This window comes from Meriones unguiculatus, chromosome X, assembly GCF_030254825.1.
Source record: "Meriones unguiculatus strain TT.TT164.6M chromosome X, Bangor_MerUng_6.1, whole genome shotgun sequence".
NCBI lineage: Eukaryota > Metazoa > Chordata > Mammalia > Rodentia > Muridae > Meriones > Meriones unguiculatus.
In genome coordinates, this window is record NC_083369.1 from 78,365,769 (window position 1) to 78,437,857 (window position 72,089).

Here is a 72,089-nt window from a genome sequence, read left to right on the forward strand (position 1 = left end):
GGAAGCACTATTCCTAGTTTTCTGAGAAAGCACCAGATTGCTTTCCAGAGTGGTTGTACAAGTTTACATTCCCACCAGCAGTGGAGAAGGGTTCCTCTTTCTCCACAACCTCTCCAGCATGTGTTGTCACTTGAGTATTTGATCTTGGCCATTCTCATGGGTGTAAGGTGAAATCTCAGGGTTGTTTTGATTTGCATTTCCCTAATGGCTAATGAGGTTGAGCATTTCTTTAAGTGCTTCTCTGCCATTCAATATTGCTCTGTTGAGAATTCTCTGTTTAGCTCTGTTCCCCATTTTTTAAGTGGATTACTTGGTTTGCTGCTTTTCATCTTGTTTAGTTCTTTTATATACTGGATATGAGTCCTCTGTCAGATAAAGGGTTGGTGAAGGTTCTTTCCCTATCTGTAGGCAGTCGTTTTGTTTTGATGACGGTGTCCTTTGCTTTACAGAAGCTTTTCAGTTTCATGAAGTCCCATTTATTGATTGTTGCTCTTAGAGCCTGTGCTGTTGGTGTTCTGTTCAGAAGGTTTTCTCCTGTACCAATGAGTTCTAGGGTATTTCCCACTTCTTTTTCTAGCCGATTTAATGTGTCTGGTTTTATGTTGAGGTCTTTGATCCACTTGGACTTCAGTTTTGTGCAGGGTGATAAGTATGGATCTATTTTCATTTTTCTACATGTAGACATCCAGCACCATTTGTTGAAGATGCTATCTTTTTTTCCATTATATGGTTTTGGCATCTCTGTCAAAGATCAGGTGTCCATAAGTGTGTGGGTTTATTTCTGGGTCCTCTGTTCGGTTCCATTGATCCACCATTCTGTTTCTATGCCAGTACCATGCAGTTTTTAAAACTGTTGCTCTATAGTACAACTTAAGACCAGGGATGGAGATACCTCCAGAAGATCTTTTATTGTAGAGGATTGTTTTAGCAATTCTGGGTTTCTTGTTATTCCATATGAAGTTGAGAATTTTTCTTTCCAGGTCTGTAAAGAAATGTGTTGGTAATTTGATGGGCATTGCATTGACTCTGTAGATTGCTTTTGTTAAAATGGCCATTTTTACTATGTTAATCCTGCCAAGCCACGAGCATTGGAGATCTTTCCATCTTCTCATATCTTCTTCTAATTCTTTCTTCAGAGACTTGAAATTTTTTTCATACAAGTCTTTGACTTCCTTGTTAGGGTTACTCCAAGGTACCTTATGTCATTTGTGACTATTGTGAAGGGTGTTGTTTCCCTAATTTCTGTGTCATGGAGATCCTGTAGTTTTGGATCTGTAAGAACAGTCTCTTCATGTACTACAGCAGTTCATCAAAGGAGTAGATGTTGGGGTAGGTGAAATTAAAGCCCTGATCTGGTCCTGAGAGGTATCTGAGCTGGTAAACCTGATGGCTGACTCTCCAGGTTTAACACCCTTGGGGATGACTCACTAGAAACCCAGCCCAACCCCGCAACCAGATCTAACTCTACCCTGCTGCCCAAGTGAAGTGCAGGACCTGCTCTCTTGAGTATTTGAAGCTGTTGAGGGACATGGCTAACTCCCCCACTCTCATGACACCCAGGTCCTGCTCTCCTGTTTGCCATAGATAGAGAAGGAGGAATGAGGGGAGGAGGGCATATCTCCCACGTCCACAACACCACCCAGTAGACAAAAGGCAGGGATAACTCTTCAGTGCACACTCCTTGGGGCAGTATCACCTGTAACCCACACTTCCAGGGTCACTTCTACTTTGCTACCCAGGTGAGGTACATGGCCTGCTTTCCCAATTGCTGCTGCAGGGAAGGGGGTTAGCTCTCCTGTTGTTATGACCCTAGGGCCAGGTCTTCTGCCCACTGCAGGTGGGAAGTGGTGAGATTGGTATTTCTCCCTTGCTCATGTCACTCGTGGCAAGACAAGTATATAATGTATGTATATTAAAATGTATACACACACACACGTGTGTGTGTGAATGGCATGTGCATGTGCCCATGGATGCCAGAACCTCTGGAGCTGAAGTTACAGGTTGTAAGCTGCCCAGCAGTGAAGGAGGGTTCCCCTTTCTGCACATCCTCTCCAGCATGGGTTGTCACTTGAGGTTTTGATCTTAGCCATTTTGATGGGTGTAAGGTGAAATCTCAGCGTCATTTTGATTTGCATTTCCCTGATGACTAAGGATGTTGAGAATTTTTTAAGTGTTTCTCTGCCATTTGATATTCCTCTATTGAGAATTCTCTGTTTAGATCTATACCCAATTTTTAATTGTAGTACTTGATTTGTTACTATTTAACTTCTTAAGTTCTTTATATATTTTGGATATTAGTCCTCTGTCAGATATAGGGTTGGTGAGGATCCGTAGGCTGTTGTTTTGTTCTGATGACAGTGTCCTTTGCTTTACAGAAGCTTTTCAGTTTCATGAGGTCCCATGTATTGATTGTTGCTCTTAGAGCCTGTGCTTTTGGTGTTCTGTTCAGGAAGTTGTCTCCTGTGCCAATGAGTTCTAGCTCTTCCCCACTTTTTCTTCTAACAGTTTTAGCGTGTCTGGTTTTATATTGAGGTCTTTGATTTATTAGGACTTTAGTTTTGTGGCATAGTAAAAAATATGGATCTATTTGCATTTTTCTACATGTAGACATCTAGTTTGACCACCACCATTTGTTGAAGATTCTATATTTTTCCCATAATAAGGTTTTGGCTTCTTTAAAAAAAATCAAGTATCCATAGGTATGTGGATTTATTTCTGGGTCTTCTATTTGATTCCATTTATCCACCATTCTGTTTCTATGCCAGTTCCATGCAGTTTTTATTACTATTGTTCTCTAATACAGCTTGAGATAGGGGATGGAGATAGCTCCAGAAGACATTTTATTGCAGAGGATAGTTTCAGCGATTCTTGGTTTCCTGTTATTTTACATGAAGCTCAGAATTTTTCTTTCAAGTTCTGAAAAGAATTGTGTTGGCAATAGCATTGAATCTGTAGATTGCTTTTGGTAAGATGGCCATTTTACTATGTTAATTCTGCCAAGCCATGAGCATGGGAGATCTTTTTATCTTTTTCTATTTCTTTCTTCAGAGACTAGATGTGTTTTTTTTTTTTTTTTTTTTTTTCATACAAGCCTTTGACTTGCTTGGTTAGAGTTATACCAAAGTTCTTTATGTCCTTTGTGGCTGTTATGAAGGGGGGTGTTTTTTTATTTTCTTTTTCAGCCCAATTGTCTTTTTTATACAGGAGAGTTACTGATATTTTGATTTAATTCTGTATCCAGCTACTTTGCTGAAGGTGTTTATCAGCTGCAGGAGTTCCTGGTAGAATTTTTGGGGTTGCTCATTTATACTAGAATATAGTGATATTTTGACTTCTTCCTTTTCAAACTGAACCCCCTTGATCTCCTTTAATTTTCTTATTGCTCTAACAAGGACTTCAAGAACCATGTTGAAGAGACATGGAGAGAGTGCGCAGCCTTGCTTTGTCCCTGATTTCAGTGGGATTAATTTTAGTTTCTCTCCAATCATTTTGATGTTGGTTATGTGCTTGCTGTATGTTCCCTTTACTCTGTTTAGGTAAGTATGTATCCCTGATCTCTCCAGGACTTTAAACATAAACCAGTGTTGGAATTTATCAAATGCTTTTTAAGCATCCATGGAGGTTATCATGTTTTTTTTTTCTTTTAGTTTGTTTATATGGTGGATAACATTGATGGATTTCCGGATATTGAACCACTGCTGTATAACTGGGATGAAGCCTACTTGGTCATGATGGATGATATCTTTCATGTATTTCTGGATTCAGTTTGCAAGTATTTTATTGAGTATTTTTGCATCAATGTTCATAAGTGATAAATCATGTTCTCTTTTATTGTTGGTCTTTGTGTGGTTTACATATCAAGGTGACTGTTGTTTTATAGAATGAGTTTGGTAATGTTCCTTTTGTTTCTATTTTGTGGAATAGTTTGAAGAATACTGTTGCTAGCTCTTCTTTGATGGCCTGGTAGAATTCTGCATTGAAACCATCTGGCCCTGGGCATTTTTTGGATGGGAGGCTTTTGATGACAGATTCTATTTCCTCAGGGGATATAAGACTATTTAATTCATTTACCTGGTCTTGATTCAACTTTGGCAAGTGTAATTGATCAAAATAATTGTCCATTTCATTTAGATTTTTAAATTTTGTGGCCTATAGGCTTTTGAAATAAGACCTAAGGATTGTTTGGATTTTCTCAGTGTCTGTTGTTATGTCCCCCTTTTCTTTTCTTACTTTGTTGATTTGGATAGTTTCTCTCTGCCTGTTTGTTAGTTTGGCTAAAGGTTTGTCTATCTTGTTGATTTTCTCAAAGAACCAGCTCTTGGTTTCATTGATTCTTTGAATTGTTTTATTTGTTTCTAATTTATTGATTTCATTCCTTAGTTTGATGATTTCAAGCTGTCTACTCCTCTTGGGGGTGTCTGCTTCTTTTTTTCCCCTCAGGCTTTTAGGTGAGCCATTAAGTTGCTTGAATGACATCTTTCAAATTTCTTCTTGAAGGCACTTAGTGCTATGAACATTCTTCTTAACACTGCTTTCATTGTGTCCACAAGTTTGGGTTTGTTGTGCCTTCATTTTCATTGAATTCTAGGAAGTCTTTAATTTCTTTCTTTATTTCTTCCCTAACTCAACTGTCTTTAAGTAGTACGTTGTTCAGTTTCCATGTGTGTGTAGGTTTTTTGTTATTGCTGTTGTTGTTGAGGTCCAGCTTTCATCCATAGTGGTCAGATAGAATACAAGGGATTATTTTAATGTTTTTTTGTATCTGTTGAGTCTTGCTTTGTGACCAAGTAGATGATCTATATTGGAGAAGGTTCCATGAGGTACTGAGAAGAAGATAAATGCTTTTGTGTTTGGATGGAAGGTTCTGTAGATGTTGTTAGGTCCATTTTATTCAGACCTCTGTTAGAATCAGCATTTCTTTGTTTAATTTCTGTTTTTTGACCTGTTCTTTGTTGAGAGTGTGGTGTTGAAGTCTCCCACTATTAATGTGTGGGGATCTATATGTGGTTTAAATTTTATTAATGTTTCTTTAACAAATGTTGGTGCCCTTGTATTTGGGGCATAGATGTTCAGAATTGTGGTGTCTTCTGGTAGAATTTTACTTTGATGAGTATGAAATGAACTTCCCCACCTCCTTCGATTACTTTTGCTTGAAAGCCTAGTTTATCAGATTTTAGAAAGACTACTCTTCATTGATTCTTTGGTCCATTTGCTTGGAAAACCCTCTTCCAGCCCTGTATTCTCAGGTAATATCTATCTTTTTGACTTAGGTGTGTTTCCCATATGTAACTGATTGTTGGGTCATGTTTGTGCATCCATTTTGTTAGTCTGTCTCTTTTTATTGGAGAGTTGAGTCCATTGATGTTGAGAAAGATAAATTACCAGTGGCTTTTAGATACTTTTATTTTTTTGTTGTTTGTGGTATTGTGTTTATGTGTTTGGCAACTTTTTGTTTTGCTGTAATGAGGTTATTTATTTCCTGTGTTTTCCTGAATGTAGTTAGCTTTCCTGGGTTGTATTTTTCCTTCTAGTATCTTCTGCAATGCTGGTTTTATGGGTAGGTATTGTTTAAATTTGTTTAATAGATGAATATCTTGTTTTCTCCACCAAAGTTGGCTGAGCATTTTTCTGGGTGTAGTAGCCTGGGCTGACATCTGTGTTCTCTTAGGGTCTGCATGATATCTCTCGAGGACCTTCTAGCTTTCATAGTCTCTGTTGAGAAGTCAGGTGTGATTCTGATGGGTTTGCCATTATGTGTTACTTGGCCTTTTTCTCCTGTGGCTCTTAGTATTTTTTTTCTTTGTTCTGTATATGTACTCTTTTGATTTTTGTGTGGAGGGAGGATTTTCTTTTCTGGTCTAATTTATTAGGTGTTCTGTACACTTCTTGTATGCTTACAAGCCTCTCCTTTATATTGGGGAAATTTTATTCTATGATTTGTTGAAAATATTTTCTTGGCCTTGTAGTCAGGAATAGTCTTTTCACTCTATTCCTGTTATTCTTACGTTTTGTCTTTTCATGTTGTCTTAGATTTCATGGATAGTTTGTGTCAGGAATTTTTTAGATTTGTCATTTTCTTTGTCGGATACATCAATTTCTTCCATTGTATCTTTCACACCTGAGATTCTTTCTCCCATCTCTTTTTTTTATTTTATTATTTTTTTTATCAGTTACATTTTATTAACTCTGTATCCTAGCCGTGTCCCGATCCCTCATTCCCTCCCAGTCCCTCCCTCCCTCCCTCATCTCCACCGTGCCCCTTTCCAAGTCCACTGATAGGGGGGACCTCCTCCCCATTCATCTGATCCTGTTTTATCAGGTATCTTCAGGACTGGCTGCAAAGCCCTCCTCTGTGGCCTAACAGGACTGCTCCTCCCTTCGGGGGTGGGGAGACCAAAGAGCCAGTCATTGAGTCCCATCTCTTGTATTCTGTTGGTTATGCTTACCTCTGTATTTCCTGTTTTCTTCCCTAAGTTCTTCCTCTCCATGATTTCCTCTTTTTGCATTTTCTTTAATTTTTTTTTCCAATTCTATCTTTAGATCTTGAACCATTTTGTTTATCTCCTTCACCTGACTGTATTTTTATGCTTTTCCTTCAGTTCCTTCACCCGTTTGTTTGAACATTTCTCTTTTCCTTTTATTTCTTTTCGATGGTTTAATTATTTCCTCTCTGAAAGCTACAAACTGTTTGGCTGCAACTTCCTGTATTTCTTTACAGATGGCCATAATCTGTTTGACTTTATCTTCCTCTATTTCTTTATAGATGGTCATAATCTCTATGAATTTATCTTCCTATCCTCTTCATAAGCATAGATGTGAGGTCATATTCTTGAGTTTCACTTATGATAAGGTGTTCAGGGCTGCTTACCCCATGATACCTGTGTTCTGGAGATGCCATATTGTTTTGGGTTTTGTTGGTTTTACACTGGCTCCCCATCTGGCTGTCTCAGGTCTTGGCAGTTTCTTGTGCTTGCTGGAATCCTTGGGTGGGGAGAATCCTGTTGGCAGGGAGATAGGTGTTCCTGAAGGATGCCTCCTCAGTTTTTTGGGTATGATCACAGAATGGCAGGTGCTTCTCAGGAACTGCCACAGCTCACCTCAGGCATATGGACCTGTGTGGTAACTGTGGTTATTGGTAGTCAAGGGGTCTCTCCTTTCACCAGGAGAAATCCTGGAGACAGATGCTCTGCCACTGGGTTTCTTGCTCTGAATTTAGTGAGCTGCTGTTGTTGCTCTTACACTGTGTTTGCTGGGCACAGCCCTCTTGAAGATTCAGGAAGCCCTGCAGTTTGGTCAGGTTTTTGCTATAGAGACTGATTGTGCCTTGGAGCAGTTTCTGGGATGATCCTGTGGATCCCAGGCTTCTGTAGGTCTGAGGTTGGAGCTCTGTGCCCCAGCATCCAGTTTGTAATCAGTGGAAGGTGAGCACAGCACTTATCCATGTGCCAGGAGGCTAGAACATGGAGCCTGCGAGAACACAGAGACTTTCCTGGACCTGGGTGTCCTAAGGTCAGACCTGATGTTTCCCCTACCGTAGAGGTTCCTCCCAACAGGGAGACCTGATCTTTGGTGTTTTGGGGTCCACAGTTCAGACTGGTTTGATGAGTAGAGTATGCTGTCACACACGCACACGAGCAATGGGTACCTGCAGGAACCTGTAACCTTTTCCTGAGAACTTATCCAGGTGTGTGTGTGTGTTTATGTTATGCGGGAAGCCCTGAGGTTGGACCTGATGTTTCCTTCACCATGGATCTGATGTTTCCTTCATGAATGGGTTTCCTCCCAAAAGAGAAACCCAGTCTCTGGTGCTTTGGGGCCCTCAGTTCTGTCTAGGAAGGTGAGTAGGACAGACAGGCTGTTCTCTGCGCTGGTGATTGAGTGCCTGCTAGAGCCTGGGACCTTTTCCAGGTATTGTCTGGTTGACCTTAGTTTGGGCCTGATTGCTTCCTTCACAGTGGAGTTTTCTTTTTGACTAGAAAACCCAGTCTCTGGTGTTGTGCTGCCAACAGTTCAGTCTAGGATGGTGTTCAGAGTGTGCAAATGTGTGGCTCTGGGCTGGTGACCTGTGAACTCTTCTAGGGCTTAGTTGGGTGAACTGAGAATGGACCCAATTGCTTCCCACACAGTGGGGTTTCCTCTCACCTGGGAAACACAATCATTGGTGTTTTAGGGCCCAGAGTTCGGTCTGTTGGTCGCTGTGTAGTCACTGCTTTCCTGCTGTCAGACAGTGTCTTCTTGGCACAGTCATCTTGGACTCCCCGAATTTCATTTATCTTCTGTGTACAGGGCTGAGGTTTTATTTTTTCTGGTTCATCAGTAGAGTATTATTTGTTTTTTACTTCTTAGGAATTCTCTAAAGTTTCTTGATGGCCCTATTTTTCATCTCTAGACCCAGTTTTATTCTTTTAAAGAAATATTTTCATTTTTTTTCTAGCATTGACTTAAGGTTGAAAGGCAGAGCTATTGTTTATTCCTATTAAATGGTAACACAAACTCTTTCCAACTAAGGGTTCATTAAGAAAGGAGATTGGTCTTCTGACTTCTTTTGTTCAAAGTTCTGGATATTCATTAAATACTAGAATTAAAGAACAAATAAAGGCCATATCTAGTTTTATATACCCATTTTACCAAGGAGAAAATTACAAGAGGGAACAAATAGTTTGGCTTAGTTCATGTATCATGTTTCAAGTGGCTAAAATCCAGAGTGAACATGTGATTCTGTTTGTGGAAGTAATGTGGAAGAAACTGAAGGAGAAGGACAACTTTCTGCCTTGGCTTGATTTAAATCCAAGCATGCCTCCCTTTTAAACCTTATTTCCTTGACTAGAGTGTCTTCTACATTTATACAAATTCAACTTTCTGAAAATCAGGCAGTTAAAAGTCAGAAGAAATTAGCAGCTGTTATAAGAAGAACTAGAGGGCTTATTGCCAGCCTTCAAATATCTTGGCATATTTGAGAAAATGTCCCAATATGTTACATATGTTCATTCATGTGTGTAAACCCTTGGTTTTAGTGCCTTGCCAATATAAATATGGTTTGCATTATAAGTTAGTCTGAGTGCTGTACTGCATGTTTATTATTCATCAGACTCACACTGCCTTCCTCTCTGTTTTTGTGCTTTCTTTGTTTCATTTCTCTTACTATTGCTGTTTCAGGTTTCTTTCTCTTTTTTTCGAGAAAACAGTGAGGGGTGTAGGAAAAATGTTAGTGCTGTCAGTGAATTCATCATTCTATTCCTCTCCATACTTGCTCTCCATTCCAACTCTAGTGACAACTATCTTTTAATCTCCATCTTGGCCAGGGGTAATACCAGACTATTTCAGTTATGTCTCAGTAAAGTGGAAATATGATTTTCATAAAGCCAGGAAGCCAACAAATTCAGTAAGAGGATCAAAGTGACAAGGTAACATGGCAATTCTCTAAGCCGCTTAGGCCCATGCTCTAGTCCTGTTGAAAGAGATACTTAAAGGAAGCAATGCATAAGCATGTCCACATCATCGGCGAGACGGCTTTATTCAGCCAGGTTACACTGTAACCCACTTGGGAGGAGAAGAAAGAAGAAGTGTGGGATTGGTAGGGGACGAGGGAGGGGGCTATAGCTCGGATAAAAAGTGAATAAATTGTAATAAATAAAAAATAAATAAAAAGAAAAAATAAATTAAGAGCTGAAGAAAAAGGACACATTTGATCTGTAAGGAGATTCCCCTTGGTCTGGTTATTACTTTAGCTGTGGGAATTGAGTCACCAGGTATGATGAAGGACCTGCTGCTAAGGATAGCAAACTGGGATTTTACAAACATGGAAAGATTCTGAAATATTTCCTTATTAGATGACCATAGTATATGAAATGCCAATGGTTTCCTTTGTAAGATGGTAGTTTCAGTGCTTATTTTTGGATTACAGATAGACTCTTACCTGAATCAAACCAGGACCTCACACATGCTGGGCATATACTGCATTAGTAAGTCACACCTGAGATCTTTCTTGAAAACAAAACATATAAAATAGATAAAAGCAGGAGGGGGTCTCCAAGATGGCAGCGACTAGTGTGCTCCTATCTAAGGGGCAGAGCATCCAAAATTCCAAACCCAGTGAGTGAATGGGTGGTTGAAGTCAGAGCATCGACTTTGAGCTTCCCAGGCTAGAGGGAACAACCCTGAGCTGGGACAGATTGGATCCAGGACCCCTGTGGACATCTCTGGAGGTCTGAGAATGACTAACTTTCAGCATCTGTATTTTCCCTTGCACCTGTGGTGGAAGCTGTAGTGGTGGGCAGTGCTTAACCTCATGTGCAGGACCTCTTTGCTCTTGTGGCCAAACAGTAGACCCAAATCAGAAAGTAGGAAACCTTGGGACCTCTGCACTTTCTGCTTTTTGCATATGTCACAAGTGAGTGTCCCTGACAGTGAGTCCATGAAGAACACCAAATCCTGGGTCCTTCTATGTTAGCCTCTAGACATTGGATCCCACCCACCCACAACCCCACTGTGAGCAACATGGGAATCGCTGCAACAGAGTTCTTAATATTGAAGTGGCAAATCAGTGGAGTCCAGGCAAACAATTCCTGGAGCCAAGCTGGTGCAGCCAGACAGATTTGAGTACCAGGAGCACAGTACAGGTCTGTGGGCCTCTGAGCTATTCAGGGCACCTGTGCTTGCACACAGCACCTCTGAACAGCACCAGCAACCCCACCTGCACTTATGCTCACCCTTCCAGGCATCTACATGCACTTCCACATAGACCTTCAAGGCACACATCCACACACCCTCTCACACTGCGCACACACCTGTGGAATTCCTTCCTTAGCTGCAGCTGAAACAGCAACATTCACATTTAAACTTTTGGACTTCTCTCATCTTCCTGAAGAATATGCCAGCCTCCAAAGACAGAGGGACCCAGTCTGCAGTGCAGGATCCAGAACAAACAATGAAGGCTACGGACCATCAGATTGCTAGAGGCCAGCAGAAGAACACATTCAACAAAAACCAGGACATAACGGCTTCACTAACAAGCCCAGAAATCAATGGATATTTTAATTCATCGGAAACACAGGAAAAGAATCTTAAATCTATGTTTATACAGTTATTAGAGGCAAATAAAGAGGAAAAGAACAAAGCTCTCAAAAAAATACAGGCAAATATAGTCAAACAAAAAGAGGCACATATAGAGGCAAATGAAGAGGAAACAAACAAAAAGAATAGAGGCCATCATGGACAGAGAAGAATCTAAATACAAACAGATGAAGGAAATAGTGGAAGCCATGAAAACAGACCTAGAGTCAATAAAGAAAACACAAACTGAGAAACTCCTGGAAATGGAAAACCTAGCAAAGTGATTGGGAACCGCAGAGGTAAGCATCACAAACAGAATTCAATATATGGAGGAGAGGATATTAGGTGCTGAAGACACAACTGAAAAATATCAATACATCTCTCAGGAAGACATAAAATCAGAAAAGTTCCTGACACAAAACATCCAGGAAATCAAAGACACCATGAAAAGAAAACATCTAACAATAACAGGAATAGACAAAAAAGAAGATTCCAGGCTCCAAGGTCCAGAAAATATTTTGAAGAAAATCATACAATCGAAGCATACAAGAGGCTTACAGAACACCAAATAGACTAGACGAGAAAAGAAACTCCTCACATCACATAATAGCCAAAACACTAGATCTACAAAACAAAGAAAAACTAATAAAAGCAGCAATGGAAAAAGGCCTAATAACATACAAGGGAAGACTTATCAGAATCACACAAGACTTCTCAACAGAAACTATGAAAGCCAGAAGGACCTGGACAGATGTCATGCAGACTCCTAGAGACCACAGATGACAACACAGACTACTATACCCAGCAAAGCTTTCAATAAACATAGATGGAGAAAACAAAATATTCCATGTCAAAACTAAAACAAAATCTACATAGCAACCCAGCCCAACAGAAGATACTAGAAGAAAAACTCCAATCTAATGAAATCAACTACACCTAGGAAAACACAATATATAGATAACATCACAACAAAAAAAAAAACAAAAGAAAACAAGCACACAAATATACTTTCACCACCAACTCCACAATAAAAGGAACTAACATTCATTGATCACTATTATTTATCAACATCAATGGACTCAACTCTCCAATAAAAAGATACAGACTAACAGAATGGTTGCAGAAACAGGATAAAACATTCTGCTACATCCAAGAAACACTCCTCTGCAACAAAGATAAACACTACATCAAAGGAAAAGGCTAGAAAAGGTTTTTCAAGAGAATGGACACAGAAAACAAGCTGGAATAGCATTCCTAACATCTAATAAAAAAGTCTTTCAACCAAAAGTAACCAAAAAAAGATGAGGAGGGGCACTTCATTCTCATGAAAGAAAAAATCCACCAGGACAACACAATCCTGAACATCTATGCTCCAAACACAAGAATGCCTGCATTCCTAAATGAAACGTTAGTAAAGCTCAAAGCATACATCTATCCCAATGCCTTAATAGTGGGAGACTTCAACACTCCACTCTCACCAAGGGAAAGATCTACACAAAAGCTAAATAGGGAAATAATGATAATTACAGAGATCCTAAATCAAATGAACCTAATAGATGTCTACAGCACTTTTCAACCAAACTAAAAAGAGTATATCTTCTTTTCAGCAAGCACCCTACTGAACCTCTTCCAAAATTGACAATATAATCAGGCACAAAGCAAGCCTCAACAGATATAAGAAGATCAAAATAAACCATTGTATCCTGTCAGACTACTAGGGCCTAAAACTAGACCTCAATAACAATAGAAAAAACAAAAAACCTACACACCCATGAAAACTAAACAGCACTCTACTCAAGGACAGCAGGGACAGGAAAGAAATGAAAAAAAGAAATTAGAGACATCCTAAAATTCAATGTAAATGAAAGCACAACTTACTTAAAGTTATAGGACACAATGAAAGTAGTGCTAAGAAGAAATTACACAGCACTAAGTTTCTTCATGAAGAAATTCAAGGCATGTCATAAAAGTAACATAACAACTCACCTAAAAGCCCTAGGGGAAAAAAAGAAGGAAGACACATGAGGAGTAGACTTTTGGTAATAATCACTCTCTGGGCTGAGATCAATAAGGTAGAAAGAAATAAAACAACTGAAAGAATCAATGAAACCAAGAGCTGATTCTTTGAGAAAGTCAACAAGATAGACAAACCCTTAGCCAAACTAACTAAAAGGCAGAGAGAAATTATCCAAATCAGCAGAATCAGAAAAGAAAAGGGGTACATAACGACAATGAGGAAATTAAAAGAATCATTAAGTCTTACTTCAAAAGCCTACAGGCCATAAAATTTGAAAATCTAAATGAAATGGAAATTTTTCTTTTCTATTTTTTAGGGAGAATTATTTAATTTTTTATTCAATATCTTACCTGTACAAAATAATGGGTTTCACTGTGACATTTCCAGACAAGCACATAACATCACATTTACCTCTCCCCACCATTTCCTTGTTGGATAGCTCTCTGCCCCTTATGATACTCATTCTCTTACTTCCTTCTACTTTTTTTTATTAAATTTTTAATTTTTTATATTTATTATAGTTTATTCACTTTATATACCAGCTGTAGCCCTCTTCCTCATTCCCTCCCAATTCAACTCTCCCTCCCTCATCTCCTCTCATGCCCCTCTCCAAGTCCACTGATAGGGGGATGTCCTCCTCTTCCATCTGACCCTGGCCTATTAGGTTTCATTAGGACTGGCTGCATTGTCCTCCTTTGTGGCCTGGCAAAGCTGCTCCCCCCTCAGGGTGAGATGAACAAAGAGCCAATCACTGAGTTCAGACAATTTTCTTGATAGATTGCATTTACCAAAGTTAAATCAAGATCAGGTAATTAGATTATATAGTCTTATATCCTCTAAAAGAAAGAGAAGCTGTCATCAAATCGCCCTTCCAAAAAAAGCACAGGGCCCGGTGGTTTCAGTGCAGAATTCTACCACTACTTCAAATGAGAACTAACTCCAATACTCTTCAAACTAAACCACAAACCACAAACAGAAGAGATATTACTGAATTCATTTTATGAGGCTACTGTCACCTTGATACCTAAACCACACAAAGACCCAACAAAAAATAGAGAACTTCAGACCCATCTCATTATGAACATTGACACAAAAATACTCAATAAAATACTGGAAAACAGAATCTAAGAACACATAAAATATATCATCCACAATGACCAAGTAGGTTTTATTCTAGGCATGCAGGGCTGGTTCAGTATATGGAAATCCAGAAATGTAATCCACCACATAAACAAACTGAAGGAAAAAGAAAACAAAACAAAACAAAATAGATGATCATCTCCTTGCCTAAAAAGCATGTGACACAATCCAACAACCATTCATGTTTAAAGTCTTGGGAGACCACAGAGGGCCTCTGAAATTCTTTACCCAACAGGGTATTAAAGCAGATGCTGAGACTCGTAGCCAAACTTTGGGAAGAATTCTGAGAATCTTATGAAAGAAGGGGGAGATAGGAAGACCTGAAGGGGACTGGAGCTCCACAAGGAGAGCAACAGAACCAAAAAAAATCTGGGCACAGTGGTCTTTTCTGAGACTGACACTCCAAGCGAGGACAATTCATGGAGATAACCTAGAACCCTTGCACAGATGGAGCCCAAGGAAGCTCAGCCAGACACTGAGTTCATGTCAGAGACAGTCCCTGTTCCCATTATTAGGGTACCACTGTCTCTGACATGAACTCAGTGTCTGGCTGTTTGATCATCTCCTCCTCCTGACGGGGGAGCAGCCCTAGAAGACACAGAGGAAGACAGTGCTGCCAGTCTTTATGAGACCTGATAGCTAGAGTCAGATAGAAGGGGAGGATTATTTCTCCTCTAAGTGGGCTGGGGAGGGGGCATGGGAGATTATATTTGGAATTTATAAAGAATTCAAGAAATTAAACAGCAATAAGTCAAGCAATATACTTAAAAAATGGGGTATGGAGCTAAACAGAATTCTCAGTATGGGAATACCGAATGGCAGAGAAACACTTAAAGAAATGTTCAAAGTCCTTAGCCATCAGGGAGATGCAAATCAAAAGGACCCTGAAATATCACCTTACACCCATCAGAATGTCTAAGATAAAAAAATCAAGTGACAACACATGCTGGAGAATGGGAAACCTTCTTCCATTGCTGATGGTAATGTAAACTTGTACAACAACTTTGGAAATCAATCTGGCACTTTCTCAGACAATTAGGAATAGTGCTACCTCAAGATCAAGTTATAGCACTCCTAGGCAGTTAACCAAAATATGCTCAAATATATAGCAAGAACATTTGCTCAACCATGATAGCTGCTCTATTCATAATATCCAGCATCTGGAAACAATCTAGATATTCCTCAACTAAGGAATGGATACGGAAAATTGTGGTACATTTGCACAACAGAATACTAATCATCTATCAAAAACAAGGACATTATGAAATTTGAAGGCAAATGGATGGAACTACAAAGATTGTCCTCACTTGTAAGTGGTTATTAGACATTTTTTGATATTTAATTGTCTTTATTGTGATATTATGACAGTCTAAAGCAATATCCACCCATTTCATTTAATATAGGATAAACATACTGAAATCTATACTCCTAAAGAAATTAACTAGGTGGAGAACCCTAGGGAAGATGCTCAACCCTCATTCAGAAGGATAAATGGGATAGACATAGGAAATAGAAAAAGACAGGGAACAAATAGGACAGGAGCCTACTATAGAGGGCCTCTGAAAGACTCTAATGAATGATTGGGGTATTAAAGCATATGCTGAATAATCAAAGTTTATAACCAAACTTTAGGCAGAGTGCAGGGAGTCTTAGGAAATAAGGGGGAGACAGAAAGACTTGGAGGGGATAGAAGCGCCACAAGTAGACCAACAGAGCCAAAACATCTGGGCCCAGGGTGTCTGCAGAAACTGATGAATCAACAAAGGACCGTGAACGGAGAGGTCTAGTAACTGGATTAAGTATAGATTTGAGAGAAAGTTCCTGTGTTTCCTATGAAATAAAATGTTCATTGATTTTTGGTTTTCTTGGTGAAGTCATGATGTTCATATTTTTGTTGGTTGTGTTCTTAAGCTGACCTCTAACCATCTGCTTATCCTTAACCTTTTCTGTTTTTTTCTTGGAGTTTGTACTTCAGACTGGGTCCATCTGTCTCTGGGATCTGGAGTATTCTTCAGGAAGACAATAGAGGCCCTCCTGTTTGAGAGTGGATTTTGGTGTTTCAGCTGTAGCTAAGAGAGGAAAGTTGCAGTTACTTGCGTGCAAGTGTGTGTGAAGGGGTGCATGGAAGTGTGCCTTAGGGACAGAGTGCTAGAGCATGTAGATGCCTAGAAGGGTGGAACATAAGTGCAGGTGGGGGTGTTGGCCCTGTTCATGGGTACAATGTGCGTGTGCAGGTGCCCTGAATGCCTCAGTGGCCCACAGGCCTGTCTTACTGTCCTACAGGTATTCACATCTCTCTGGGCTGCACCATCTTATCCCCAGAAATAGTTTGCCTTAACTCCACTGGGAAACCCACAGAAGAGGGGCTTCAATGTTGAGAACACTGTCCCAAGGATCTCTATGTTTCCCACAGTGGGTGTGTGGGTAGGAGGGATCTGATGTCTGTCTGCTAGAGTAGAGGGACCCTGGATCTGCGGCTCTGCATGCACTCACTTGAAGGTGCACTCACTTGCTTGCAGGCCTATGTGGAAAGCATAGGGGTTTCCCCTGTTGTCTACTCTCAAGTTTGTGCCAGCAGGGGCAAATGAAAGTGTAGGAGATCTCTCAGTTTACAGGTGTCTGCTGTTTGGCTGCAGAGCTGGGGACCTGTATTTGCGGCAACCTCCTCTGCTGTCTCAGTCAAGGAGCATGGAGGCTCCTACTTGGGGCAACCACTGCTGCCTCTGTCAAGCAGGGAACCCTGTGCTTTGGGCAAAGTGAACTGCAGGGGAGTCGAATATTCGACATTCTCAGACCCCAGAGAATCTCGTTCCACAGATGACCTGGATCCAAATTGTCCCAGCTCATGTGTTGTCCCCTCTCTCCCAGGAAGCCTCAGTGTTGATGTTCTAGCTTCAGCCTCCCCTCCACTCACCACTTTTGGAGTTTCAGCTCCTCTGTCCCTCAGATATGGTGTGTGCTGTTTGCCGCCATCTTGGACTCAGCTTTTTTAATCTTAAGTTAAAGGGAATGCCTTTTGAGATGAATTGTAGAAAACCTTTTCATTGTAGTTTTAGCAAGGTAGCTGAATGTCTACCAGTTTGTTTACAGAATACAAGATTTTGGCATTGAACATAATGTAACACTAAGTAGTTTCAAATACCTGTGGTACTATCCCGTTTCAGTTCATTCTATAGGTATATTTAAATATTCTTTTCAATTCACTATTTTCAGATAACAGAAGACCAGCTTTATGAAAATTCTTGTAAAACAGCTATACATAAGCATTGCATAATAGTTTTGGAATCTGGAACAATTAATTGATTTCATAGTAGATTGAATTTTTTTGAGCTATTAGGTAGGAAAATATGCTGCTTTTATAAGCAATGCTGATGAAATGAGTTATCATATATTAGTAGCTGTCTTCTTTAACACAGAGGAGATCTGATGATCACTGAGGGTGGAGATTAAGTCAGTCATCCCTGAAATGCAATGCTAGTATTTGGATTTCATAAACCACCAAAGTTAGATTTTGTAGAAATTTATTGCTCACTTGCCACTTAAGGAGCCTTGGTTGACTTATCTCATCTCACCTCTTGTTTTTCCTTGATAAAATGTCCTTTCTTCTCTGGAAAGCAGCAGCAGGCTGGGTCACAATGGTCGTGGTTACAGAAAAAGCCGTAGGGGTGATCAAATTTGAAGGACAGAGAATTCACGTTCCTTATATAACAGTTAAATGAAAAGTCCCAAATCTGTGCTCAAGTATTTTAGGCAGGGGAGACAATATAGTTTTTGAATTGCCCACTTTCTGCTTACAGTGCACTTGGCAGGGCAGGGAGTCCTGTGTCAAACTGTTATTTGGCAAATTAGAGAAAAGCTGCAATTGCAAAACTTTTGCTAGTTCTTTGTGTTGCTCAGTGTGCAAGGAAAGTAATTTTGTTTATGAAAACATCTTGATATATCTTTTATATTATACATGAAAAGGCTGGAATTCTAGGGCAAGATCTGAAATGAGAGATGTGATAGAAAAAAAGCCAAAATTGACCTTTTATGTATAATAATTTTGTACAAGAGGAACTAATTGGTGAAATAAGGAGAACCTGTCTACCCCTGTAGTGTGACACTCTGGTCAGAGAACAGCCACAGCTCTGAGTGCAAGAATATGAGATAGGAGGAGGGGAACCCTGGAATATTGGAGTAATTTACCTTTCTAGATAATGCATATTTTCAGGCAAAAGGTAACTCAGAAGCTGGAAGCATTGAGAAAGACACTCATTGAACACATCACCTCTGTCCCTTTTCAATAGTTCTGGGCTATGTACATAAGTAATACCCCCAGCCACTGAAAAAACAAAATTATCCTTTGGGGATGAGTCTCTTCTCTGAAATTAGTCCAGACCACATCCAGATCCCCCATGACTTGTTCTCTACACCTTACTTAGTTTAGTGTCTTGGCTTCTACAAACATTGTCACTTTACATCTGACCCTTGAAAGCAGATATTTACTATCTACTTCTGGCATAATAACTTGTAGGACTGGGTAGATGGGACTAAGTAAAGTCAAGTCTGCTACACAAGCACAAGGGCCTTCACACTCCAGCACCCATGAAAGAGCTAGGCTCTGTGGCATGTGCTTGTAATTTCAGTGCTGGGGAAGAGGAGGCAGGTGCATCTCTGGACCTTTTTGGGTAGCTATTCTAGTCAAACTGGTGAGCTCCAAGTTTATGGAATGAACACATGCATCCAACCATTCAAACACCCTACCTCATGCACAGAGGCGTCAGAAAGAGAGAGACAGAGATAGAAAGCCACAGACAGAGACACAGAGATACAGACATAGAAACACAGAGAAAGAGAGACAGAATTTCTGGAAAATCATATGCTACATCTGTCTTGACTGATATCAGCAAGCCATGCCTATTCTATCTCAGAATTCTTGTTAAGAACTGAAGATTGAGGGCTGGAGAGATGGCCCAGTGGTTAAGTGGCACTGACTGTTCTTCCAGAGGAGCCAGATTCAATTCCCAGCAGTTCATGATTGTTTATACCTCCAGTTCCAGGAATCTAAAATTCTGCACAGAAAATAAAATTAAATAAAACTTAAAAAAAAGAAATGAAGTTTGGAAATTTTTCTCTTTCCCAATGGTTCAGTTGTCCCATCTGTTTGGAAAATAGAATGTATTCCTTTGCTGAACTATCCTGTGTGATTATCTTTAGGCTTGAGTCAAAGCATGTCTTAAATTTTTTGCTTTTGTCTCACACTTAGTCAAGTTTGCTCTAGAACCTGAGAAATTATTTAATGATAAGAAAGCTATATGATGTAATTCATGCTGTGTATGCAATGAGTATCTATGTGCTAGGGATGAAATGCTTGAGTGTACTCTATTGAATGTAAGCTATTTATGTTAATTACTATACACACACACACACACAAACAATATTGTTTCTTCCCATTGTGTATCTTTAATACATGCAGGGCATCATCTTTTTGATCCTCTAGATCTCTTCAGTACTGAGCTTTATCTCCTTGGGGACCAATTTTTAAGGGTAATATCAATTAGTTCCTTTTCTTACTGGCTTTTTTTTTTTCAATGCAGTTTATTCAGGAACCTTGAACAATCATCTGACCCTGGGGAAAGCCAGCCCACTTTAAATAGCCTCTGGGTAGCCAACCCAGGCGTGCCACGTGGGCAATGCAGATAGGTCCACATACATGGAAGCAAGCCAGATCCTCAGCCTTAGCCAAATGTGGAATTGTTCGTGACAGAGAGCACTCACCATCGGGAAGGTGGAAGGCGGAAACCAGCTCCATCTTTAAGGCACAGCATTCCGCAGCTCTCTACAGTTCCCCCTTTTTGTTTTAGACGCATCAGGCAAGAGTAGAGGTCTGATCTCTTACTGGCTTTTGATTTGGTGTTAAAATGGGAAAGAACTGGCAGGGTGTTGGAAAGTGTGGGAAAAACTCAGGCACTTATTCTAGATCCCCTTCCTGATGTAATTTGGAAATGACTTTGTTCCTTTATGGAAGAGCACAATTCCAATAAAGCACCTTTCCCCTAAAGTTCTGTCATGCTTTGTTAGTCTTTTAGATATGCATGACATTAACATTTCTTGATTTCTCTACTTTTTCATTTCTTGCTGAATTCCCGTAATCTTTTTACATTATAAAGAACTCCTTTATTAAATACTAAATTGTGTTTTATTTTTGTATGTGTCATCTGTTTCATAAGGTGAGACTCTAATTCTGTATGAAACAATGTACCTTATTACTAAGATGAGTTCCATCTTTAGAAATCATTCTATGGAAGAGAAATGTGTACTTTGCTTTCTTAGTCATATTAGATTATGCCTATGACATTGGTTTTCTATTATGGACTAACTCTGGCGTTTTCTTACTCCTCATTATCAGTGAACTGATCAGAACTTTATATTCTAATTGATGACATATGACATAAAAATCTTACTGTGTAGGACTGTAGCACTGATATAAGGCTTAGATGAGTTGTTAATGGTCATCTAACTCTGGATTACTAATCTCATGGCACTAAGGAAGACACTTATAATGTTTTTTTTTTTCCTTGTGAGAATGAGACAGATAATATTCTTCCACTGTCAGTAAAAAACACTTGCACTATCATTCACAAATAAACATTCGGCTTCTCCTCATTTTCAACAAGTGATTTTTAATGTTAGCACACAATTAAAGGTTTTCAGTATGACATTTTCATATGGTGTTTTTTTAAAAAAACATTTATTGTTTATTTTATGGTTACATGTGACCACCTGTATGTATGTATGTATGTATGTAAACCATGTGCATGCCTGGTGTTCATGGAAACTGGAAGAGAAAACCAGAATCCCTGGAATTGGAGTTGTATGAAGGTGTGAACTCCATGATATGTGTGGTGGATACTAAGGGTCCTTTGCAAGAGTAGTAAGTGCTGTTTACTGCTGTACCTTCTCACCAGTCCTCCAAACATTGTTCTTATTGGTCTCCTATAATCATTTACTTTGTCAGCTTGACACAATTGCCTTTGATTGGTCTATAAGCATGGCTAAGAGGATGGGTATAGGTCTAGCCAACTTTGGTTGACACTATTCCCTAAGGAGGTGGTTCTGAACTGTGTCAGAGTGGAGTAGGTGAGCTGAACACAAGTAAGCAAGGAAGGAATCAATTTACACGTACTCACTTCTTTCTGCTCTTCACTGTGGTTGTGAAAATTTTTGCCTTGACTTCCTCACAATCTGGAATTGTAAGCCAAACAAATGCTTTCTTGTCTAAGTTTCTTTCCATCAAAGTATTTTATTATAGCCACAAAAATGAATTTATAAAAGTTTTCCAAACTTTAATCACTCTCTTCCTTTATCTTCCTATGTCCTTCTCTTTTTAATTTCCTTCTCCTACCTATAATACCCTCTTTCTGCTTCATGTAACATGAACAAATGCATATTTTAGAAGGTCAGTCTAGGCAACATGAAGGGCCCAGATCAAGGAAGAAAATGTTTCAATCTACCACTCTTGGATCAATAGTGCCTTCTTTGACTAGGACAAACATTGATATTATTTTCAACAAGAACATAGGTAGAACTCAACTGTCATACTGAGCAGAACGTAAAAGAAGTCTTTCCAAACAATACTCACATTCTCTTTGTGGAGATGCATCCTGATGCTTCTGTACTTCTCTGTCTTGCTGCAAGACAGATTTCAAAACTTAACCACAGTAATGGTTTTATGTATATTCTCTGGTACAACTTTAACTCACCTTTTAATTAATGATAGTCAATTTTCTTCGCTCTTTATTAAACTGGATTGTGGCTATTTAAATATAATGGGGGATATTTTAAATTCATTCTGCTATAGAGGGAATTATAAGTGAAAAGGAATGAGACAATCATCTGTGTGCCTCCTGGAGTATTCTCATTTCTACCATCTCTCCAAATGTTCCAGTCACTCAGGACCTCAGATCCTTTACAGTTATAGTTTTACTTATAAAATGATTCTTAGAAACACTTAGTATGGGTTTAGTGAGGTGCTTCCGAAAACATAAAAATGAGGGGATGGGTTATTCTCTGAAATTAACATCTGATTCAGTAGATATATACAATTTAATGTTAAATAGATCACCAATTAGTATTAATGTATATAATATATTAATATATCAGATAAATAAATTTATAAGAAGAGAATATATCAACCCAGTAAGTATAAAAGAGATTCAGGAAGTCACATAGTATCTGTGTCTACCCAAGCTACTGAGGCGAGAGCTTGAGCTAATGCCCTTCTAGTACTTTGACCTATTATTGAAAGCAATAAGACCAATTCATCAGGCTAGAAATGATGCGTTTAAAACTTAGATCCTTCTGATATCCTTTGTGATAATTTCAAACTCATTATGTAAATCTTCTGAGTTTTATTGTGGCTTTCCATGTTCTATAACCACTGGGAGAAAAAAATATCCTGTTCTTATAAACTATGAATAATCCTGTGCTGGTGACAGTTAATTCTCAGTGTAAATTTAATAAAATAACTTTTTATTATGATTTGGCCTCCCACATGGTATGACTACTGAGAGAGAATTCTGTTATCATGCTGACTTGATTATGTTAGTCTATGTGAGGCTTATATTTTGGTTTGTCAGTTAATGAACTGGCATTTTGGTGTTTATCTCAGACTGGGGAGCTTAATTAGTGTGCATGCATTGCTGGGATGTGGATTTACTGTTGGTGAGCTGATAATATCCGGTTTCAGAGGTTACAAGGCATAGGGCCAAACCTAGCACCATGGTAAGTTAGTGAAAGTAATGAGCACCTTCTTGTGAGGCCTTGTGGGAGCCAGCATGTGGCCTTTTTTCCCTAATGGTATGCTATGTAGCTGAGACTAAATGTGTTTTTATTTTATTAAATGATAGGGCTTCTAACAGTCTATTAGCCATACTTCCTCTATCTTGGATACCTAGCATGGGTTCAGGCTCCATCATGAGCCTGTGGTAAAATGTATTTACATTATTCTTTTCAATTTTTAAAATTTTGTAGTAGAAAACTAGCAAATTATTGGTACTGCTAAAATTCTCATGTTCATTCCTAATTTGAATTACTGCTTGTCTCAAAAGTAAGTGCTGCACACGGTATCTACTCACTCATATAGACTTATAGGATAAACTTAAAATCTGCACATCTAAAGAAACTAATCAAGAGAGAGGACTCTGACTAAAACGCTCAATCTCTATCCTGAAAGGCAAAGAGGATGGACATCAGAAAAAGAAGAAAGCAGGAAACAACACAGGAACCTGCCACAGAGGGCCTCTGAAAGCCTCTGCCCTGCAGACTATCAAAGCAGACACTGAGACTTTATGGCCAACTGTTGGGCAGAGTGCATGGAATCTTATGTAAGAAGTGGGAAATAGTAGGTTATGGAGAGGACAGGAACCCCACAAGAAGAGCAACAGAACCAGAAGATTTGAACACAGGGGTCTTCCCAGAGACCCATACTCCAACCAAGTACCAGGCATGGAGAAAACCTAGAACCCCTGCGCAGATGTAATCCATGGCAGTTTAGTGTCTAAGTGGGTTACACAGTAATGGGAAGAGGGACTGCCTCTGACACAATCTGATAGGCCTGCTCTTTGATCACCTCCCCCTGAGGGAGAGCAGTCTTACCAGGCCACAAAAGACAAAGCAGCCACTCCGGATGTGATCTGATAGACTAAGATCAGAAGGAAGGAGAGGAGAACCTTCCCTATCAGTGGACTTGGGGAGGGGCATGCATGAAGGAGGAGGGAGGGTGGGATCAGGAGGGGAGGAGGGAAGGGCTTATGGGGGGATACAAAGTGAATAAAGTGTAAAAAAATAAAAAATAAAAAAGTAAGTGCTGGCCTAAACTTTACATTTAACATTCCCTTGAATTTTCAGATCTTATTATTCATGTGGATGATCCCACATGATATTTTTGCCTGTTATTGTTTTACTTTGAGAACCTCACAAAATGTGTATCATGTTACTGTTGCATAATACTAAATTCTGACGAAGGCAATTTACAGAAAAATGTATTTATTTGGGCCTTACAATTTCAGAGGGTTTGAGTCCATGGTGGAAGAACAAAGGTATGATGGCAGGAACAGCTGAGAGACTAGACTTTGATCAACAAGTAAGAGGCTGGGGGTGGGGATCAGCAATGACACAACTCTTTTGAAAGCCCACAATTAGTGGCATGCTTCCTCCAAGGAGACCATACCTCCTAATGCTTCTCAAACCATTTACCAAGTGAGGATCAAATATTAAAATATATGAGCCTACAGGGGCCAATCTCATTCAAACAATCATACCATGTGTTTTTCTCTGACAGGTCTTTTTAACTCTTTGTTCCAGAATTGTGCATATTGTTGCTTTTGTGTATAGTTAAATCCTTGTCAATAATATTTTTATGTGACTATGTCACAATTCGTTTGCTCTGCTGCTGAACATTTAGAATATTGCAATGAGTATCATTAGAAATATGGGTATAAGCAGGGTGTGGTGGTACATGTCTTTAATCCCAGCTCTCAGGGAGGCAGAGGTAGGTGGATCTTTATGAGTTAGAGGCCAGCCTGCTCTACAAAATGAGTCCAGGACATCCAAGGCTACAGAGAGAAACCCGCTCTCAAAAAATTTGGGGGGGGCATATAATTGTTTCATAATATGGTAGGTATGTCACCAATTTTACCAGATGATAAAAACCTTTAAATGAATATAATTATGTTTCTACCCACAGAGTATGAGAGCTCTTGTGTTACCACATTCTTGCCAACACCTTATTTAAAAAAAAAAAAACTATTTCTTCCACTTTTTAATATTATTTTTTATAACTTTTATTTTTTATTAATTACACTTTATTCATTTTGTATCCCCCCATAAGCCCCTCCCTCCTCCCCTCCCGATCCCACCCTCCCTCCCCTTTCTGCATGAATGCCCCTCCCCAAGTCCACTGATAGGGGAGGTTCTCCTCTCCTTCTTTCTGATCTTAGTCTATCAGTTCTCATCAAAAGTGGCTGCATTGTCCTCTTCTGTGGCCGGGTAAGGCTGCTCCCCCATTAGGGGGAGGTGATCAAAGAGCAGGCCAATCAGATTATGTCAGAGGCAGTCCCACTTCCCATTACTATGTAACCCATTTGGACACTGAATTGCCATGGGCTACATCTGTGCAGGGGTTCTAGGTTATCTCCATGAATAGTCCTTGGTTGGAGTATGAGTCTCTGGGAAGTTCCCTGTGTTCAAATTCTCTTGTTCTGTTGCTCTTCTTGTGGAGTTCCTGTCCTCTCCAGCTCTTGCTATTTCCCACTTTGTACATAAAATTCCATTCACTCTGCCCGACAGTTGGCCATCAGGCTCGGCATCTGCTTTGATAGTCTGCAGGGCAGAGGCTTTCAGATACCCTCTGTGGCAGGTTCCTAGTTTGTTTCCTGTTTTCTTTTTCTGGCTTTCAGTGGCCCTTTGTAGCAGGTTCCTAGGTTGTTTCCTGTTTTCTTCTTCTGATATCCATCTTCTTTGCCTTTCAGGATGGGGATTGAGTGTTTTAGTTAAGGTCCTCTCTCTTGCTTAGTTTCTTTAGATGCACAGATTTTAATGGGTCACTTTTTAATATTATAATTACTTAATTTCCTTCTATTTCTTCTCTCCAAAATCTCCTATATACCTCTCTTTTCTATCTATCAAATTCATGGCCCATCTTTTCATTACATGTCTGTCTGTCTCTGTGTATGTGTACCTAAATATTATCTGCTCAGTCTATATAATGTTACCCATATGTATCTTTTCAGGGCTGACTGTTTAGTACTAGACTACCAATTGGTATGTTTTTCCCTGAGGAGAGCCTCTTCTTTTGCTCCCAGCTTTTCTTAGTTGCTTATAAGTCTTTGTGTAAAGGTGAGAACTCATAGACTTGTCCTTGTTCAGTTTCTTGTGTTCATTGTTGTCCTTTTTGTTTAGTTCACATTTGGGTGGTGATGTTGCTGAGACTTTAATGGAATAGCTATTGATGTTAGTAGGAGATAAAACCTCACTGCAAAGTTCCTGAATTTCTGCCTCTTACAACACTGTGCACTTCAGAAACAGGGCCTAGAGGCACCTGAGCTGGAATGGACCTGAACGCCTCCTTCCAGAGGACTAGCTTTCATTGTACTGCAAGGTTTTATGAAGTCCTTCAAAAGAGGGAGGCAACCTACAGTCTGACCCAACTATGATGTTTATGAATCATATCAGTGACCAGCATGGTACAATAACCGAAAGTATAGAGTAGTGGCAGACACACCATTTGTGGTGACTAATTACTCTCTAATTGGACTTAAGACCCACTCAATAAGAGGGTACATGATTGGTACTGGACACCTACCTAAATGAAATCATGGTTATTAAAAAAGAATCTTCAACCACTAATTTACTAAACCATCACAATATTAACAAAATTCTATAAACATTTGTCCTTATAGACACAGAAAAGTGCATTCTTTACCCCTCCTATTAATCAAAAAGGGGATCCTTGTAAGATGATCAATCCTCACTGAGAAAGGGAAATGGGACGGACATTGGAAGAGTGAGAAAACAGGAAACATAACAGGAGTGTACCACAGAGGGCCTCTGAAAGACTCTACCCAGTAGGGTATCAAAGCAGATGCTGAGACTCAGCCAAACTTTAGACAGAAAGCAAGGAATCTTATGAATGAATGGGGAGACTGAAAGACCTGGAGGGGAAAGGAGCTCCACAAGGAGAGCAACATAACCAAAAATCCTGTGCCAAAGTGTCTTTTCTGAGACTGATACCCCAACCCAGGGTCATGCACGGAGATAAGCTATAACCCCTGAACAGCTCATTGTCCAAGTGGGTTCCCCTTAGCACAGATGTAGCCCATGGCAGCTCAGTGTCCAAATGTGTCCCTATTAAGGGGAATAGGGGTTGTCTCTGACATGAACTCAGTGGCTGGCTCTTTGATCACCTCCACCTGATGGGGTAGTAGCCTTACCAGGCTACAGAGGAAGACAATGCATACAAGTCCTCATAAGACCTTATAGGCTAGGGCCAGATGGGAGGGTAAGAGGACCTCCCCTATCAGTGGACTTAGAGAGGGCAAGGGAATAAGGGTGGGAATGGGAGGAAATGGGGGAAGGGGCTATAGCTGGGAATAAACTGTAATTAATTTAAAAATAAAAAGGAAAATAACAAAACAAAAGAAATAAACACTTGTTTTATTTGTAGTTCAGTGCATGTAAACTTAAGAATTGACTACATATAGTTCTCATTACAGATCTTTTGTGTGGTTATTCTAAATACTTTTTTTCATTACTTAAATTTCAGAAATCAACTCTCTAAGCCATTTTTAATGTGATCTGGATAAAGCTGATCAGATTTAATAAAGCGCTGTGTTCAAAGGAAAACACAATTCACCTAAAATTTAAAGATATTGTTTTTAGTGGTTCTGGAAAAGACATCAATGGGGTGACAATTATGAAGGAATCTCTACTGTAATTAAACATAATGTATCATACACAAAGAAAAGATAGGAAAGCACAATAGGGACTTCTTGTGAAGAAGATGTTCAGCAGGGCCAGGAAAGGAAAAAGAGACAATAACGCAAGGGAGTGTTATTAAAGTACATTATGTATTTATGATATTGTGGAGGAATAAAATGTCTCAAAGAGACCAATATTCTAGAAAACCTCACTTATAAGAAAATTAATTTAATTTAAAATAAATTAAACTCATAATTGAAATATGACTTGTTTGTAAATGCTTATATTGTACTCAGTATTTCTAGACTATTGGTATTTAGATGTTGCTAAATATATTTGAGTTCAATAAGCTGCTTACAATACATGATAGTTAACACTGAAACCCCAAACTGGTGAAGATACAGAGAGTAGGAGACTATGGAGTGTTGATCCTTAAATTGGGCATGCATCATCATATCTTACCCCGCAAGCCCCAGGAATCTTTACAGACCTGGGAGCAGAGACATTTTAGGAGCCAGTGGTCGTGACAAATATCAAGGAAATTGTTTTTCTCCACAGAAACACAGGATGAATATGGCAAAAACAGAACTAATAAAATATTTAAATAATTTATATAATATCAAAAGAATGAGATTACTTAAAGCTCCTTTTACAACCTCACCTCACCTCTGATCTTTTTTTTTTTTTTTTTTTTTTTGGTAAGGTGCGTATTTTTATTAAACTGCTTTCAAGTCAGTGTACAGGTAAGTCTTGACTATCTCAACCCCTCAATCCACTCCCAGGGAGACCTTTGTACATCAAATTAGGGGGACAAAAAAGGGGTGTCACTATAGCTGACCATTCAAAATATAAAAAAAGAAAGTATTAAGGCAGAAGATTTCTTTTTAAAAAATTACAGTATAAATTTACTTAGAAGAAATGCTTTCACCTCCTTGGTGTGGACACAGGTCAAGGACTTGACTATTCTTTTCTCAAACCTGAAAGCAGCTTTTGGAAGAGTGAGGCCTTTCTATAGCCATATATCTCATTGATACCTGGAATGATTATTAAATGAACAAACAAACAAACAAACAAACAAAATAGAAACAGTCTTCAGCCACACTGGGGACCTATAGGGGGGTGTGCTTGTTCAGACTGGTTATTCCCGTTTTTAAATCCTGAGTTAAAAGCACCAAAACAAAACAAAACCCCCAAACATTAAAAAAATAATCTCAACAAAACCCCAAACCAAACAAATAAATTCATACTAATGATATCATTTTTTCCCTACACAAGTTAAAGAAAGCTTACTAAAAGTCCACCTAGGAGAATTTGCAATGCACAATGGAGTGGCTAGACTCAGTGCATTTGGGTTTGCTGATCCACATCTGCTGGAAAGTGGACAGTGAGGCCAAGATGGAGCCACTGATCTACACAGAGTGCTTGTACTCATGATGGACAATGATCTTGATCTTCATGGTACTGAGAGAGAGAGTAATGATCTGCTTCTGAATCTGGTCTGCAATGCCTGGGTACATGGTGGTACCACCAGACAGCACTGTGTTGGCATAGAGGTCTTTGCGGATGTTGTTGTCACATTTTATGATGGAATTGAGTTTTGTGTATGCCAGAGGATTCCACACCCAGGAAAGAAGGTTGGAAAAGAGCCTTAGAGCAGGAAAACCACTCATTGCCAATAATGATGACCTGGACATCAGGGAGCACATAGCTATTCTTCAGGGGGGAAGAGGATAGCAGAGTGGCCATCTCTTGCTCAAAGTCCAGGACAAAATAGCATAGTTTCTCATTGATGCCATGCACAATTTCCCTCTCAGCTGTGGTAGTGAAACTAGCCACACTCAGTCAGGATCTTCATGAGGTAGTCTGCCAGGTCCCTGGCAGCTAGATCCCGATGCAGGATGGCATGAGAAAGAGCACAGTCCTCATAAATGGGAGAACCCTATCTCTGGAGTATATCTCAATGCCAGTGGTATGACCAGAGGCATTCAGCAACAGCACGGCCTAGATAAGGTGTTGAAGGTCTCAAATATGATCTGGGTCATCTGTTCATGGTTGGTCTTAGGATTCCAGTGGGGCCTCTGTAAGCACAGAGTGCTCTTCAGGGATCATATGTAGCTTCTTGTAGAATGTGTAGTGATAGGTTTTCTCCACATCATCCCAGTTGAGGACAATGCCAGGTTCAATGGGGGTACTTCAGGGTCAGGATGCCTCTTTTGCTCTGGACCTCATCAACCACAGAGGAATCCTTCTGGCCCATGCCCACCATTATTCCCTAGTGCCTAAGTGGTCCAAAATGGAGGGGAAGAAAGTGGGGGAAATATCATTACCCTAGAAGCCAGCTTTGCACATGCTGGAGCCATTGTCAGCAAGGAGTGCATGGTGAGCTTGACCTACTGCTATGAGCAAGTGATATGGTGTGGTAGAACAACATGATCATGAAAGCATTTCAAAGCATGACACTTGAAGATAATGGCCAGGACACTGGTTTTGGATATTACCCTCTCCTAGAAATCAAAGATTAAGAGGATAGTTTCTATTTTTATTTTATTTCAAGTCAAAAAGTTTTCTGCGACAGGGTCTCTCATGTAGACCTGGCTGTTATCAAATGACAAACGATCTTCCTGTTCCTGTCAACCAAGTACTGGGGTTACAGACATGTGTGTTATATGCACCTTAGAGGTCAGTAGTTTTAACATAGAGGGTAGCACAAACTCAAACCTTTGCAATATCTCTCCTGCAAAATAAAAAAAAAATCATTTGGGTAGATACTATCGTTTATAAATAAATGTGGTTTTATTTTTTTTACCTACTTGCTGTGGCAAAACATTTACCATTTTAACAATTTTTATGTATGCAACATAGTGGCATTAATTACATATAAAATGATATGAAATCTCATTATCTATTTCCAAAAATTTTCTTCACCTAAAAATATTTCATAATCATATTCAATAGCATCGAATAACATTTTGACCATAGTCCTTGCTTGTATTAATAACCTGTAAACTGGTTTGTTTTGAGTCTATATGTCACTAATTTTGAGTAAAGGTCTTCCATTGGCCTGGAATTATACTGAGTGGCAGGCTAGCAAGCCCCAGAAATCCGCATGGTTTCCCTTCACAATCTCATATTATTAGGATCCGACACCACACCTGGCTTATTTTTTTTCCTATGTAAATTATGGGGAAATGAAACTCTCATTTTATTCCCAGCGATTACGAGGCAAGCAATTTACTGAGTGAGCTATCAGCTTTTCCCTAATCTCTATTCTTATGAAGGTACCTATTTCAGATATGCTACATAAGTAGAATTGTTGTCCTTCTGTGTATACTTTATTTCACTTGACATTGTATTTTCTAGTTTGTATGTGTTGTAACCTTTATTCATTTTGTTGTTGCTGTAATAAAACATCCTGACAAAAATAATTTGAGAGTGAAAGGATTTAATTTGGTTACAGTTCTAGGGCTATCGAGTCTGTCCTGGTGGGAAGACAAGTCAACATGTAGGGAAGGTATGGTCATAGGAGCAGAGAAGCCTGGACAATCATATTGAATCCACACTCTGGGAGTAAAGAGAGAATAGCAAGTGGAGCCAGGCTATAGAAACTCAGTTTCTCCTAAGTGATATATATGTATATTTTAGGAGACTTCTTCCTCTACTATACCCTCTGCTTCTCCACTCCAATGTATTTCTTCTTGTTTCCAGTCCCATTATTCCAGTTTAAGCCTTTAAAAATGTGTCCAGCTATACCACATATACCAAAATATGTTTAAGTACACAACAAGGACATTTGCTCAACCATGTCAGCAGCAGCTTTATTTGTAATAGCCAGAACCTGGAAACAACCTAGATGTCCCTCAACAGAAGAATGGATACAGAAATTGAGATATGTTTACACAAAAGAATAATATTTAGCAATTAAAAACAAGGAAATCATAAAATTTGCAGGCAAATGGTGGGATCTAGAAAAGATAATTGTGAGTGAGGTATCCCAGAAGCAGAAATACACACAAAGTATATACTCATTTATAAGTGCATAATAGACATATGATATAGGATAAACATACTAAACTCTGTACACCTAAAGAAGCTAAGCAAGAAGGAGGACCATGGGTAAGATGATCGTTCTTCACTCAGAAAGGTAAATGGGACAGACATTGGAAGAAGGAGAAATCAGGAAACTGGATAGGAGCCTACCACAGGGGGCCTCTAAAAGACTCTACCCAGCAGTGTATCAAAGCAGATGCTGAGGCTCATAACCAAACTTTGGGTAGAGTGCAGGGAATCTTACGAAAGAAGGGGGAGATAGAAAGACCTGGAAGAGACAGGTGGTCCACAAGAAGAGCAAGAGAACCAAAAATCTTGGCATAAGGTTCTTTTCTGAGACTGATATTCCAATGAAGGATCATTCATGGAGATAACCTAGAAACCCTGCTCAGATGTAGCCTATCGCAGCTCATTTTATCCAAGTCGGTTCGCTAGTAAGGGGAATAGAGATTATCTCTGACATTAACTCATTGGCTGGCTCTTTGATCACCTCCTCCTGAGGGGGAGGCAGCCTACCAGGCCACAGAGGAAGACAATGCAGCCATTTCTGATGAGACCTGATAAGCTAGGGTCAGATGGAAGGGGAGGAGGATCTCCCCTATCAGTAGAATTGGAGAGGGCTATGGGAGGGGATGAGGGAGAGAAGGTGGGATTGGAAAGGAATGAGGGAGTAGGCTATAGCTGGGATATAAAGTGAATAAACTGTAATTAATATAAAAAATAAAAATTGTGTTCTATCTCCCCTTCCTTAAGAAGCCCTCCAAATGCCCTTGTTATGTACTTGAGCATATTTTGGATATATGCCTAGGAGTGCTATAGCTGGATCTCAAAGAAGTGCTATTCATAATTGTCTGGGAAAGTGCCAGATTGATTTCCAAAGTCGTTGTACAAGTTTACATTCCCACCAGCAATGGAGGAGATTTCCCCTTTCTCCACAACATCTCCAGCATGTGCTGTCACTTGAGATTTTGCTCTTAGCAATTCTGATGGGTGTAAGGTGAAATCTGAGGGTCGCTTTGATTTGCATCTCCCTGATGGCTAAGGACGTTGAGCATTTCTGTAAGTGTTTCTCTACCATTCTATATTCCTCTAGAAAGAATTCTCTGTTTAGCACTGAACTCCATCTTTTAATTGGATTACTTGATTTGTTGCTTTTTAACTTCTTTAGTTCTTGATAAATTATGGATATTAGCTCTCTGTCAGATATAGGGTTGGTGAAGTTCCTTTCCCAGTCCATAGGCTATCCTTTTGTTCTGACGACAGTGTCCTTTTGCTTTACAGAAGATTTTCAGTTTCATGAGGTCCCATTTATTGATTGTTGATCTTAGAGCCTGTGCTGCTGGTGTTCTGTTCTGGAAGGTCACAACAAGGATATTTGTTCAACCATGTTTGTAGCAACTTAATTCGTAATGCTCAGAATCTGGAAACAACCCAGATGTCCATCAGTGGATGAATGGATACAGAAATTTTGGTACATTTACACAATGGAATACTACTCAGCAATTAAAAAAAGGAAATCATGAAATATGCAGGCAAATGGTGGGATCTAGAAAAGATCAACCTGAGTGAGGTAGCCAAGAAGCGGAAGCACACACATGATATATAAGCACTTATAAGTGGATTCTAGCCCTATAAGATAAGACAAACATACTAAAATCTGTATACCTAAAGATACTAAACAAGAAGGAGGTCCCAGGGTAAGATGATCAATCCTCACTGAGAAAGACAAATAGGATGAACACTGGAAGTAGGAGAAAACAAGAAACAGGACAGGAGCCTACCTCTAGGGCCACTGAAAGACTCTACCTAGCAGTGTATCAAAGAAGATGCTGAGACTCATAACCAAACCTTGGGCAGAATACAAGGAATCATATGAAAGAAAGTGGAGTTAGGAAGACCTGGAGAGAACCAAATATATCTGGGCACAGGGGTATTCTCCAACCAAGGAACATGCATTGATATAACCTAGAACCCATGCTCAGATGTAGCCTATGGAAGCTCAGTATCCAAGTGGGTACCCTAGTAAGGAGAACAAGGATTGTCTCTGACATGAACTCAGTGGCAGGCACTTTGACACCCCCTCCCACAGGGAGGAGCAGCCTTGCTATGCCACAGAGGAGGACATTGCAGTCAATCCTGATAAGACCTGATAAACTAGGGTCATATGGAAAGGGAGGAGGACTTCTCCTATCAGTGGACTTAGAGAGGGTCAGGGAGGAGATGAGGGAAGGTGGATGGGATTGGGAGGGAATGAGGAAGGGTGGTACTACAGCTCGGATATAAAGTAAATAACTTATAATTAATATAAAAAATTAAAGAAATAAGCTGTCCAAATGGCCCCTTAGTGATTTCCTGACCTCTAATGAAATGTGCATATTTGAGGATTCAAAGCTAACATCCCTAAATGAGAGAAAATATGTGACTTTCATTTCATTGGGTGATGTAACCTGGACCTATACTTTACTCATACATTTCATCATTTCATTTTTAAGTAGTTGAACAGTAATGCATAGTGTACATGCATCAAACTTTTTCAGTATTATTTGATAGGCATCTAGGCTATTTCCATTTCTTATTTTTGTGAGTATAGCAGCAATGAAGATGGATGAACAGGTTTCCCTAGAGTAGGCTATGGAGTCCTTATTTAGATTATGAATTGATTTCCTTACTTCATTTAGTAGTTTGTTTAGCTCCTCCTCATGGTAATGGACCCTTTTAAAAAATCACCCTTTGCAACTGTTTTTCTGGCTTTCTAGATCTATGCATAAATATGTCCTGTTGTGTCCATATACTGTTACATATATATATGTGTTTGTGTGTGTTTTCATGGCTGATCATTTGACTCTGGACAACAAATTGGTATGCTCCTCCCTGAGAAGACCTATTGTCCTCCTCCCAGCATTTCTCAGTTGCCTGTAGTTATTTGTGTAAGGCTGAGTCTTCATGGGCTTTTCCACATCCATGTTGGCATGTTCTTTATTGTCCTCCTTGTTCACATAACATTTAGACAGACATGTTAGTGAGAGGTTATGGGTGTAGCTTTTGACATTACTAGGAGTCGTCACCTCAGAAAAACTCCATGGTTCTGTGGCTCTTACAATCTTTCAGACCCTTCATTCACAATGTTCCTTGAGTCTTAGGTGTGGGACTATTTTTTCTATATCTATTCATTTGGATTGGGCTCCGTAACTCTTCATTTTGATAGGTTGCGATTTTCTGTAGCAGTCTCTCTGTGTTGTATAGAGAAGTTTCCTTGATTACCAGTAAAGACTACACTTATCAGTGAGAATAAGCAAAAAATGTACAAATATTTATTGTTAACCCCTAATTTCTTTTGATTTCTTCCTTCTACCTTTCCTTTGTAACTTTTATTTATTTGTTATCTATCTATCTATCTATCTATCTATCTATCTATCTATCTATCTATCTATCTATCTATCTATCTGTATAACATCTTGGTATGTGGCCCAGGCTGTCCTTGAACTCAAACTCTTCTGTCTGCCTCCTGTGTGCCGGAAATAGTGACATAAACAATTATTCTTGGTACTTTTAGTTTTCTTAACTACATCCAACTTTGTCTCAACATAGGGCTTTTGTTTGTTCTTTCTTTTTTGGCAATAATATTCCATCTTGCCTCTCAATAAAAGCACCATAAATCTTCTCTAAGGGCTTACACTTGAAATAGTTGCCTTTGTTTCTTATTTTCCAGAAGTGCTTTTGTTGTAGTTATATCAGAGAGTTTATCAACTCCTCCTTTGACTTAAGTAAATGTCCTTCTCTCTTCAAGGACAATGATTTCCCATGTGGAAGATGCTACCTTATTTCTCTTCTTATTCATCACAGGTCTTGGAACTCAACTTACAGTTAGATGGCACTTTGAGAAAGCCTTGACTATGTTTTTAAAATTTATTTTTAGTCTCTTATATGAGATATATAAAAATGTACATGTCAATGAAGTACAATGTAGTGTGTGGGTGATGTTTAAATCAGATTAAGCATGTATGCTGAAACATTCGCCATTTCTTTATGGTGAGAACTTTTAAAATCCTTTTTTTTTTTTTGTAATATTGACTACACTACTGTTATCTATGAAGACCTTATTGTGTAATAGTATTACAGAACATTTTGTTCTTACTTAACTGTAACTTTTTATATACTGCTTAGCCTTTCTCCCTAGACTGTCCCTGACCTGATTTACTTCAAAAATACCCTTTTGCTAAATTATTGAAATATTTTCTCATGAACATTTACATTTTAGGATCAAAATCTTTAAACAGACTATTCCTTGAGCAGTATTTTTTTCACATCAAACTTGTCTAGAATCATTTTATCAAGGTACTATTGAAAACAATGTGGAAATATCTTTAAGGAACAGTAACATTCAGACTTCAGTAGGAACAATAATTGGCTCTTTTAAATATCAGTCATTTTTCAATTGATCCAGAAATTAGCGAAGAATTACAGAAACTGTAGAGTTTTGTTATATATTTCTCTGTTAATTGACCACATAAAGTAACACTAGGTTAGGACTGGAGGATTTAATTAGAGAGAAACTTCTTAAATCATGCTACAGGGAAAGTTAAAAAATTATCAAGGACTCAAATGACACCAACTCTGTTTTCTGCCAGGGCAAACTATTTGTTGTTAATGGTTCAGGATCCAGAATTTGGGAAACATTAAAAAAGTTTCCTAAAAGAAAAAAGAGCCAGTGTGAAAGCTTCCCTATAGAATACAAGAGAAAACGGTGTCAATACAGTTTGACTACTTTTAAAAGGTGTATTATTCGGAGGGGGCTCCAAGATGGCTGCAACCAGTGTGTACATTATTTGAGGGGCAGAAGATCTGAAACTTTTAACTGATGAATGGAGAGGAGGCTGAAGCCAGGATAGCGATATTGTGGTTTCCTGGGCTAGAGGGGACAAACCTTGAGCTGGGACAGTTTGGATCTAGGCACAGGCTTTCCTATTTCACTGGTACTGCAGTGGTTGCTACTACCCCAAGCACGAATGAGCCTTGTTGCTCTGTGACTGAGATGGTGGAGGCAGAGGTGGTAGGAGCCTCCAAGCTTGGTGACTGACACAGTGGATGCATCCCCAAGTACAGGAGTTTCTGTTTGGCTGCTGCAGCAGGCAACTTCTGCCCCAAGAATAAGCCTCTGTGCTCCATGACTGAGACTGCAGAGACAGCACCAACTATGGGCCTCCTTGCACTGTGGCCAAAGAGCAGACACCACTGACAGATCTCCTCCACTTTCATTTGTCCCTATGGTCCCAAATCTGAGAGTAGAGAATGGGGGTAGGGAAGACAAGGACCCCTGTGCTTTTCACATAGGACTGTGAGTCAGAGAGTGCACCCTCAAGCAAGTGCATGCAGAGCTCCGGATCCAGGATCCCTCTAAACTAGCAGCCAGGCAGTAGATGCCTCTTACTCACACTCCCCACTGTGGGCAACATAAGGATCCTTAAGACAGCATTCTCAACATTGAAGCCCCCATACAGTGGGCCTCCAAGTAGAGTGTAGGCAAATAATTCCTGGAGCCAAGATGGTGCAACCCAGACAGATCTGAACCCTTGGAGCACAACACCACCATAGGTATGTGGGCCACTGAGCCATTCAGGGCACCTGAACATGCACACTGTACCCACAAAACACGTCAAAAACACCAACTGCACTTATGCTACACCCTAAGCATCTGTATGCACTAGCACACTGTCCTCCAAGGCACACTTCCATACACACTCCCACACTTGTGCACATGCACCTGCCACCTTCCTTCCTTAGCAACAGCTGAAACACCAACATCCACTCTCAAACTGATGCACCTCTCTCACCTTCCTGAAGAATACTACAGACTCTAGTCTGCAGTACAGGCTCCAGGAACAAATAACGATGTTTATGGATAAGCAGAAGGCTATAGCAAAAATCAAGACATCATGGGAACCCTAAAAATCAGCAGATATTTTAATTCGTCGGAAGCACATAAAAATGAGCTCAAATCTATGCTTATCCAGTTATTCGAGGCACATACAGAGGACATGAAAAAAGCTCTCAAAGTAATACAGGAAAATACAGCCAAACAAATAGACACACATATAGCAACATATAGAGAGGAGACTAATAAAAAAATAGAGGCCATCATGGACAGAGAGGAATCCATATACAAACAAACAAAGGAAATGGTACAAGACATGAAAATGGAATTAGAATCAATAAAGAAAACACACACAGAGAAACTCTTGGAGATGGAAAACATAACAAAGAGATCAGAAACCACAGAGGTAAGCATCACCAACAAAATTCAAGATATGGAGGAGGAGAGACTCTAAGGCGCTGAAGACACAATTGAAAAAAATCAATAAATCTCTCAAAAAAAAAGACATAAAATCAGAAAATGTCCTGACACAAAACATAGCAGAAATCAAGGAAACCATGAAAAGACCAAACTGAAGAATAATAGGAATAGATGAAACAGAAGATTCTAGGCTTCAAGGTCCAGAAAATATTTTCAAGAAAATCATGGAGGAAAAAATTCCCAACTTAAAGAAAGAGATGTTCATAAACAAACAAATGACCTACAGAATACCAAATAGACTAGACCAGAAAAGAAACTCTTTGTGTCACATAATATTCAAAACATATTAAAAGCAGCAAGGGAAAAATACTAGGTAACATATAAAGGTAGAACTTTCAGAGTCACACCAGACTTCTCAACAGAAATAATGAAAACCAGAAGGGCCTGGACAGATGTCATACAGAAGCTTAGTGATCACAGATGTCAACTCACACTACTATACCCAGCAAAACTTTCAATCAACATAGATGGAGAAAACAAAATATTCCATGACAAAACTAAACTGAAACAATATCTACACAGCAACCTAGACATACAGAAGACACTAGAAGGAAAATTCCAACCTAACAAAATCAACTACACTCAAGAAAATACAGGGAATATATAATGTCACAACAAAAAATTAAAATAAAACAAGCATAGAAACATAGTAACACCAAGTCCAGAATAAAAGGAACTAATATTCATTGGTCACTATTATCTATCAACATCAACGAATTCAACTCTCCAATAAAAAGATACAGACTAACAGACTGCACACAGAAACGGGATTCAACATTCTGCTTCATCCAGTAAACACACCCCTGCAACAAAGATAAATACTACCTTGAAAAAGGCTGGAAAAAGGCTTGTCAAACAACCAGACCCAGATATCAAGCTGGAGTAGGTATCCTAATATCTTATAACATAGGTTTTCAACTAAAATTAAACAAAAAATTGAGGAGGGACACTTCATTCTCATCAAAGGAAAAAATACACCATGAGGATATCACAATCCTGAACATCTATGCCCCAAATACAAGAACACCTACAATTGTAAATGAAATGTGATTAAAGCTTAAACCACACTTCGAATCCAATATCTTAATAATGGGAGACTTCAACACTCCACTCATACCAAGGGACAGACCTTCTAGACAGAAACTAAATATGGAAACAATGACACCGGCAGAGGTCCAAAATCAAATGGACCTAATAGATATCTACAGAACGTTTCACCCAAATTTAAAACACTGTACTTTCTTCTTAGCACCCTACGAAACCTTCTCCAAAATTGACCATATACTTGGGCACAAATTAAGCCTCAACAGATACAAGAAGATTGAAATAATCTCTTGTATCCTATCAGGACACCATGGCTTACAGACCTCAACAACAACAAAAATAATAAAAAGCCGACATTCACATGGAAACTAAACATCTATACACAATGGTCAGGGAGGAAATGAAAAAAAGAATTTAGAGACTTCATAAAATTCAATGAAAATGAAGGCACAACTTACCTAAACTTATGGGACACAATGAAAGCATTGCTAAGAGGAAAGTTCATACAAACACCATATCAGTACACATCAAGCCATAGAAAAAAAGAAGCAGATACATCCAAGAGTAGTTGATTGGAAATGATCAAGCTCAGAGCTGAACTCAATAAATTAGAAACAAAGAAACAATTCAAAGAATCAATGAAACCAAGAGCTGTTTTTTTTTTTTTTTTGAGAAAATCAACTAGATAAACCCTTAGCCAAACTAACTGAAAGGCAGAGAGAAACTACCCAAATAAGCAAAATCAGAAATGAAAAAGGGGACATAACGACAGAAAGTGAGGAAATCCAAACAATCCTTAGGTCTTACTACAAAAACGTATATGCTACAAAATTTATAAATCTAAATGAAATGAACAGTTTTCTTGATAGATTCCATTTACTAAATTTAAATAAAAATCAGGAAAATAGATTAAATAGTCCTATATCCCCCAAAGAAAAAGAAGCAGTCATCAAAATCTCCCCTCTAAAAACAAAACAAAACAAAACAAAACAAACAAACAAACAAACAAACCCAGGGCCTGATAACGTCAGCACAAAATTCTAGCAGATCTTCAAAGCAGAGGTAACTCCAATACTCTTCAAACTATTCCACAAAATAGAAACAGAAGGGACATTACTGAACTCATTCTCTGAGGCCACAGTCACTTTGATACCTAAACTACACAAAGACCCAACAAAAAAGAGAAATTTAGACCTATCACTCTCATGAACATTGAAGCAAAAATATTCAATAAAATACTTGCAAACTGAATCCAAGAACACATCAAAGATATCATCTACCATTACCAAGTAAGCTTTATTCCAGGCATGCAGGGGTGGTTCAATATATGGAAATCCATCAATGTAATCCACTACATAAAAAAAAAAAAAAACTGAAGGAGAAAAACCACATGATCATCTACTTAGATGCCCAAAGAGCCTTTGAAGATTCCAGCACCCATTCATGTTTAAAGTCTTGGAGAGATCAGGGATACAGACACATACCTAATCATACTAAAGATAACATATAGCAAACCTTTAGCCAACATCAAAAAAATTGGAGAGAAACTTAATTCAGTCCCACTGAAATCAGGGACAAGGCAAGGCTGCCCACTATCTCTGTATTTCTTCAACACAGTTCTTGAAGTCCTAGATAGATCAATAAGATAACTAAAAATGATCAAGGGTATACAGATTGGAAAGGAAGAAACCAAAGTGTGACTATTCACAGATGATATGATAGTATACATGAGTGACTCCAAACATTCTACGAGGGAACTACTTCAGCTAATAAACACTTTCAGCAAAGAGGTTGGATACAAAATTAACTCAAAAAATCTAGTAGCCCTTCTGTATACAAAAGACAAAAGGGTTGACAAAAGGGTTGAGAAAGAAATTAGGGAAACAACACCCTTCATACTAGCCAGAAACAACATAAAGTACTTTGGTGTGATTCAAACCAAGCTAGAAAGATCTGTTTCAAAGACCTGCTTGAAAGGAATGACATGTTTGAAAAAAATTCAGGTCTCTGAAAAAGAAATCCAAGAATATATCAGAATATGGAAATATCTCCCATGCTCATGGAACAGTAGGATTACCACAGTGAAAACTGCTATCCTGCCAAATCAATCTACAAATTCAATGCAATTTCTTTCAAAATTCCAACACATTTTTTTCACAGACCCTAAAAGAACAATTCTCAATTTCATATGGAAAAACAAACAAACAAAAAACCAGAATAGCTAAAACAATCCTGTACAATAAAAGAGCTTCTGGAGGTATCTCCATCCCTGATCTCAAGCAGTATAACAGAGCAATAGTAATAAAAACTGCATGGTAGTGGCATAGAAACAGAATGGTTGATCAATGGAATCAAATAGAAGACCAAGAAATAAACCCACACACTTATGCATACTTTATTTTTTTTTTTTTTTTACAAAGAAGCTAAAACCATACAATGCAAAAAAGATAGCATCTTCAACAAATGTTTCTGGTCTAACTGGATATCTACATGGAGAAAAATGCAAATAGATCCATATTTATCACCCTGCACAAAACTAAAGTCCAAGTGGATCAAAAACCTCAACATAAAACATGACACACTTAACATCTTTAAGAAAAAGTGGGAAGGAGACATGAACTCATTGGCACAGGGGACAACTTCCTGAACAGAACACCAACAACACAGGCTCTAAGAGCAACAATCAATAAATGGGACCTCATGAAATTGAAAAGCTTCTGTAAAGCAAAGGACACTATTATCAGAACGGAATGACAGTCTTCAGATTGGGAAAGGATCTTCAACAGTCTTATATCTGATAGAGGTCTAATATCCAGAATATATAATGAAATCAAGAAATTAAACTGCAACAAATCAAGTAATCCAATTAAAAAATGGGGTACAGATAATTCTCAATACAGGAATATCAAATGGCAGAAAAACACTTAAAGAAATGCTCAACATCCTTAGTCATCAGGGAAATACAAACCAAAACAATCCTGAGATTTCACCTTACACCCATCAGAATGGCTAAGATAAAAACCTCAAGTGACAACACTTGATAGAGAGGATGTGTAGAAAGGGGAAGCCTCCTCCATTGCTGGTGGGAATGTAAACTTGTACAACTACTTTGGAAATCAATCTAGCGATTTCTCAGACAATTAGGAATAGTGCTTCCTCAGGATCCAGCTACACCACGCTTAAGCATATATCCGAGATATGCTCAAGTATACAACAAGGACATTTGCTCAACTATGTTTTTAGCAGCTTTATTCATCATTGCCAGAATCTGGAAACAACCCAGATGGCTCTCAACGGATGAATGGATATAGAAATTGTGGTACATCTACACAATGGAATACTACTCAGCAATTAAAAACAAGGAAATCATGAAATTTGCTGGCAAATGGTGGGAACTAGAAAAGATCATTCTGAGTGATGTAGCCCAGAAACACAAAGACAGAAATGGTATATTCTCACTCATCAGTGGATATTAGACATATAATATAGGATAAACATACTAAAATCTGTACATGTAAGGAATCTAAGCAAGAAGGAGGACCTTGGGTAAGATGATCAATCCTCTTTCCAAAATGCAAAACAGGGTGGACATTGGAAGAGGGAGAAGACAGGGAATGGGACAGGATAGGAGCCTACCACAGAGGGACTCTGAATGTCTCTACCCAGCAGGTATCGAAGCAGATGCTGAGATTCATAGCCAAACTTTGTGCAGAGTGCAGGGAATCTTATGAAAAAGGGGCAGATAGAAAGACCTGGAGGGTATAGAAGCTCCACAAGGAGACCAACAGAAACAAAATTCTGGGCATAGGTATCTTTGCAAAGACTGATACTCCAACCAAGGACTATTCATGGATGTTATGTAGACCCCTGGCTCAGATGTAGCCCATGGCAGCTCAGTGTCCAAGTGGGTTCCTTAGTAAGGGGAGCAGGACTGTCTCTGACATGAACTCAGTGGCTGACTCTTTTATCATGCCCCTCCCCCTGGGGTAAGTACAACTGTACCAGGTCAAGGAGGGAGACAATGCAGCCAGTCCTGATGTGGCCTGATAGACTAGGGTCAGATATTAGGGAAGAGGACCTCCCCTATCACTGTACTGGGGGTGATTCATGGGAGAAGAAGGAAGAAAGGTAGGATTGGGTGGGGACAAGGGAAGGGACTACAGCTGGGATAGAAAGTAAATATATTGTAATAATTAAAAAAATAAAAAGGTGTATAATTTCTACATACTGTGGAAATACTTATTTTTTTACCCAAAGAGAACTGTGATTCAGCTGTCACCCCTTCAAAGAAATTTCTTTTTATAGCAGATAAAGACCATTTCAGAAAACCGAAACTGGACACTATCTTGACATTAAAAGACGTTGTGGAGCCAATTTCATTTTTTTTACAACTCATATATCTATAGACATCACAACTCACATATCTATAGATTAAGAAATATGGCTGAAGATTTTTTTTTATTTTAAAAACTCTTTTATTTGTGTTTATCCTTTTTTCTGTACTCCACACCAATCCCTTCCTTTACCCCAAAACCAGGTAGGAGAGAGAAACAGTTAGTAGGAGAGGGAATGCCTTTCTTTCTTAGCTGCTTCCTGCAGATCAGGGTCGTCAGATTCCTTGGAGCCAATCCAATCCTTATTTCAGCAGATCTCCAACTTCTTATTCCACAACAGCAACTAGGAGCAGCAAGAGGGAAGCAGGAGCAGCCTCGTTCTTTCCTTCATGCTCTCTGGGCTCTGGCATTTATTGTCTCTCCAGAGTCCTCAGATTCAAACTATCCGCAGCTGGTAGAGAGCTCCTTTCAGAGCCAGCATGAAGCAAATAGTCTGCTGCGGTGGACCATCTCGGTGGACCATCTGAATCAGTCCCAAATCCCATACCTGTGGGACCCTTTCTATACCACGCCACCACCATCTCGGAGCCTTTGTTCATTCAATTACGATGTACGATCAACATTTTCTGAAGGATGCCATGAGAGGTTCACAGTCACTATGTCACTTCCCATCATGCTCCCACAGTCACATGCTGCCAGATCCCTCTCCATTCTTTAAGGGAAGGAGTTAGCTGTAGGTGGGCTTCATAAACATCACATTCCTGAGGTTGGCTCACCTCCACCATTATGGCTGAAGATTTGATGGGAAGATTGTAAGAGCCAGAATACCAGGAAGTTTGCTCTAATGCAGTTTCTTCTAGAAATGTGTACATGAAGAAGACTGGAACGATGTAAATATCAATAGATATACAAAGCTAGAAGAGGGAAAGTTCACATGATCTGACACTGAGGTAAAATAAAAAATTACAGGCAACTAGTGGCTGTTGGGTGAGGGAGAATTAGCTTCTCCCAAGGATGAGTCTCCTGATGGGTTATCTAATACAAAGTGGTCATCCCTAAAACCATATACACACAAACAACAAAATTGAACTCAGCATGCACTATTTATACATTTGTGCATTCATCAAAGTAGAAGTGGTTATTAGTTTGAAAATGGTAATTACATGAGAGGGATAGCTAGAAGGGTTGGAAGGAAAAAGAGAAGGAAGAAGCATTATAATTCTATTTTTACTAAAAAAAAAAAGTCTTTAAATGCTAAGACTATTGTCAGAGAACCTCTGATGCTTATAGCACAAATTTTTCTGCATTGCTATACCCTATCTATTAAATGTTTCCACCAATTTATTTGTAAAAATCCTTTGATTTATTGTTCTCTTTTGTTCTGTAGGAAAATAATTTCTACAATGTTATTGTGGGCAGCCTGAATCTGTGTTCCTGTGCCATACTCGTATTCAGCTCAAGAGTAAACTATTTCTTATTTCCTTAAAAACCTGAAAAGGTATCATTTGGTGCCACCAAATTCCTGTCAAATTTATTTTATTTTATTGACACATGATTTCTCTGTATAGCCTTGCCTATCCTAGAGTCTCTTTGTAGGCCTGGCTGGCCTCTAACTCTCAGTGATCTGCCTGCCTCTGCCACCCTGAGTGCTGGGCTTAAAGGCGTGTTCCACCACGCCCAGCTCAATTTTAAATATTAATATGTTGCATTGATATTAGATTGCATTCAAACAATGTGTATATCATTTAAAATATGAAGTTATATTTTTTCCAGGAAGAAAGCATATTTATATCTGGAAATATAATCTGCATTCCAACGATCAATATATAAGAAACTTATGGGTCTCTTATTCAGTTTATTTTGATTATATTTAGTCATGTGATAAAATGCATGCATTTTGATGTATATATTTAGATTACCAGTAAAACTGGCTTACTAAATTTTGAACATTACAAAACGTATGAAAATAAGATTAAGATTATCTTATATGTGTCGAAATTTTAGTATTTCTTTCCCAAAACTCCATTGGATTTACTATTTTAAGAATTAATGAAAAACAAAAAGAATTAATGACACTTCTATGAGCCACTTTTCATACTACTGCTCTTCGTGGTTGGTTTTTAAAGTAGGGTCAGAATTTAAAATCACTTTGGCATATTCAAAACACATATTGTTGTGCCCTACCTAGCACATTTAAAATAGAGACTCCAAAGCTTATCTTTTTTTATTTTTTATTGTTTATTATTATTAGTTACATTATATTAACTCTGTATCCCTGCTGTATCCCGCTCCCTTATTTCCTCCCAATCCCACTCTCCCTCCCTCAGCTTCTCCCTGCCCCTTTCCAAGTCCACGGATTGGGGAGGACCTCCTCCCCTTTCCTCTGGCCCTGTTTTATCAGGTATCTTCAGGGCTGGCTGCAAAGTCCTCCTCTGTGTCCTAGCAGGACTGCTCCTCCTTTGGGGGGTAGGGAGGTCAAAGAGCCTGCCATTGAGTTCCTGTCAGAGATAGTCCCTGTTCCCCTTGCTATGGGAAACCAATTGGTTATTGAGCTACCATGAGCTTCATCCGATGTTCTAGGTTATATCCATACATGATCCTTGGTTATCTTTAGAAAAAAATTTCTTTAGGGAATTTGGGTACCCCATTAAGCTTGGAGAATTCTAAACTGGACTTTCTGGTGTTGACAGCCTCCTAAGAGAACATGCTTCTTGCAAAACATCTCTTTCATCTCTCACCAGAAAATGTGAAGAGGAAAGAGACAAAAAGTGCCTGTTGAAGATCTCTAATTCATACTTTCTAGATGAGAAATACCCAGGTCTCTATAAATCTCTATAAATTAACCATACAAACAGGGAGTTTTGTCTGTTGGCTTCTCCACTGTCCTCTGTCATCCTATGGGCAGAAAAGCAAGGATCCTTCAAGAGGAAGCAACAATGAAAGCAATTGATTTAAGATAAATGGGAACAATTAAAAAAAACCCACACATTTTGGATACACACACACACACACACACACACACATATATATATTTAATACTGAGCTAAGTAGATTTCCAGAAGAAGCTGAGATAGGAGGATGATCACAAGTGAAGGAAAGCCTGGACTACATAGAAAGAACCAGAAGTGAATGAACCAAGTTATATTTTAAGACTGTGTCTCAAAAGAATCACCTAACCAAACCAAAGTGAAAACAGAACAAACAAGGTCAGTGAATATTAACCTGACCCCAAAGATCACCTGGTGACTTGCTCTGTAGAATCATGGTTGTTACTCTTGGCTACTTACTTGTGAATTATAAATTACTGACCTCTGTGCTCTATATCTGAGTCTTGGAAGGTATAGCTTGGGCATTTTTGAGATTCTTAAAGCTCTCTAGGTAAATGATATGTGCAGACAGTTTGAGCACCACTGTTGGGGGTAACAAAGCAGGGACTATGAAGCTGCACTAAAGGGATGTCTTTTATGACTTTCACTTTAACTAAGTGAAGCAAAGGAGAACTTATTAATTCACTTATGATATCTAAGGGATGTTTGATTTTGAATATGCCTGGAGTTAGAAGTAAAAGAAAAATTGCAACTAGGAACATAATTTTCTCTGGACTGCATTTTCTATGTTTACATTATTGACTAAATTTTCTTCATATGCCAAGAAGAAAGGCTAAACCAGCTGCATGTTTTTTATAGTCCTTATATCTTCCAGTCTTAAGGGAAACTTTGAGTCTTCTACCTCGCTTCATACACTTATGTTGTAAATTTTATTTATCTATTTATTTATTTATTTATTTGAATTTATTCACTTTGTATCCCCACTGTAGCCCCCTCGCTTTTCTCCTCCCAGTCCCAGCCACCCTACCTCTTCTCCCCTTATAATTAAAAAATATTTTTATTGAATGGATAACTCTCAGTTCCATACCATGCAACTTAAAAATTTAAACTTTAAGTTAATATTTTTTAAAATTAATCAACAAACTACAATAAACTGTTATTATCCATGATATTGAATACTCAGATCCAAGATTATGTCTAGAACCTGAATATGTTTCTTTTAAATACAAAAAATATTTAGGAAGAATCAATTCCTATTTTACTTTGTTAACTCTGATCATAAAGCTACTTTCTATATACAAACCATTTACTTTATGATAAGTAATGTGATAGATATTTTTAAAAAATTATGATATTTAGTGATTCATTGATCCCAGAAGTTGGTATTATTGCTATCGTGACTTTGAAGATTAAAAAGAAAAAAATAAAATGGAAAAGAGAAAGAGGGAGAGAGACTTTTCCTAGGTTATAAAGTTCATATTTGACAGAACTTGCATTTCATTTTATGTTTTGCTGAATCTGGGCCTTTCATTACATAAAACAATTAAAAAGTCTTAATAATAGTAGAAGTTACCCAGCATTCATTTAGGTGTTTAACTTTTACTAATAAGAAGTTACTTATAAATTTTTCCATACAACATTCCTCTTATTCTCAAACTTTTTCCAGATTCTCCGCTGCCCCCTGAGTGTGTCTCCTTCTTTAAAAATTATGACAACAAAAAAAAGAAAATCAAAACAGACAATTTGAAAAAAAAAACAATAAAACAAAGCCTCCAAGTTAAAGTAAAACAAAAAGTGCACAAAATAGTCTGTCTTGTGTTGGCCAACTACCTCTGGGGCATGGAGCCTGTCCTGGAGTGCATTTGATATAACCCAGTGGCACTCCAGTGAAGAAAACTCATTTTCCCTTTCCCAGCTTCTGGTCCAAATAGCTTCTTGGTGTTCACTTGCTTTTCTCAGAGCTGGGTTTCTACAGGTTTAAATCAGTGTAGGTCTTGTGCATGGCGTCCCAGTCTTTATGAGTTAAAATCTGTATCAGTCTTCTTGTGTCTGGAAGACTATATTTTTTTTGGGTCACCTACCACCTCTGACTCTTACAATTTTTGTACCTCCTCTTCCACATAGATTCTTGAGACCTGAGGTGTGATAAGTGCATACCATTTAGTGTTGAAAACTCCAAAATCTCTCATAATCTTCACATTTCCAAGGTTTTGGTCTCTTCTAATTCCCATTTACTGCAAGGCTAAGCTTCTCTGTTGAGGGCCAATAACTCAAGAAGAGCAGTCACCAATAATTGAACTAATTCTTATGCATAGTATCATAGTATCAAAGAAGCAATCAGAGAAAGAAAGAATAATGATATTTACTTGGTAATACTATTGTAATAAGAGTGCACATGCCACAGTAACTGGGAATGTGTGAAAAGGATGAGGCAAAGACAAATGTAAGAGAAGAGCTCAGAATCCTGCAGAAGAGGGGAAGGAGTGATTATAAGCAGTGGAGGTGTTGATGACACTAGGAGAACACAGTCTACAAAATCAACTAATCAGGGCTCATAGGGGCTCACAGAGACTGAAGCAGCAACCATGGAACCTGTATAGGTAAGAGCTAGGTCCTGTGCATATATATTATGGTTGTGTAGCTTAGTATTCTTGCCGCACTCCTAACAGTATTAGTAGGAGTATCCATGACTTTTTTTTTCTTTTACCTATGCTTGGGAATCTTTTCTCCTACTGGCTTGCCTCTTCTAGCCTTAATAAGAGGGGAGGTGTATAGTCTTACTGCATCTTGATATGCTATGTTTAGTTGATATCCCTGGGAGGCCTGCCAGTTTTTGAAGAGAAAAAGGAGGAGTGGATCTGGGGAAGAGAGAGGTGGGGGGAAGGGCTGGAAGGAGAAGGAGAGAGGGAAAATGGTGATCTGGATATATTCTATGAAAGAATAAAGGAAAAGAGGATTGTGCTAAGGATTACAGTGATTAATGACAACAATGATATGCGTAGATTGGACAGACAGATGCTGGGCACATTTCCTTGTATTACATTGTGGTGTGTATGCAATTTTTTATCATCAATAATCTTTTGTAATAGTTATTATCAGAAAACATGTGTAAAACACTTGCTTCAAAACATTTTCTTTTATCTGCTCTTTAATTCTGTTAGGGTTGGCGTGACTATGTTTTGTTTTTGAAAACTTTGGCATTTTTCTCTCTTTCTCTTCCTTTGACCGAAGTTAGTCTCTGAAAATATGATTTATCAGCTATTCATAGTTAGGTTTTGGTTACCTCTCATTGCTGAGATGGAGCTGGGTTCTGTATTGGTTGTCAGTCTTGTCAGGTCTCATGAGGGATATCTGAGCTAGAGGTGAATAATTTATGATCTCTTTAGATATATTTGAGCAGCTAACAATTAGAGGATGGGTTGTTTTCAGGATAAATTTAAATGGGATCTATTGTTAACTTCAAGTATGTCTTATATTGGCATCTAAAATCACAGGGTCATTTTGTAAAGTTATACTTCTATAGAATTTTGACAGGCAATTGAAACAAAGTTTTTAAAGGAAAATTCAACACAAGATGAAATAAAAGCCCAATTTGTATAATAGTTTTGAACCAAGAATTTATATTTTTATCTTTCCATAATAGTGTTTACTAAAGATAAACAAAGGAAAAATAATTTACTTGTAAAATGAATTTTGTTTTGTGAAAAATCCCATTTTTAAGAGTAGAGATTTAAAAGCTGGAGAAATGGCTCAGTAATTAAGAGGATCCATGTCTGATTCCTAGTATTCACATGGCAGGCCATGATATTTCTGTGACTTCAGTCCCAGGAGATCCAATGACCACTTGTGGCCTTCTATGGTACTATCCATACATGTGGTATAGACATTCATGTAGTCCAAAACACCTATACACATTAAAAATAAATGAATTTAAAAGAATTTAGTTACTCTGTACTCTTTATTAATTTTGTTGCAAGTATTTAAAAAAATTTTAAATTGCAAATGATAAAAGGCTTGAACTACTACTAATAAAATTTTCATAGAGTTTAGTAATTAATAAGAATATATGATATTTTATTTTCAATATTATTTTATGTTGGTCTTCATTATCCCTGGGCCATTTTATACATGTTACACAATATTTAGAACATTTAATATAAAGTATGACCACAACACATTGTTCTGTTGAACCAATAGCCATTCATTTAACCTATGTAACCAATCAAATTTAACCAAGTATAAAGTAACTACTTAAAAGACTTCAAAGTGCCTATTCTTAGAGTCATTGCAGGTGTGGCTGCTGTGTCACATGTGCATAAGTGTGTGGCAGAGAGAAGAGAGGCTTTGTCTATGCTCAGTGGCCTGGCCATTGAACATCTACATAATCAGTAGCCTAACATTCCCTGAAAAGAAGCTAGCCGGAGATAACCACCAGTCTGGCTCCAGGCAAGGCCTGGATGAGCTCTCAGGATGGAAAGCAAGCTGGAGACTAGAAGAACCCAGCCAGAGACTGCAAGCCCTGGGCAGGAATGAGCCTGAGACAGATGGCCACTCGAGTGGGACTGGCAAAGAGTACCAGAGACAACCAACATATCTGCAACATGGGGCTCAGACAAGGAGCTATCCTGAGATGAACATCAGTCTAGAGCAGTACAGGCCTGGGTAAGGAGCGCCGTAATGTGAGAGCAGGACATAACACTCCTGAGATCACTCCTGAGTTGACCAACCAGAGACTTCAAGACCCTGGGTGCCACTAATAGGAGCAAATAAGTGGAAAAATGGAAGAGAAAGATAAAGAAAAGGATGAGAAGGATGTGGGTATGGTGATGAGAAGCAGAACTGTGGACTGGAGGGTAGTGAGAAACAGCAGTCAGCCCGGAGGATGTGAGCATTGGAAGAGCTGCCCCTACCAGTACTCTCCCTGTGGTTGCATGTTCTGGGAAAAGATACCCTTTGACCTCCTCACCCATCAACACCTGCAGCAAGTGGGAGACCTGGTCCTGGGGTCATGAAAGCCGGAGATCTGTCCCTGCCCTTCACTAGCTGCAGCACTTGGGAGAGCAAGCCTTGCACCTTGCCTAGACAGTACACTAGAGCTGACCCTAGTGGTGGGCAAGCAGGTCCTGAGGGTGTGAGCATGGGAGAGCTGGCTGCCACTTGTTTGATAAGAAGTAACATGGGCAAGGGAGAGCTGCCTCCCCTACTTTGCCCTTTGTCCCTGTCAGGCAGAAATGCTGCTTGGATGGTGTCTCAAATGAGGGAGAGGCACTCTCTTCCCTTCCCTCTTCCCTTACCATTTATAGCAGATGGGCCCCAGAGTCATGAGAGCAGGAGAACTGGCCATGATGCTCACCAGCTTCAAACACTGGGAGAGTTGGGCCCTGCACCTCACCTGGGCAGCAGAGTAGAGCTGGCCCTGGTTGTAGAGATTGCAGGTGAGCTGGCCCCAAGTGTGAGAGCTGGAAAGCTGGCAGGCAGGCTGACCAACTCATATATATCTCAGTTCCAGATCCAGGGCTTTGAATTGGATCACCCCAACATTTATCCCATCAATGAAATGCTGGAGTGCATAAAGGGACCAGTCATACAAAACCAAATTACAGGATCTTTTTGGTACATGGCAACAATAGGATATCTGAGAGGAGTCCCAGTTAGGTTTCAGTATTGATAGTGTAGGAATAGCCAGAGGCCTCAAACCAGACCAACAAATCATTGCAACGAACATTTGCAAGCAAAGATGTATGGACAAAAGGATATGCTATGGGGCACACTATAACACACTACAGCTTCCACAGTGAGAGTTGTTTTCTCTGTTGGGGAAAGTTTGCAAGGGTAGAGAGTGTCTACAAGGGGATGAGAGATGACTGGGATGGGGGAACATGGTGTGAAATTCATAAAGAATCAATTAAAAGTTAAAAAAGATGGTGACACCAAGGAAGATGGCAGCACTAAGAGGACACTGTGTTGGACAAGCAGGACAAGCAGCGACTCCATAGTAACCAATAGACTTAACTCTGGGCTCTAAAACACCAGCCATTGTTTTTTCTCAGGTGAGAGGAATCCTTACAATGAGAGAAGCAATCAGGTCTGTTCTCAAGTCACCCAGAAATCCTGGAAGTGCTCCCTGGCAGGCGCTCAGTCTCCAGCCCAGAGTGACAAGCCTGCATGCTATGATCACCATCCCAGACTGAACTGTGGGTCCTACAACACCAGAGACTGAGATTTCCAGTTGAGAGAAAATCCCACTGTGAAGGAAGCAATCAGGCCCTATATCATGTCACCCAGACAATACTGGAAAAGGTCCCAGGCTCCAGCAGGCACTCAGCCACCAGCCCAGAGACCAGCCTGTGCTCCCTACTCACTGTCCTAGACAGAACTGTGGTCCCCAAAGCACCAGAGACTTGGTTTTCTTGTTGGGAGGAAACCCCATGTTGGAGAAAATATCAGGTCACACCTCAGCGCATCCAGCCAAACTCTCTCCTCCAAAATTCTTGGAAAGGTTCCCAGCTTCCTGCAGGTACCCAGTAGCCAGCACAGATCCACTTGCTTGAGCCTGCTTGCTCTACTCACCATCCCACACTGAAATGTGGACCTCAAAACACCACAGACTGGGTTTCCCTGTAGGGAAGAAACCCACTGTGGGGGAACCAGCAGGTCCAACCTCAGGATACACAGCTAATTCCCAGAAAAGTCCCTGTGTTCGTGCAGTTTCTGGAATCTACACTCTTGCTACACTTATGAGTGCTACTCTCACTTGCCACTGACCATATCTTGGGTAATGGGGCAGAAAGCTCCAGCCTCAGACCTACAAAACCCTAGCATCCACGGGATCAGCCCTCAGACACTGCTCCAAAACACAACCTATCTCGCTAGCTAAACTGAACAAGCTGTGGGGTTCCCTGGTTCCTTAGGAGGACTGCACCCAGAAAACACAGTGTAAGAGCAGATGCAGCAGTTCACTAAATTCAGATCAAGAAACCGAGGGGCAGAGCAGTTGTGTTCAGGACTTCTCCCGGTTAGAGGAGAGACCCCTTGACTACAAACAACCAAAGTTACAACACAGGTACTTACACCTGAGGTGAACTGTGGCAATTCCTAAGAAGCACTGATCATTCAGTGACTATACCTAAACAACTGAGGAGGCCTCCTTAAGTAATAAATATCTTCTCGACAAGGGGATTCTCCTGACCCCAGGATTCCAGCAGGAATAAGAAAGTAACAGCCAATACCAGAGACAGCCAGATGGGTAGGGGCCAGAGTGAAATCACAACCAACAAAAGCCAAAGTAATATGGCATCTTCTGAACCCAGGTATCCAGGGCAAGTAGCCCTGGCCACACTATCATATATGAAAGTCAAGAAGATGATCCTACATCTATGCTTATGAAGAGGATGATGGAGGAAACAAATGAAATGCCTAAAGAAATAGAGGAAGATAAAGTCAAACAGATTATAGCCATCTGTGAAAAAACACAGGAAGATTAAAGTCAAACAGATTAGGGCCATCTGTAAAGAAATACAGGAAGATGCAGCCAAACAGTTTGTGGCCTTCAGAGAGGAAATAATTAAACCATCTGAAAGAAATTAAAACAAGATAAAACAACAGAGGAATGTTCAAATAAACAGATGAAGGAATTGAAGGAAAACCACAAAAAATACAGTCAGATAGGTGAAGGAGATGAACAAAATGGTTCAAGATCTGAACATAGAAGTAGAAAAATTAAAGAAAGCACAAAAGGAGGAAATCATGGAGAGGAAGAACTTAGGGAAGAAAACGGGAACTACAGACGTAAGCCTAACTAACAGAATACAAGAGATAGAAGAAAGACTCTCAGGTGTGAAAGACACAATGGAAAAAATTGATGTATCTGTCAAAGAAAATGTTAAATCTAAACAATTCCTGACACAAACTATCCAAGAAATCCAAGACAACATAAAAAGACAAAATCTAAGAATAATAGGAATAAAGGAAAAAGAAGATTCCCATCTCTAAGGGAAGGAAAATATTTTCAACAAAATCATAGAAGAAAATTTCTTCTATGGAAGTGTGCCTTGAGGGACAGAGTGATAGAGAATGTTGAACCCTTGAGTGTGTGGCAGGTTCTCTGCCTTGCAGGCATCTAAGGGGTTACTTGTGCATGCACTGTAGATATAGCAGGCACTGGTGGTAATCGTGTGCAATTTCCTTATGCAAAAGGAAAGTAAAAAGGCCAAATAACATATAAAGGTAGACCTATCAGAACCACACCAGACTTTTCTTCAGAATCTATGAAAGCCAGAAAGGCCTGGGCAGGTGTCATGAATAATTTAAGAGACCACAGATGCCAACCCAGACTACTATACCCTGCAAAGCTTTCAATCAACATAGATAGAGAAAACAAAATATTCCATGAAAAAATTAAATTCATGCAATATCTACACAGCAAACCATCCCTACAGAAGATACTAGAAGGAAAACTCCAATCCAACGAAAACAACTATAACCAAGAAAACATAGCATACAGATAATATCCCAACAAAAATTAAAAGAAAATAAACAATGAATCACAGTAAGACCACCAACTCTACAATAAAAGGAACTCATGTTCATTGGGCACTATTATCTATCAACATCAATGGACTCAACTCTCCAAAAAAGAGACACAGACTAATGGATTGGGTGTGGAAACAGGATACAACATTGTGCTGACCCAAGAAACCTCTGCTACAAAGATAAACACTGCCTCAGAGGAAAGGGCTGTAAAAATGTTTTTCAAGCAAATGGACAAAAAAAAAAAAAAAAAAACAAGCTGGGGTAGCTATCCTAAAATCTAATAAAATAGACTTTCAACCAAAATTAATCAAAAAAGATGAGGAGGGGCACTATATTCTCATCAAAGGAAAAATCCACCAAGAGGACATCACAATTCTGAACATCTATGCCCCAAATATAAGAGAGCCTAAATTCATAAATGAAACATTATTAAAATTAAATCACACATCAATCTCAATACCTTAATAGTGGGAGACTTCAACACCCCATTTTCACCAAGGGATAGATCATCTAGACAGAAGCCAAATAGGGAAATAAAGGTAATTACAGAGGCCCTTATTCAAAAGGACCTAATAGATGTCTACAGAACTTTGCACCCAAAATCAAGAGTATACCTTCTTTTCAACACCTCGTGGAACCTTTTCTAAAATAGACGATATAGTTGGTCACAAAGCAAGCCTCAACAGATACAAGAGGATTGAAATAATCCTCTGTATTCTATCTGACCACCATGGACTAAAGCTGGACCTCAACAACAATGTAATTAGCAAAAAAGCCTACAAGCACATGGAAACCGAACAACTTGCTGCTCAATGACAGCTGGGTTGAGGAAGAAATAAAGAAAGAAATTAAAGACTTCCTAGAATTCAATGAAAATTAAGGTAAAACATACCCTAATTTAGGGGACACAATGAACTTAGTACTCAGAGGAAAATTCATAGCACTAAGTGCCTTCAAGAAGAAATTTGTGACATCCCATACAAGCAACTTAATGGTCCAACTGAAAGCCCACCCAAAAAAGAAGCAAATACACGCAAATGGAGCAGATGGCTGAAAATAATCAAACTCAGGGCTGAAATCAATCAACAGAAACAAATAAAACTATTCAAAGAATCAATGAAACCAAGAGCTGGTTCTTTGAGAAAATCAACAAGATAGACAAACCTTTAGCCAAACTAACTAAAAGGCAGAGAGAAACTTTCCAAATCATCAAAATCAGAAATGAAAAGGGGGATACAACTACAGAAACATCAAGGAAATCCAAACAATCATTGGGTCATACTACAAAAGCCTATATGACACAAAATTTGAAATTCTAAAAGAAATGGGCAATTTTCTTGATAGAGTCCATCTACCAAAATTAAGTCAAGATCAGGTAGAAAGATTGAATAGTCCTATATCCCCCAAGGAAATAGAAGCAGTCATCAACAGTCTCCCTTCCAAATAAAGCCCTGGGGCAAATGGATTAGTGCTGAATTCTACCAGACTTTCAAAGAAGTGCTAACTCCAATTCTCTTCAAAATATTTGACAAAATAGAAACAGAAGGAACTTTACCAAACTCATTTTATGAAGCTAAAGTTACCTTGATACCTAAACCACACAAAGATCCAACACAAAAGAGAACTTCAGACTTATCTCTCTTATGAATATTGATGCAAAAAATACTCAATAAAATATTTGCTCAACCATGTTTGTAGCAGTTTTATTTGTATTAGCCAGAAGCTGGAAACAACCCAGATGCGCCTCAACTGAAGAATGGATACAGAAATTGTGGTACATCTACACAATGGAATATTACTCAGCAATGAAAAACAAGGAAATCATGAAATTCGCAGGTAAATGGTGGGAACTGGAAAGGATCATCCTGAGTGAGCTATCCCAAAGCAGAAGGACACACACAGTTTATACTCACTCACATAGACATATAATATAAGATAAACCTACTAAAATCTGTACATCTAAAGAAACTATTCAAGAAGGAGGACTCTTGCTAAAATGCTCAATCTCCATCCCAAAAGGCAAAGAGGATGGACATCAGAAGAAGAAGAAAACAGGAAACAAGTTAGGAGCCTCCCACAGAGGGCCTCTGAAAGGCTCTGCCCTGCAGACTATCAAAGCAGATGTGGAGACTTATGGCCAAAATTTGGGCGGAATGCAGGGAATCTTATGAAAGAAGTAGGAAATTATAGTAAAATCTGGAGAGGACAGGAACTCCACAAAGAGAGCAACAGAACCAAAAAATTTGAGCACAGGGGTCTTTCCTGAGACTCATCCTCCAACCAAGTACCATGCATGGAGATAACCTAGATCCTCTGCACAGATGTAGTCCATGGCAGTTCAGTGTCCAAATGGATTCCATAGTAATGGGAACAGGGACTGCTTCTGACATGAACTGATTTTCCTGCTCTTTGATCACCTCCCCCTGAGGGAGGAGCAACATTACCAGGCCACAGAGGAAGCCAATACAGCCACTCCTGATAAGACCTAACAGATTAGGATCAGATGGAAGAAAAAGAAACCTTCCTGTACCAGTGGACTTGTGGAGGGGCATGTGTGGAGAAGGGGGAGGAAAGGAAGAATTGGGAGGGAAGAAGGGAGGGAACTACAGGGGGGATACAAAGAAAATAATGTGCAAGGAAATATAAAATAAAATTAAAAAAATACTTGCAAACTGAACCCAAGTACACATCAAAGATATCATCCCCCATGACCAAGTAAGCTTCATCCCAGGCATGCAAGGGTGGTTCAACATACGGAAATCCATCAATGTAATCCACTACATAAACAAACTGAAGGAGAAAAACCACATGATCATTTCCTTAGATGCAGAAAAATGATTTGACAAAATCCAACACCTATTCATGCTTAAAGTTTTGGAGAGATCAGGGATGCAAGACACATACCTAAACATGTTAAAGGCAATATACAGCAAGCCTATAGCCAGTATCAAACTCAATGGAGAGAAACTTAAATCATTCCCACTGAAATCAGGGATAAGGCAATGCTGCCCATTCTCTCCATGTCTCTTCAATATAGTATTTGAAGTTAGCTAAAGCAATAATACAACTAAATGACATCAAGGGGATACAAATCAGAAAGGAAGAGGTCAGAGTGTCCCTATTTGCAGATGCTATGATAGTATACATGACTGACCCCAAAAATTCAACCAGAGAACTCCTTCAGCTGATAAACACCTTCAGCAAAGTGGCAGGATACAAAATCAACTTAAAAAAAATCAGAAGCCCTCCTGTATACCAAAGACAAAAGGGCTGAGAAAGAAATCAGGGAAATAACACCCTTCACAATAGCCACTAATAACATAAAGTACCTTGGGGTGACTCTAAGCAAGTGAAGACCTGTTTGAAAAATACTTCAAGTCTCTGAAGAAAGAAACTGAAGAAGATATCAGAAGATGGAAAGATCCCCCGTGCTCATGGATTGGTAAGATTAACATAGTGAAAATGGTCATCCTGCCAAAAGCAATCTACAGATTCAATGCAATTCCCATCAAAATACCAACACAATTCTTTATGGACCTTGAAAGAAAAATAGGCCTATCTCCCCTAAGGAAATAGAAACATTCATCAAAATTTCCCCTCCTAAAAAAGCACAGGGCCAGATGATTTCAGTGCACAATTCTACCACACCTTCAAAGAAGAGCTAACTCCAATTCTCTTCAAACTATTCCACAAAATAGAAACAGAAGAAACATTATCAAACTCATTCTGTGAAGCCACAGTCACCTTGATACCTAAACATCACAAAGACCCAACAAAGAAAGAGAATTTCAGGCCAATCTCCCTTATGAAGATTGATGCAACAATACTCAACAAAATACTCACAAACAAAATCCAAGAACATGTCAAAGATATCATCCACTATGACCAAGTAGGCTTTATCTCAGGTATGCAAGGGTGGTTCAGTATATGCACATGCATCAATGTAATCCAACATATAAACAAACTGAAAGAAAAATAAAACTACCTCATAATTGCTTTAGATGCTGAAAAATACATTTGATACAATCCAACACTAGTTTATGTTTAAAGTCCTGGAGAGATCAGCGATACAAGGCACATCTGTAAACATATTAAAGCAGTATACAGCAAGCCTATAGCCAACATTAAACTGAATGGAGAGAAACTTAAATCAGTTCCACTGAAATCAGGGACAAGGCAAGGCTTGTCCACTCTCTCTATATCTCTTTAACATAGTTCTTGCTGTCCTTGCTAGAGCAATAAGACAATTAAAAGAGATCAAGGGGATTCAGTTTGGAAAGGAAGAAGTCAAAGTATTACTATTTGCAGATGATATGATAGTATACATGAGTGACCCCCAAAATTCTACCAGGGAACTACTACAGCTGATAAACACCCTCAGCAAAGTGGCTGGATACAAAATTAACTCAAAAAATTTAGTCGCCCTCCTGTCCACAAAGACAAATGGGCTGAGAAAGAAATTAGGGAAACAACACCCTTCACAATAGCGACAAAGGTCATAAAGTACTTTGGTTTAACTCTAACCAAGCAAGTCAAAACTTGTATGAAAAAAAAAAAAAAAAACTACTTCAACTCTCTGAAGAAAGAATTAGAGTGTATATCAGAAAATGGAAACATCTCCCATTCTCATGGCTTGGCAGGATTAACATAGTAAAAATGGCCATCTTGCCAAAAACAATCTACAAATTTAATGCAATTTGCATCAAATTACAAGCACAATCTTTATAGACCTTGAAAGAAAAAAATCTCAACTTCATATGGAATAACAAAAATCCCAGAATATATAAAACAGTCTTCTACAGTAAAAGATCTTCTGGAGGTATCTCCATCCCTGTACTATAGAGCAAGCTCTACTATATATCTCAAGCTGTACTACACAGCAAGAGAAATAAAAACTGCATGGTACTGACATAGAAACAGACTGGTAGATGAATGGAATCAAATAAAAGACCCAGAAATAAAGCCATATATGGACACCTGATTTTAACAAAGATGCCAAAATGATACAATGGAAAAAAGACAGCATCTTCAACAAATGGTGCTAGTATAACTGGATATCTACATAAAGAAAAATGCAAATAGATCCATTATTATCATCCTGTACAAACTAAAGTCCAAGCGGATCAAAGACCTCAATATAAAACCAGACACACTCCACCTGTTAGAAGAAAAAGTGAGGAAGAAGGTTGAACTCATTGGCACAGGAGACAATTTCCTGACCAGAACACTGACAGCACAGGCTCTAAAATCAACAATCCATGAATGGAACCTGATAATAATAAATAAATGAAGCTGGAAATCTTCTGTGAAACAAAGGATTCTGTCATCAGAACAAAATGACAGCCTACATACTGGGAAAGGATCTTCACCAACCATATATCTGACAGAATGCTAATATCCAGTATATATAAATAACTCAAGAAGTTAAACAGAAACAAATCAAATAAACCAATGAAAAATGGGGTATAGTGCTAAACAAAAAATCTCAAATAGAGGAATATTGAATGGCAGAGAAACACCTAAAGAAATGCTCAATGTCCTTAGTCATCAGGAGAATGCAAATCAATATGATCCTGAGATTTCATCTTACACCCATCAGAAGGGCTAAGATCAAAAACTCAAGTGACAACACATACTGGAGAGGTTGTGGAGAAAGGGGAACCCTCCTCCACTGCTGGTGGGAATGTAACCCTTAACAACCACTTTGGAAATCCTATCTGGAGCTTTCTCAGACAATTAGGAATATTTTACCTCAAGATCCAGCTATACCACTCTGAGGCATATACCCAAAAGATGCCCCACTATTCAGTAAGGACATTTGCTCCACTATATTCATAGCAGCTTCATTTCTAATAGCCAGAATCTGGAAACAAACTAGATGTCCCTCAATGGAAGAATGAATACAGAAAGTGTGGTACATTTAGATAATGGAATACTACTTAGCAATTAAAAACAAGGAAATCATGAAATTTGCAGTTAAATGGTGGGACCTATTTGCAATAGTTTACAATAAAGTTCATTAAATTTAAAAAAAATCGAAAGTGCCCGGAAATATGCCCTGTGAAATATTTTCATGACTTTTGCATTTTTTTGTTTCTCAAAGTTTTTAGTGATAGTCACTACAAGAAATCATGTGTTAAAACCTCCTTTTTAAAACTGTTGTTGTTTTTGAGACAAGGTTTTCTCTGTGTAGCCTCAGCTATCCTGGTTCTGCTTTGTAGACCAGGCTAGCCTAGAATTCACAGAGATATGCTTTCTGTTGCCTCCCAGAGTGCTGGGATTACAACTCCATGTCTCCACATAAGGCTTAAAACCTCCTTTTAATAACATTTAAGCTATATCTACTTTTTCATTGTTGTTATTATTGACATAAGTGATTTTGTCTTGATTCTGTTAACTTTCACGTTCTTTCCCAGTAGAGTTACATGGGTCATATACTGACTCAAGTGAATTACAAGATGAGGAGTGGAAGTTGTTACTATTTAAAGTACATGGAATATATTTTCTATGACATTGAAAGAGCTTAATTTTAGGAAGGGAAAATGGGGTATCACATTGGGCAGATGATAACACAGGCCATTATGGAAGGAGATATTCTAAATGTTATGTTTCGAGGATGATAATAGTATTATTTAAAATATTTATAGATCCACAATATTCTAAGGCAGAAGATTGTCAGTTTTAGAGTGAATATATTGATTGTATAAGGCTTCTGTTTTTCCTTGAAGTTAACCTATAGTTGAATGCCTAAATTCAAAGTAATTTCTCTTTTGAGTTAAAATGCCAATTGAACCATACTTTATGAATTTTCTAATTGTTCTTCCTTGTGAACAGCAGCTGCTGAAGTGTTAGAACTGATATGATTTAAATGGGACACGATGTGTTTGAGGAAAATATTATTCTTTTAATATTCAGCCAAGAAATTCCCTTTCAGGCCTCCAATATGCACATTGATAAGATACTGCTCTTGCTATCGTGTTCAAAGTTATGAAAATTGTAGGACTGTTAGAATTCTGATACTCTCCAAATTTACACTATGTGACAGTCTATATCAAGGTCTATGCTTAAGAGAGAAAAGTGTATTTACAATTGAAACTGTTCCTGAAAATCTGATTGTTAATTGAGATAATCACATTTAGAGTCAGCTTTCTTTGTAATTGGTTAACACTTTTCTTTCTCCATGTAATCAAGTAACAGAAAAGTAAATGCAGAGTAAGTAGAATTTCATGCTTGTGCAAGTCACTCGCAGAATCATCATTGGCTCAAGAAGAAATGATTTATATAGAGAAAAATTGTCAGGAAGGCAAATATTTTATTTCAATTTTTCTTATTTATCCTTTCTGGTGCTCTGGTCTTAAAGATGCTGATATTTGCAGACAGACTGAGAAGGAAAGCACTTTGAACCCATCTTTGGATTCAGATGAGTTATTAGAATATTATCAAGACTGATTTATTTATGAAGATTTTGAATGCTAGAAAATTCACCCAGGGTTATTTAAAATACATAATGGCATAAGGTAATATTACAACCAAACTGCTTCCAGTAACTATTACGAATTGTATTTGTTTGGAAAGAGGTAAAATAAACAAAGTTAATATTAGAAAATAAATAATCTCAATTCTGTTGGGCCTTTGTCCATTTCTCTTTCCTAATCACCTTTTCTGCTTAATTATACTAATTTTCTATTGTTGCTGTAGCATATTGTGCACTAGCCAACTTTACTTAGCTATGACAAAGTACCCAAGAAAAACAGCTTAAAAAAAGTAAGATTTTTCTTTGCCTGCTAATACTTGGTTGTTGTTGTTTTCCAAACCTGTGGTGAGGCAGAGAGTCACTATAGCAGGGGACATATTGTGAAACAAAGTGGCTCACCTCACTGGGGATAGGAATTGAAAAGAGTGTAAGGACAGGGCCAGTGCTCCCAGTGATCCAGTCACTCTAAATAGTCCTCACTTCGCAGATTTTCCATCACTTCCCAAAGGCACTAATGTCTGAAGATCAAGCCTCCAATACATTACAATGTAAGGTACTTGAAATTGGAACTAAAACATTGCACCCTTGTCCTCTGTGGTAATTTGAATGAGAAATGTCCCCCATAGTCTTGGACATTTATCCACTCAGTCCCCAGTTGATGGTACTGTTTGGCATTGGTTAGGAAGTGTTGGGCTGAAGAAAATGTCACTAGGAAAAGGTTTTAAGACCTTAAAGCAGTGGTTCTCAGGGGTTGCCTAAGACCACCAGAAAACACAGATATTTACATCAATATTCATAACAGTAGAAAAATTAGTTATGAAGTAGCAATGAAAATAATTTTATGGTTGGGGGTCACCACAACTTGAGGAACTGTTTTAAAGTCTTGCAGCATTAGGAAGGTTGAGAATCACTGCCTTAAAGCCTTGTCTATTTTCAGTTCACTCTCTGTTTTATGCTTACTGTTGAGATGTGAGCTCTAAGCTCCTTGCTTTGGCAGCCATGTTCCTTTGTTGCCATACCTCCCTATCACAATGGACTCTTATACCTCTGGGATGCTAAACAGAAATAAACTCTTTATTCTATGAATTTCCTTGGCCATGAGTTTTATTACAATAATAGAAACATAACTAATATATCCCAAAAGATTCATACCCATTTCACAGAGGAACATGCATCCTGTCTTTTTTTTAATTTTTTTTAAAATTTTTCTTATTAGTTACATTTTTTTAAACTCCATATCCCAGTTGTATCCTGCTCCCTCATTCCCTCCCAATCCCACCCTCCCTCCCTCATCTTCTCTCTGCCCCTTTCCAAGTCCACTGATAGGGGAAGACCTCCTCCCGTTTCATCAGACCCTGTTTTATCAGGTATCTTCAGGACAGGCTGCAAAGTCCTCCTTTGTGGCCTAACAGGACTGCTCCTCCCTTGGGGGGTGGAGAGGTCAAAGAGCCAGCCATTGAGTTCCTGTAAGAAATAGTCCTTGTTGCCCTTACTATGGGAAACCAGGTGGTTACTGAGCTACCACGGGCTACATCTGAGCAGAGGTTCTAGGTTAAATACATACATGGTCTTTTGTTGAGTGTCAGTCTCAGAAAAGACCCTGTGCCCAGATATATTTGGTCCTTGTGGAGCTCCTATCCTTTCCACATCATACAAACTCCCCTTCTTTCCTATGATTCCCTGTACTCTGCCCAAGGTTGGGTTATGAGCCTTAGTATCTGCTTTGAAACACTGCTAGGTAGAGTCTTTCAGATGCCTTCTGTGGTAGACTCCTGTCATACATTCAATGCACATCCCATTTGTCTTTCTAAATGAGGATTGATCATCTTCCCGTGTCCCCTTACTTGATTATCTTTTTTAGGTATATAGATTTGATTATGTTTATCATATCTTATAGGTCTATATAAGTGAGTATATACCATGTTTGTCTTTCTCCTTCTGGGATACTTCACTCAGAATGATCTTTTCTAGATCCCACCATTTGCCTGCAAATTTAATGATTTCCTCCTTTTTGATTGCTGAGTAGTATTACATTGTGTAAAAATACCACAATTTCTGTATCCATTCTTCTGTTGATGGACATTTGGGTTGTTTCCAGGTTCTGGCTATTACAAATAAACCTGCTATAAACATGCTTGAGCAAATGTCCTTGTTGTGTACTTGAGCAAATTTTGGGTATATACCTAGTAGTGGTATAGCTGGTTCTTGAGGAACACTATTCCTAATTGTCTGAGAGAGTGACAGATAGACTTGGGAAGTGGTTGTACCAGTTTACATTCCCACCAGCAGTGGAAGAGGGTTCTCCCTTCTCCACAACCTCTCCAACATGTTTTGTCACTTGAGTTTTTCATCTTGACCATTCTGATAGGTGTAAGGTGAAATCTCTGGGTCATTTTGATTTGCATTTCCATAATGGCTAATGAGGTTGAGCATTTCTTTAAGTGTTTCTCTGCCATTCGATATTCCTCTATCAAGAATTCACTGTTTAGCTCTGTTCCCCATTTTTTAATTGGATTACTTGGTTTGTTGCTTTTCAGCTTCTTTAGTTCTTTATAAATACTGGATATTAGCCTTCTGTCAGATAAAGGGTTGGTGAAGATTCTTTCCCAATCTGTAGGCAGTCATTATGTTTTGATGGCGGTGTCTTTTGCTTTACAGAAGCTTTTCAGTTTCATGAGGTCCCATTTATTTATTGTTGCTCTTAGAGCCTGTGCTGTTGGTGTTTTGTTCAGGAAGTTGTCTCCTATGCCAATGAGTTCTAGGCTGTTCCCCAATTTTTCTTCTAATAGATTTAGAGTATCTGGTTTTATGTTGAGGTCTTTGATCCACTTGGACGTTAGTTTTGTGCAGGGTGATAAATATGGATCTATTTTCATTTTTCTACATGTAGACATACAGTTGGAACAGCAACATTTGTTGAAGATGCTGTCTATTTTCCATTGAATGGTTTTGGCATCTTTGTCAAAAATAAGGTTTCCGTAACTGGGTGGGTTTATTTCTGGGTCTTCTATTCAGTTCCGTTGATCCTCCTTTCTGTTTCTATGCCAGTACCATGCAGTTTTTGTTAGTATTGCTCTGTAGTACAGCTTGAAATCGGGGATGGAGATACCTCCAGATGATCTGTTGTTGTACAGGATTGTTTTGGAGATTCTGGGATTTTTGTTTCTCCATATGAAGCTGAGAATCTTTCTTTTCAAGGTCTGTAAAGAATTGAGTTGATATTTTGATGGGAATTGTGTTGAATCTGTAGATTGCTTTTGACAGGATGGCCATTTTCAGTATGTTAATCCTACCAATCCATGAGCATGGGAGATCTTTCCACCTTCTTATAACTTCTTCAATTTCTTTCTTCAGAGAGTTGAAGTTTTTTCTCAAACAGGTCTTTCACTTGCTTGGTTAGTGTCACCCCAATGTACTTTATGTTATTAGTGGCTATTGTGAAGGGTGTTGTTTCCTTAATTTCTTTCTTGACCCTTTTGTCTTTGGTATACAGGAGGGCTTCTGATTTTTTTTTTTTGAGTTGATTTTGTATCCTGCCACTTTGCTGAAGGTGTTTATCAGCTGAAGGAGTTCTCTGGTTGAATTTTTGGGGCCACTCATGTATACTATCATATCATCTGTGAATAGTGACACTCTGACCTCTTCCTTTTTGATTTGTATCCCCTTGATCTCCTTTAGTTGTCTTTTTGCTCTGGCTAGGACTTCCAGTACTGTGTTGAAGAGATAGGGAGAGAGTGGGCAGCCTTGTTTTGTCCCTGATTTCAGTGGGATTGATTAAAGTTTCTCTCCATTGAGTTTGATGTTGGCTATAGGCTTACTGTATATTGCCTTTACTATGTTTAAGTATGTGCCTTGTATCCCTGATCTCTCCAAGACTTTAAACATGAATGGGTGTTGGATTTTGTCAATTGGTTTTCGGCATCTAAGGAGAAGATCATGTGGTTTTTCTCCTTCAGTTTGTTTACGTGGTGGATTACATTTATAGATTTCTGTATGTTGAACCACCCTTGCATGACTGGGATGAAGTTCATTTGTTCATGGTGGATGATATATTTGATATGTTCTTGGATTCGGTTTGCAAGTATTTTATTGAATATTTTCGTGTCAATGTTCATAAGAGAGATAGGTCTGCAGTTCTCTTTTTTTGGGTCTTTGTGTGGTTTAGGTATCAAGGTGACTGTGCCATCATAGAATGAGTTTGGTAATGTTCCTTCTGTTTATATTTTGTGGAATAGTTTGAAGAGAATTGATGTTAGCTCTACTTTGAAGGTCTGGTAGAATTCTGCACTGAAACCATCTGGCCCTGCGCTTTTTTTTTGGAAGGGAAGCTGTTGATGTTGGCTATAGGCTTGCTGTATATTGCCTTTACTATGTTTAGATATGTGCCTTGTATCCTTGGTTTCTCCAAGACTTTAAACATGAATGGGTATTGAACTTTGTCAAATGCTTTTTTGGCATCTAAGGGGATGATCATGTGGTTTTTCTCCTTCTGTTTGTTTATGTGGTGGATTACATTGATGGATTTCCGTATGTTGAACCACCCTTGCATGCCTGGGATGAAGCCTACTTGGTCATGGTGGATGATATCTTTGATGTATTCTTGGATTCGGTTTGCAAGTATTTTATTGAGTATTTTTGCATCAATGTTCATAAGAGAAGTCGGTCTGAAGTTCTCTTTTTTTGGGTCTTTGTGTGGTTTAGGTATCAAGGTGACTGTCGCTTCATAGAATGAGTTTGGTAATGTACCTTCTGTTTCTATTTTGTGGAATAGTTTGAGGAGAATTGGTGTTAGTACTTCTTTGAAGGTCTGGTAGAATTCTGCACTGAAACCATCTGGCCCAGGGCTTTTTTTGGAGGGGAGACTGGTAATGACTGCTTCAATTTCCTTGAGGGATATAGGGCTATTCAGTCTTTCTATCTGATCTTGACTTAATGTTGGAAGATGGAATCTATCAGGAAAATTGTCCATTTCATTTAGATTTTCAAATTTTTTGGCATATAGGCTTTTGTATTATGACCTAATGATCGTATTTCCTCAGTATCTGTAGTTATGTCACCCTTTTCATTTCTGATTTTGCTGATTTAGATAGATTCTCTCTGCTTTTTAGTTAGTTTGCCTAAGGGTTTGTCTATCTTGTTCATTTTCTCAAAGAACCAGCTTCTTGTTTCATTGATTCTTTGAATAATTTTGTTTCTAATTGATTGATTTCAGCCCGAGTTTGATTATTTCCAGCCATCTGCTCTTCTTGGCTGAATCTGCTTTTTTTTTTCTAGGGTTTTCAGTTGGGCCATTAAGGTGCTTGTATGTGATTTTACAAATTTCTTCTTGAAGGCACTTAGTGCTATAAATTTTCCTCTGAGCACTGCTTTCAATGTGTCCCATAAATTTGGGAATGTTGTGCCTTCAATTTCATTGAATTCTAGGATGTCTTTAATTTCTTTCTTTATTTCTTCCTTAACCCAGCTGTCATTGAGTAGCAAGTTGTTCAGTTTCTATGTGTGTGTCACCTTATTGTTATTTCTGTTGTTGTTGAAGTCCAGCTTTAGTCCATGGTGGTCAGATAGAATACAGGGGATTATTTCAATCTTTTTGTATCTTTTGAGCCTTGCTATGTGACCAACTATATGGTCTATTTTCGAGAAGGTTCCATGCGGTGCTCAAAAGAAGGTATACTCTTTTGAGTTTGGATGAAAAGATCTGTAAACGTCTATTAGGTCCATTTGATTTAGGGACTCTGTAAATGCTTTTATTTCCCTATTTGTTTTCTGTCTAGTTGATCTGTCCCTTGGTGAGAGTGGGGTGTTGAAGTCTCCCACTATTAAGGTATTAGAATCAATGTGTGATTTAAGCTTTAATAATGTTTCATTTACGAATGTAGGTTCTCTTGTATTTGGGTATAGATATTCAAGATTGTGATGTCCTCTTGGTGGATTTTTCCTTTGATGAGAATATGGTGCCTCTCCTTATCTTTTTTGATTAACTTTGTTTGAAAGTCTATTTTTATTAGATATTAGGATGGCTACTCCAGCTTGTTTTCTGGAACCATTTACTTGAAAAACATTTTTCCAGCCCTTTACTCTGAGGTAGTGTTTATCTTTGTTGCATAGGTGTGTTTCTTGGATGCAACAGAATGTTGGATCCTGTTTCCACAACCATTGTGTTAGTCTGTATCTTTTTATTGGGGAGTTGAGTCCATTGATGTTGATAGATACTAGTGACCAACAATTGTTACTTTCTTTTGATGTGGGGTTGGTGGTGTTGCTGAGTTTCATTGCTTGTATTCTTTTGTTTTTTGTTGTTGTGTAGTTATCTATTTCCTCTGTTTCCTTAGATGTAGTTGTTTTCTTTGGTTTAGAGTTTCCCTTCTAGTAACTTCTGTAGAGCTGGGTTACTATGCAGATATTGTTTAAATTTGGTTTTTGACATGGAATATTTTGAATTCTCTATTTATGTTGATTGAAAGTTTTCCTGGGTATAGTAGCCTGGGTTGGCATCTGTGGTCCCTTTTAGGACTGCATGATTTCTGTGCAGGCCCTTCTGTCTTTCATAGTTTCTGTTGAGAAATCTGGTGTGATTCTGATAGGTCTATGTTTTCTTCATATGTTTTCTTGGCCTTTTTCCCTGATGCTTTTAAAAATTTTTCTTTGTTCTGCAGGTTCATTGTTTTGACTATGATGTGACATGAAGAATTTTTTTTCTGCTCTAGTCTATTTGGTGTTCTGCAGGCCTCTTGTATGTTTATGAACATCTCTTTCTTTAAGTTGGGAAAATTTTCTTTTATGATTTTCTTGAAAATATTTTCTGGACTTTTGAGCCTGATGTCTTCTTTTTCTTCTACTCCTATTATTCTTAGATTTTGTCTTTTCATGGTGTCCTTGATTTCTTAGATGTTTTTTGTTTGGAACTTTTCTGATTTTATTTTATCTTTTTGAGAGATGTGTCAATTTCTGCAAGTGTATCTTTGGCTCCTGAGATTCTCTCTTCCATCTCTTGTATTCTGTTGGTGATGCTTACCTTTGTAGTTCTTGGTCTTTTCTCTATGTTCTCCTGCTCCAGGTTTTTCTCTATTTGTGTTTTCTTTATTGATTCTAATTTTGTTTTCATGTCTTGCACCATTTCCTTCATCTGTTTAAATGTGGAGTCCTGCTTTTCAATGACGGCTTCTTTTTTTTTTGTTTTTTTTTTTGTTCATTTCCTCTCTCTATATCACTAATTGTGCTTCTACTTCTTTGGCTGTATTTGCCTGTATTTCTATGAGAGCTTTGTTTATTTCTTCTTTATTTGCCTTAATTTGTGTGGACACTTCTTTGAGAGCTTTGTTCATTTCCTCTTTGTTTGCCTCAATTTTTATGGTCATTTCTCTGAGAGCTTTATTTATTTTCTGTTTGTTCGTCTCGATTTCTTTGGCTATTTCTCTGAGGGCTTTGTTCATTTCATTTTTATGGGTCTCTAATAGCTGGAAAAACATATTTTTGAAGTCATTTTCTTGTATATCTAGTGAATTGAAGTGTCCATTGGTTTGTGGGGTTGCTGGTGAGTTCATTATGTCCTGATTTTTGTTGGGTGTGTTCTTATGTCTGCCTCTAGCTATCTGGTTATTTATAACCCTCACTGCTCCTCGAGTTTGTAGTTCAGGCTAAGATTGTCTTTTTCTGTTTTCTGGACTGTTTTTTCAGGAAGATGAGAGAGGATCACTGGTTTGGCAGTATGCATTGTGGTTTCAGTTTTGCCTAAGTAAGGAATGTGACACTGATGCTATTCGCATGTGCTTTTAGTGGACCCAGTGTGCATGCGCGGATTCTCTGACTATTTCAGTGGCCTACAGGCCAAACTAGTATGCAGCTTTGTCTGGAATCCAGGGATTGTTTGCCTGGATTACACTGTTGGACCCACAAGGCAGAGGCTTTAGCGTTGGGGTCGCTATCCCAAGAATCCCTATGATGTCCACACTAGGGGTGCAGGTGACAGTGATCTTGTCTGGTTGCTTGCTTAGAGAGGCCCTGGGTCTGGTGCAAACTCTCCCTTGAAGGCTCACTCACTCCCTTGCAGGATCAGTTGGAATGCACAGGGATTCTCCTTGCTCTCTACTCTCCGATTTGATCCTGCTGCGGCAAATGCGCGGGTAGGCTAACCGTCAGCTCTGTGGCACTGTAGCAGCAGGACTCAGTGTCCACCTGCCCTGTGTGCGGCCTCTCTGTCCTTCCCCTCCGCCAGGGAAGGGTTATGTTGGCTGGTCCCAGGGTAGGGCGAGAAAGAGTTATGTTGAGTGTCCTGGGCCTGGGCCCAGATCTTTCTGCCAGAAGCAGCCTGGCGCTAGAACCTATGTTTGCTGGTTCCGGGAAAGTACCAGGTAGGGTTGAGTGTCCTCAGATCCAGAACTCGGGTTTCTCTGTCAGGGGCCACTGATTGAGCTGGAGAGGGTGTGCTGTGGCCTGCGGAAGGCTGCCTCTCTGTCCTTCCCCTCTGACCTTCCCCTCTGCTAGGGCAAGTTTATGGCAGTGCTCTCAGGGGCGTGCCAGGAGGGGTTGGGACTTCTCAATCCCCGTTCCTGAACTGGGGTTTCTCTGCTAGGGGCCGGGAGCTTCTGGGGGGGCTTGTGGTGCTAGGACTTGGTGCTAGACCTTATTGCGCTGGACCCGGGAGAGTTTCAGGATGTGTTGAATGACCACAGTCCCAGATCCCGAGCTGAAGTTTGTTTGCTAGGAACAGCTGGTAGCACTGTGATCAGGGCGCTGTGAAGCCGCTGTGCACCTTTCTATCCTTCTTCTCCGCCTGGGCAGAATTGTGGGGGCATTCTCGTTTTCGGGGGAGTGAGCCAAAAGGATTGGGTTTTCTCAGCACTGAATCTTGTTTTTTTTTTTTTTTTTTTTGTTTTTTTTTTTTTTTTTTTTTTTTTGGTGGAAGCTGCAGCTCTCACTGGGGCTGGGGTACAGACAGTGTGGTCTCTGGCAGATTCTGCTGGATGCCTCCTGCCTCCTTCAAAGAGGGAGTAGGGTGTTGGGTGTGGGGAAGTGCCTAGGGATCACCTCCCGCGGTATCTCCTCCCAGAGGAGTCTGCCTTGACCTGATTCTAGATGGACTCAGTTCACAGTTAATCTCTTTCTTCTTGGAAGTGTAGATAAGTCTGTTCTGGTTTGATCAGCCCCTTCACTCACCAATTTCCGCGATGCATGTCCTCTGCCCTTTAGCTAAGCTGTGCACACTAGCTGCCGCCATCTTCTGATCTCTGCATCTTGTCTTTAAGAACCTCAATAATTTTATAGTAAAGCTCACAAGTCTAAGCCAAATTGTCTCCAAAGTTCAAGGCCATCTTTTTGATATAAGGCTTTGCAAATATTAAAAAAAAATCATGTTATAGACTTCAATGATAATGATATGAGATAGACACTCTTATTCTAAAAGGAAGAAAGAGGGACATAGGGGGGCTTCGAACAAGGCTCATCTGAAATCCCACAAATCTTAAGCCTCAAAACAAACAATAAATCTTGCAGTTATCAGAAAAGTAAACACTGAAATCTCAGTATACTTTTTAAAGACAATGATCCTAAGGACCTATATCTTCTAAAGCCTGACCTCCAAATATTTCCATTTCCTCTTAAAGTACTGTCAGCTGTAGAACAAGCGTTTAGTAAATCCTGTAGGATGAGTAATTTTCAGACCATAACAAATTAGTATAATTTTACTGGCATAATTAATACAAATATGTTTTCTTGCAGTTCTAGAAGCCAGAGACCAGAAGGTCAGAACAAATTTCCGTGAAATAAACTCAAAGTTTTGACAGGACTGGATTTCTCCCTAAAGTCTCTGTGG

At 38.9% G+C, this 72,089-nt stretch overlaps 1 non-coding gene and 1 pseudogene across 1 annotated transcript; one reads left to right on the top strand and one right to left on the bottom strand.

The window, feature by feature from the left end:
* Positions 1–28,968: 28,968 nt before the first annotated feature.
* On the bottom strand, positions 28,969–30,040 carry LOC110542213 (actin, cytoplasmic 3-like; annotated as a pseudogene).
* Positions 30,041–50,541: 20,501 nt separating this feature from the next.
* Positions 50,542–50,673, top strand: LOC132650247 (small nucleolar RNA SNORA17). The gene has a single exon (XR_009588627.1). It is a non-coding gene; the product is annotated as a small nucleolar RNA SNORA17 (small nucleolar RNA).
* Positions 50,674–72,089: the final 21,416 nt, after the last annotated feature.